Here is a 63,251-nt window from a genome sequence, read left to right as displayed (position 1 = left end):
TGATGTCATGTATGGTGATTAAGATAATAAAAAAAGGAACTTTAATATAATGTTATATTTGAATTTCAAACTAGAGTGGTGAACTGGTTATAAAAAATTGTTCTCGGGGTGCCTGGGTGGCTCAGTCGGTTAAGCGTCTGCCTTCGGCTTGGGTCGTGATCTCAGGGTCCTGGGATCGAGCCCCGAGTCAGGCTCTCTGCTCCGCGGGGAGTCTGCCTCTCCCTCTCTCTCTAATCCTCCTCCATTTGTGCTCCCTCTCTCTCTCTCTGTCTCAAATAAATAAAATCTTTAAAAAAAAAAATTGTTCTCCATACCCTTCGGTTTCCTCTAACACTTTCTTCCTGGATTTGTAGCTTGCTTACAAACAATTCATTACAAACAGCCAACAACAAACCAAAAAACCCCGTACAGATGGGGGAGAAATGGCAGTGCAGACGGAAAAGTCAACCGTTAAAAGGTACTGAGTATTTCTACTTACTCTCTAAAAGCTTTTCCCTACCGCTAGGGAGAGAAGGACTCTCTCCAGATTGCCATAGAACCTGTGATGGAACGCACGAAATTGTGGTTCTGATTCAACCCCTTTTGAAAGATTCTTGTTCTAGGAGAGATGCTGGCCTTTGAAAATGCAGGTTACAGTGCCATTTATAATGGCTGCAATATTACTGAGTGCTTCTCTTCCATTTAATCTTAAAATAGTTTTGTGGAATTATTTTTTTTTTGTCTTTAAATCAACATGCACATATGTGAAAAAAATGGCTCCTTTGATTTCTACTTTCTACTTGAAATTTCCTGCTGCTTTTTTCCCAAGAAAGCACGGTCAGTCCACACCTCAGGACTGTCAGAAAGAATCTCAATAGATGCGGAAGTAAAGGTCCTGGAAAATGCACCTGTAATTAAAATTTTAACAGAGCTATAGGTTTCCTTGATTCTTCAAAGCCTTCTTACATGACATTAAGTCTGATCAAAATTGTTTTTGAAGAGCATATTGCTGTTACTGGTCTGTTGCGAATGAATGGGAAAAGTGCCATTGATAGGAATCTATAACCAACTGAAATCAACAGTGTGTCGGATAGACCATACTAATGTGAATTAAAACCCAAGGCATACTTCACAGTGCTATAAACAAGTCTGGAGATAGCTGGAGTAGATAATAAAATATGACATGCACAGTGAGGGTAAAAGTTACTGTGTCAGCACAAGATTCAACAGGCAGGAGATGCTCGAGATGCTCAAGTGATTGTTGTTGATCATTTCATAACACTGTCTTAATTTGCGGTCTTTCCTTGTGGCGATTGCAATGATAACTTTGGGTTAATATTGCATCATAGGAGCTAGGACTGAACATCCTGTTACATGATGGGCTTGTCCAGAAAGTTTGCAGTTAGCTAAGGAAATCCTGCAGGCTAGTATCAAGAGAAAAATCTACATTGTTGGAGATTAATAAGGAGTTGCTAATGCAATACGATGTTGAGTGACATTTTGTGAAACAATTTTCAAACTACAACTATATTCCTCAGAGACGGCAAATGCCTGTCTCTTTTGCTCAAAAGCTGGGACTGTTGTGGAGATCTGAGACCTAGTGTTTGATACAGTTCCTTATACATAGTAGGATTTACATTTTATTTATCTCTTGCTTCAATGTAATTAATTATTCACCGCCTCTTTGTTTGTATCCTTATGATGAATCTTTATAGATTTCTAAGAAATATGTTATTTCCTATTTATACACACAAAAAGTCTGATTCCAATTAGTTTCTCAGCCACTCTTTCTGATGTTTCTATGCTTCCCTTTCAAATTAATGAGTGTAACACTGGTTTTCTGAAGACGTCTTTGATCTGTACATTTAAGATAAAATGCTACTTTATTAAGTCCTGAAAGCATACAGACATTATCTTCAAGTAAATTATATTTCTTATCGGAACAACAGACACAAAAATTGCCTGATAATTATTTGTAACATGAATGAGCAAGACCTAGCCTTACCTGATCCAAAGAAGGAGATAAAATGTGTTCTCCATATGCTAATGCTGAAGAAACAGAATTGTTTAGAATACCACCTCTTGGAACCCTGTCTGAGAAAATACAGGTGAACAGAATGGAGATGCTAGCAGGAAACCATGCAATAATCATTTGCTTTGTCCCTCCTGTGTGTGAGTCACTGGTAAAGTTACATTGTATGTACAGTAAACTCATGATTTCCTGTGATGACACGTGTGGTATTCTCCTTAAAGGTGAGAGAACCCAGGTGGTCGGCAGAACCCAGGTTGCCACCTGTCACACACAGGGATGGGCACATTCAGAGGGCAGTAGGTTGTTGGAGCTCTCTCCCAACAGTTTGCCCCTGAAAGGCAAGTCCACTTTATATTTAAATACAATTTACAATAGACGATTGGCTGGTGGCAGTTCAAGTGGAGCTTATGAGAGCAAAATTGTATTTATCTATTTGTCTCGGGGTGACTGGAGTTGGGATGATTCACCAACAGAACTCGGAAGAGAAAAATGTTTAAACCAGAAAGCAACTGAACCCACCTACTTCGGAATTTTCCAGAATCGAGCTCTTTGAATTTTAGTTATTTTAATAGAATTCATTTCCACAGTGATTTCTGTGGGCAAGATCCTTCCCCTCTATATTTTGTTAATGGTTTCACTTCCATTCTCTGTTAGGTTCTATTTAATCACTAGGAGGAATATGTGCCTTTAGTAGCTAGTTATAATAATCTGACGGTCTGTTCTCCATGCCTTTTATTTCACCTTGTTCTTCCTCTTTCCTTTGCATTGTTCTTTGTGCTGTTGTAAATGTGATTTTTTGCACTTGAAATTTATGCGGTTATTTTCCTGTCTTACCAATGCGAGAGACTGGAACCATTTCTAATGTGCACGTGACTTCTTTCCATGGGACGCAGTGATCGGGTGCATGCCCTGGGGCTGTGAGTGAGGAGGTGTCCTTCCCAGTGAGCCTCTGATTCACATGTTTATTTTCCAAATATGTCAGCAGTGACTTTTGGCAACTCGTTGTCGGAGGTGGGAATGCTAATACACATGTATTTCCATCCAAGTTTTTGGTTCTTAAACTTTTATCTGTGGGCGATGGAATAAGCACCTTGGGTCTTGGGAAGGAGAGCAATCAGGAATAAATGGTGCCTTTTTGCAAATTTCTGGTTTCAGGCTGAGGGGTACAAGTGCAGGGAAGAGGTTAGCTGTAAAACAGAGGAGCCAAGGAAGGCGTGAAGTTCCCTGCCGCGGGGTTTGTGCTAGCTGAAGGTGAGATGTTCGTTAATATTTGACGGTGCCCAAAAGAGCTGAAGGGTGTGTCTATTATGGAATCCAGAGTCCGAACAGGGAGAACCTATAAACTTGCTTTGAGGCATGGTACTTTGGAGGGCAAGCAACAACAACAACAACAACAACAACAACAACAACAACAAATAAAGCTGTTGGCTGACTTCCACTGTGTTATGTTCTGTCAATAAGTCAGCTTTCTCTGACTGAGCTCCTGTGGATTTCAAAACATGTGGACCATTGGTGACAAATGAGCTACGCTTGGCTTCACTTCTGGGGAGACTGTGCTAGAAAAAGCTACCCAGGCTTAAGGCAACTGCACTTCACATTAATTGACACCGTATCTAAAACTTTCTACAATTTCACATCTTTTTACATGTAACTTATGAGATAGAGTTCTTGGTGTTGACACTTTTTAAAAAGATTTTATTTATTTATTTGAGAGAGAGAGAGAGAGAGAGAGAGCACCAGCAGGGAGAGCCGCAAAAGGAGAGGCTCTGGGACCATGACCCGAGTCAAAGTCAGATGCTTAACCGACTGAACCACCCAGGCGCCCCGTTGGTGTTGACACTTTTTATAAAAAAACCCTCCAGCTACACTGCTATTATTGTTCATGAAATAGTACCTTATAATAAGGTATTATCATTGTATATTATATAATATTAATATATTATTATAAATTATCTTTCTAAATCTTCCCTTTACAAAATGAGGATCATTCAAGCCAATGTTTCTCACACTGGGGTAAGCGTATCCAGAAGGGAAGAAAATGGTACATCAATTTTTTATTATTACTGTTTTCTTTTGAAGATTTCTAAGGAAAAATGATCAAACTAATTACTGAAAATATGCTATAATAAATGGACATAGTATATAATGGGACACAAATTTGGATGGAGTTTTAAGCAGAAGGTGAAAATTTAACAACATTTTGATACAATGTTGCCTATGGGCCCCTCTGTGGGGTGGGGTTTTGGGACGCTTCTAGTCTCTTGAACTTTCACAGATTATTTACGTGATCCTGTCTTTCAAGATTGCCAAACATGAGGGTACTCCCTCCTGCCCCCTGCTCTGTAGCAGCGTGTGAGCTCCAACATTAAAATAAATAAAATTCTCCTGTCACTTCTTTGGAAATGGAGAAAAATTGACAGCTTATTGCTCATGTAATCACCCATTTAAAATTGAAGACAGTTTATTAAATCTTCCATTTACTGTTCTATTTTTCAAAAAGCCCGAATCACTTAATGCTTGCTCATAAAATTTATTTCCAATTCCTGTATCCTTCCCTTAAAGGAACGATCTTTCCCTATGACATGATGATCATTTGTATATTGTACTGAGAAGGGCAGATGAGCATGTGATTAATCATGTGGTTGAACCAGTGGGCTTATACAAAACCTTTCAATTAAAAATACATAGAGGAAACTGAAGGGAAGATATTCATCTTCACTTTCTTAATCTTTCTTCAAAGATAGGTCCCATCCATCTCTGTTTAAAGTTATTTTATTTTTACTGAATCTTTCACACTTGAATTACATCATTTGTGGAACCATTTAGATAGTTCAGATGCTAAGAAACCCATTCAAGTATCAGCTTTCAAAGAATGTGGAAGGACAATGTATCTCAAAGTTTATTTTCATGTAAGGGAAGCATAAGCTTTTTTGTGTGGATATGGTAACTCTAATTTTTAACAAGTGAGCTAACAAACTTTTAATGACAGAAATACAGTATCCATGAGGAGGAAAAAAAAAATTTATTACAAGTTTCACGGGGCATGTTATGACACATCAGGGTATCTATACACAAAGGTTGCTGATACATTTTCCTAAAATTCAGATTGTAGCGTAACAAATACCGGAACAGGACCATAAAACAACCTTGGGTACCACATGCCTCCACACACTCCCAACCCTTCCAGGGCAACCGCTATTGTGAATTTGAATACCAACAATTAGTTCTGCTTGTTTGGAAATTCATGTACATGGAATCATACTGGGAGCACACCTCTCGTGTTGGGCTTTTTTACGCCAGTTTGTGAGATCTATCCATGTTGAGGAGAGTAATTATATATTTTTCCTTCTTGTTGCTTTAAAATGTTACTTAACATAAATATGCCACAGGTTATTTATCATTCTTCGGTTAATATTGGTTTTCCCCCCATTTTTTGCTCTTTCCAGTTGTGCTGCCGTCTACACTCTTATAGGTTTCTTTTGGTGAGTTTATCTACACATAGGTGCCCAGGAGGGGAACAGAGAGGAGAGAAGAGGCTTACCCAAGTGTTTGCACTAAGTTCAGGTCCTGGGAGCACTGTACCCAGTATCCTTGCCCACAGTTATCTAGTGTGCTGTTTGTGGTTTTATTTTGCATTCCCTGAGGACTAATGAAGTTGAGAAACTTTACATTTTTTAGGAAATTTGGAGGGCGCCTGGGTGGCTCAGATGGTGAAGCGTCTGCCTTCGGCTCAGGTCATGATCCCAGGGTCCTGGGATCGAGTCCCGCATCGGGCTCCCTGCTCCTTGGGAGCCTGCTTCTCCCTCTGCTTCTCTCTCTCTCTCTCTCTCTCTCTCCCTCTCTCATGAATAAATAAATAAAATCTTAAAAAAAAGGAAAATTTGGTATCCACTTAGTGAAGTGCTGATACAAGGCTTTTTTTTTTTTTTAACTTTTATTTGAGAGAGAGAGAGAGGGCATGGGGGGTGGGTGGGGCTGAGGGGGGGGGAGAAGCAGACTCCCCGCTGAGCAGGGAGGCTGATGCTGCTGGGTTTAATCCCAGTGATGGGGTTTTGGAATACAGGTGAAGTTCAGTGAGGTGAGGTCTGGAGCCAATGGCCAAGAAAGAATTCTTGAGACGTCTCTGGCGCAAAAAGGTGGTTTTATTAAAGCACGAGGGACAGGACCTGGAGGCAGAAAGAGCTGCCGCCCTCTCCCGGGCTTGTGCGGGGTGGCTGACTCTATACTTGGGAGTTGGGGGAGGTAAGGCAAAAGGGAGATTTCAAAAGGATTTCTGTATGTTAAAGAAGACTCACAGGATACCAGAGGCCTAACCATTGTCAAGTTAGGGTTGCTTCACCCTCCAGCAAGGCATTAACATGAAGAGACTTGGGAGCTTCCTGGAGGAACGTTACCTTCTGCCCACTTCAAGTGTCAACGGGCTGCAGGTTATAAGGACATTTAATTGTATCTGCATTCCCTTTGGAAGCTAGGCCATTGATAGAAATGCTCTGTTCTTATAAATTGCTAACACTTTTATAAACTGATGGAGGCTCAAGTCTTGCCAGACTGTAATCTCCATAAATTAACTATTTGTTTTTCCTTTAGGGCAGCAGGGGTGCCTGAGCTGTGTCACATACGTCCCATGCGGGAGTTTGTGGGGTGTCAGCTTCTTCTGCTTTGTCCTCAGCTAGCCTTTTGTTCCTCATCACCAGGACCCTGACCTGAGGTGAAGGCAGTTGCTTAACCAACTGAGCCACTCAGGCACCCGAGCCTTTTTTTTTTTTTAATAGAGATAAATTATTTTTGCTCTTCGATTTGGAGAAGCTCTTTATATATGTTGATATGATTCTTTTGTAAGAAATAAATACACTGGATCCTTATTATTTGCAAATCCTGGGCATGTGCCTACTTGCTAAAATTTATTTGTAACCTAAAAATCAGTACAGATTCATGTGGGAAACAAAGGCAAAAGAAAAATAACTAAATTTCCATACTACCTGCAGCCCATTGACAAGTCCTTGAAACAGACAGTGGTCTTCCTTTAGGAACTTAGCTGCCTCCACGTTAATGCTTTGCTAAGAGCAAAAGGCAATCTTAGCCCACCACCAGGATCCTCAAAGTCTACTTTTTAAAGAAAAAAATGTTTTAATTTTTATTGTTATGTTAATCACCATGCATGACATCATTAGTCTTTGATGCAGTGTTCCATGATTCATTGTTTGCGTATAACACCCGGTGCTCCACGCAGAACGTGCCCTCTTTAATACCCATCACCAGGCTAACCCGTCCCCCCACCCCCCTCCCCTCTAGAACCCTCAGTTTGTTCTTCAGAGTCCATCGTCTCTCATGGTTTGTCTCCCCCTCCGATTTCCCCCCTTCATTCTTTAACATATAAACGTTCGTTTGGAAACTTCTTTTATCTCCACCCCACCAAGATACATGTTGGCAATCATCCCCCAAGCATATGAACCACTGATGCACAGCTGAAGAGTCTCATGACTGAGTGTTTAGTAAACAGTAATAAATGACCTTTCCTAATGATAGCTAGCCCCCCACAGGATTCTGGAAACCTTGTTTCCAAAGTACTTGGGAGGCTTACACTATCCCTAACCCCCTCCCAGCTTGAGAGTATCTCATGGGCCACTCCTCATGACCCCTGTGAGGCTCTTTCTGCCCACGGGTCTTGTCCCTGTGCTTTAATAAAACCACCTTTTTGCACAAACCATTAGGCTTTGGCCATTGGCTTCAAACCCTAACGTCTTTCCTACGTCACGAATGGCACTTTTGTGGTCCCTCATGTATATACGCAGACTGGCAAAAACTTTGAGCGGAATCACCAGACACACGGGCCCAGCTGGGGACAGACAAGGTGATACGCCGTGGTTTGAGCTCTCATACAGAAATGTCGGTGCTGGCAGGAGAGGGCCGTGCCCTGCCGGGGGCTCCAGCTCCAGGGCCAGCTCGGTGGGGTAGATCCACAATCTGGGGACTGACAGTGAGGTGCTCTCAACCAAGTCACTTAGCACTTTCAAACTTCATTTTCTCTTTTGGAAAAAAAAGAAAGAAAAAAACAGAATGTGCCAGGATGAGTTGTTTAGGATTTAAGGCTGGAGTCTATGTAAGATCCATATATAAGTACGTGTATCGCCCCAAATGAATTTTGAGGAGACACAAACATTCAGACCATAGCAGTGCTCTTTGTGAACTGTTTAAAAAAAATATTTGCCTACATGAAGGGCAGAAACACATTTTCTTATGTCTGATTATAAAAGTTTCCTCGTTTTTTCCTTTTACATGTAGATATGCTATCCCCTGAGGTTGAGTTCTATGTGCAGTGCGAGGTAGGAGTGAGGGGCTATTTTTTCTTTCTTTCCTTTTTCCTTTTTTGCTGTACGAACATCCTGTTAACCCAGCCCACCTTGTCGTGGTACTGCGGCTATATGGTTGGATCTGTTTTTGCATTCTGTTGTGTCTCTGGGTGAATTTGTGGATCCAGGCACCAATAACACACCCTCCTAGTAACTGCAGCTTCGTGAGATTTGGTGTCAGGTAGTATGAGCCCTCCTCCAGGTTTTCTTTTCCTGTCCCTCCTCCCCCCTTTTCCTTCTGCTTTTTCTGTTACAGAATTGCTTCAGATTTTATTTTTAACTTTGCATTTTCATACAAATTTTAGAGTGTTTGAAAACCCTAGATTAAAAAAGATACCTACTTGATATTTATTGGAATTACATTGTATTTGTAGGTTATTTGGGGGAAGAATTGATATTTTTACAATATGAAATCTACCAAATCTTGAATGTGGTATACCTGCCATTTACTTATTTATTTTTAATTTCCCAATACAATGTTTTGTGCTTTTCAGTGTCTAGGCTTTCTGTATATTTTCTTTAAGTTTATTCCTAGGTATTTGATATTTCTCTAAACTATGTTAAGTGCTATTTTATAAACTCCCTTTTCCTTTTTTTAAAAGGTTTTATTTATTTATGTTGAGAGAGAGAGAAAGTGGGAGGAAGGGCAGGGGGAGAGGGAGAAACTCAAGTAGACTCCCTACGGAACATGGAGCCTAACACGGGGGCTCCATCTCACGACCTTGAGATCGTGACCTGAGCTGAAATCAGGAGTAGGGCTCTCAACTGACTGAGCCACCCAGGCGCCCCTATAAATTCCACCTTCTGTTTGTTCCTGATATATAGACATACACTGATTTTGCCAAATTGAGAGCATGTTGAACTTATGTTGCAACGTTTGCATGTTTGTTAATTTGTGGGTTCTTTTGGATTTTTTTTGTGCATAATCATGGCAACTGTGAGTAGTTATTATTTTATTTTTTCTTATCTGATCTTCTTTCCTTTGCCTTCATGTGCTTGCCAGGCCCTCCAGGGTACTGCCGAGCACAGTTTGTAGCAGTGGGTGTCCCCCGTACTATACCTGATAGTCACAGAGACAGCTTTTACCAATTTGCCATCAACTATGATGTTTTGCAGTAAATTTAGTGTGGATTCCACACATCAGATTAAAGAAATTACCTTCCGATCTAGTTTGCTAAAAATTTTTAATACTGCGCTATTGTTGGATTCGATCGGATAGTTTTCTGCATCTAAAATAGTGATCATAAGATAAATTATTTTCTAATGTGGTCCCTGGTGGGTCATGAGCATTAATCTCTATCTCACAGTAGTTCTGCAATCTATACTCTGTTTTTCAGTAACTTCCAGCTGAGTTTTTTAATTCCCCTGTGACGTGCAGCCCCAGAAGTCAACAAATGTCCTGGAAGGGTCACTGCATGTGTTCAGCCCTCCACCCTAGATGTGCACCCAACTCTGGTCTGGACTTTGGGTCTCCCTGCATTCTGTGCTTTGCAGCAGCTTTCAGCGTCCTGCCTGTGGCTCAAATCAGCCAAAGCCCCTACGCTGTCTCCCCAGCAACGATTTCATCCCACGGAGATTCGCTCCTCTCTAGAGAATCAGCTGTTCGGTTCTGATTCTCTCTGCTGTTCTCCACTGGCCTCAGACTAATGATCCATCTTATCAGCCTTTTCCTACCATATCTGTGGAAGTTCTGTTCTACAGTTAACCACTCCATTTCCAAAGGGAGAAGAGGGAAATTATCTCTACTCATGTTAATTTATTTCAGACACTATATTGAGCTATCAAATATTTTAGGGAAAACATGCCCATAATTTTATAACAATTGCTGTGACAATCTTATCTTAAATATTTTAATTTCACTTGTGTATTTCTCCACTTTCTCCATCTATAATCTTCACTCCCCTTTCCCGGCCCCAGCCCTATAGAATCAATAAGAGTTGTAGGTACCTATGTTTTCCTTTTTCTATGCTTAAAAATTGTATAAAATGTCTGCGTCCAGCAATGACTAATGGGTTGCTTTGTATCAACCTTCTACTGACAACAAATATATATCTAGACCAGATATATTAAAAATAAATATTTTTGAAAGGATCACAGAACTACCACGGCCTCAAAGATTTGCAGGGCAACAATGTGAGAGAGAAGGGAAACTCAGAGGAGTCCAACTTGGCATTGCTTTCCCCTCAGAGTATTTGCTGACTTTAAACAATACTGGATTCATGAGTTACAGATCACAATCCCGGGATTTGTGGAATGGAGAATGGCAACACTGTTTGGATGTATCAAAATGTAGAGTTTGCAAAAATGTGGAAGGAACAACTTTAACATAGTTGTTGGAACGAAAATAAAACAATAATAGATATAATAGATATAAAATTAAAATGCACGTATATGCATTGCATGTGGACTTGCCTAAGAAAGGGGCCGTACCCCCCATCCGTGCAGTGTGAGCAACCGGCACACAGGTAGGCAGTGTGGTGAGTCTAGTGAGGGGGATGGAGGGTCGGAAATGTCATTCCGCACATTTGATCTTCCTTGAATCATTTGTAATAAGAATATTCTTGAATCCCTTGAGCATGAAAACATACATTTGTAAATAAAATATTGTTCTTGAGAATGCTTTCTTTCTTCCCTTTAATATTTTAGATTTGTCTGTGTTCCCATTGTTTCCAGAGAGGAAAAAGCACTGAGGCATGTGTGCAAGGTACGTGTTCAGCAGCTTTTAGTCATGCAGTCCTGTGGATCATCCAACTAGTGAATTTCCTGCTTTGAACAGTTAAATTTATCTTCACTGTGTGGTTTGCAGGTCTAAAGTGCTGGCAAGATTGATCTGAAAAAAATATATGTGTATATATATTATATATCTATAGTACAGAATATCTAAAAATTGTAGTGAGATTTGATAAACTATAATCAGGGATATTTCAAATATTTAAAGAATTTGAGGATGTTTTGGCAGGAATAAAATGAATCGATGGAGTGCAAGGAGGCCTATGTGCTATCTGCGAGAGATGCTGATGGCCACTTGCCCAGAGACACAGGTCTGGCTAAGACAAAGGCAATGCGTGCCCCTGGTGCTTCTGCATCCCAGGAGGAAAGGGAACATGTGGAAGGTGTCTACGTGGAGACCTTTGTCTGGCCCCGATTGGGTTTGTTGCTGCTTCCCTTCTCTGGTGGCCCAGACTGTGAGGGCTGCACAGGCAAATGGGGAGTGCAGCGTCATCCTATCTGAAATCTTCAGGGATAAAGACATTCTCTAGCAGGAGATGTGACCCAGACACCTGCAGGCGGCCCCACAAAATGGAGAAGCCTGCCAAAACGAATCAAACTTACTTTGGTCCTGTATTTCTTCTCATGCTGTACGATGTCAACATTCACTAGGATACCAGCTGACTGTGTATAATCCAGGCAAAAGGGGCGCAGGGAGACTGTATTGTAATGGGTCTGTAGTCGTTGTGAGGATGAGAAAAGCCAGCTCTAACCATGGGGAGAAGGAGACCAGCTTGAGTCATCCGAGCGAGGGCGCCCTGAGCTCCTGTGAGCAACAGGTTCCAGGTGTGGAACTCGGGGCTTCACGCCCAAAGGCATGTGATGGCTTCTGTGCAGTTGTCCTCCTTGGCGAATGCCATGGAAGGTTCATGATGTGGTGCAGGGGCCCCTCCATGGTCAGGACGGGACACTGGGACACCTTGCGGAGAAGCAGCCCAGATGAGGGAGCACAGCCCCTTGAGAGAACCCAGCTGGATCGAGAATTTTGTACTCCGGTGTCCTTTGAGCCACTAAGGGTTGGATGGTTTGCTCGGCAACCACAGGTAACTCCCACAGGCTCCTTGCCCCGTCCTGGAGAGCAGCTTGCACCGAGGGCTCAGTCCCACACCCCACTGCTGGCGTGGCCCCTCCTGGCCTGCCTCCCCAGAGAACAGTCTGAAATGCCCCGGTGATCCTTTGCAGAATGCAGAGACCCTGCTGTAGAGAGCTGACCAGGTTTCTCAGCCTCTCGGCCTTGGGACCATGACTTCACCCCTCCACTTCCTAGGCTGCCTGCCTCGGGAAATCCATATTCACCAGACCCTGTGAACTCCTTCCATAAGCCTTCAATACCATGAGCCTTCAACTCCCACCATGAGCCTTCAGTAGTAATAAACTGCCCCATTCCACACGAGGGGCTTTGGTGCTCCATCAAATTATAGCTGTCTTTGTGTGTTAACCCACTGCATGCCCCATCCCACCGAGCAGTGGCCTCTGAGAGAAGTGGCTGAGAGGGGGACCCAGAAGAGGCTTATGCCTGGGGTCTCAGGTCCAGCGGATGGGGAGCTCCCTGCCTGAGAACAGCACAGGCAGTTGGCAGGAAGTGAAGTTTCATCTCGGTTGGGCAGACGCCATCTTGGCATCAATGGCCACTAGAAGACACGTAGCCCAGTGGGGAATGCTGAGGGCTCTGATGTCCAGTGGCCTGGATTTGAATCCTGGCTCTACTGGGTAATAGCATTGTGAGCCTAATGCGGTTTTCTTTTTCTCTATATGCCTCAGTTCCTTCATTTCCGAATGGGGTTGACAACAATATGTACCTACTAGGGTTGCAGTGAGGATTTGGTAAGTCCATACGTGCACAACCTTGCCAATGTCCACAACAGTAGGCATCGAAAGCCCAGAGCTCATTACTGGGGTTTGGGGGCTGTGTCCTCTCTGTTGAGGTGTACTCTGCTGCAATCTGAAAGCCCAGGTGAGGCAGAAGACAGCTGGGCTTCTCCCCCACCCAAGAGGGAGCCACACTGGGCTCCTGCACTTCCTGTTTGTTCAGAAAGCATGGCCTTCAAGAGCACTGCGGGCATGTATTTGCACCCTGTTCTGCAGAGGGAACCCCGGTTATATCATTATGATTGTGAATCAGTGACTGTCCTGCCAGGGTCAATCATTCAAGGCAAACTTAAATGTAAACTTTTCACCTCATTGTTTTCTGGGAGGAATATTACAGAAATACTGAGTTTTTAAGTGTTTCCTCTGACCAGTTAATTTTGCTCATTGCACTACTTTCATTTCTATTTTTCTGTCTGAATTAGTGGTCTGGGTGGCCACTAATGGAGAATGAAAGTGACCGCGCATCCTGTCCCTCAGGCTGTCTCAAGCAGAGGGAGGCCACCTGTTGGGTCTGTGGCCAGTGCAGACACAGACATGGCGGCACTGGGGGTCCAGTCATGGCCATGCAGCCCATACAGTTCTGTGCCTTTGTACCCAACAGCAGCCTGTGGTCCCAACGTCATCAAACCCTCTTGTAAAAGGTACTCTCTGGTTAATAACAATATATCAGTGAAACTACTGCTAATTTCAACCTCCCCAAGACTGTAACCTGGAAACAGTGACCAGTTGACCTTCCATCTCTCTCCAAGTGAAAATAAGTGTTCATAATAAATATTTGAACAAACAGAGAGAGCTTCTGTCTAAGTGCATGTGTGTGTGCGTGTGTGTGCGTGTGTGTGTGTGTGTGTGTGTTTCTTCTCAAAGGAATTTGCCAACCAATATGAACAAGACAAACTGGAGGAGTGAAGTGTTATATAGACCATGCATCAAGTTCCAACTGCACTTTCCAGGATGGGCCACCAGACCACTTACTTTCAAGCACGTTCCTCATATTTTCCCACGTGTCCTCCTTTGAAGACCTATGAATTGAGAATGAAAGCCAAACCAGACAACAACGACCGTAGCAGACAGGTCTTATGTAAATACCCATGGGCTTTGTTCTGCAGGACAATGTCTATGCTCTGATATTAATAAATCCTAATTTTTGATATTTGTTCCTATCATGAATTCCTCCTATTGTTATTTCCCAGAATTAAAGGTGCTATTATTATTATTTATGCTTCAGACTCAATTAGAAAGAGAGCTCTTTGGGCGATAGCGTCCGGGGCATGTTGTCAGAAGATTCAGGCTTATAATGAGTGGACATGCGGTGGGAGTTAGCATACATATCCTGCCAAGGAGGATGGAAAGGTCATTCACTGGAGAGATGGTAATTCACACAAAAAGGAAATGAGACATGTCATAAACTTCACGCCAGAGGGCATCCAAATTAGTCCCCAGGTACTTAAGTTTATTAGGACTCCAGGAACAATGAGATCATGCTATTGTTCTTTCAGATGTAAGTGTTTGGTCGTTTGTAAGAAGACCTTGTAAAAATTCTGTCCATCTCTTTGGCCAGCGGCCGTCCTGTCACACTTTGCGCTGCGTCCCCAGGATTGACCCATCTCTTCCTTTTGCTCAACGTCAGGTTGAGGCACTGCCAAGTTGTAGATTTTCACATAAACCCTTACAGGGAAGACTGTCACTCTAGAGGTGGAATTCTCAGTACAAGAGAAAAAATAGAGACCAAGATCCAGGACGAGGAAGGGATTCCCCCTGATCAGCACGGTCTGATCTTCGCTGGCAGACAACTGGAAGATGGCCATTGTCTGGTGACAGCTTTCAAAGGAGTCCACTCTTCATCCTGTGTCAAGAGCTTGTGGTAGAGCTGAGAAAAGGAAGAAATCTTAAGCCACTCCCAAGAAGACAAGCACACGGCAAAGAGGGGCTGTCCTCAAATACTGTAGGATGCAGAGAATGGCAGAATGAGTCGCTTTTGTTGCGAATGCCCTTCAAATGATTGTGGTGGTGGAGATTTTATGACCAGCCACTTTGACAGACGTTATTGTGAGGAATATTGCCTGACCCATTGCATCCACAAAGCAGAAGACAAGTGATTATATATGGATTAATGAGAGACATGAACTAAAAAATTCCAAAAAAATAATCTGTCTGCGTTCATCATCTTCCTTATGAAGTAGGTAGAGAGGAGGGTACCAGTGGTGACTTCTAAAGACTACAGACTCTTCTTTTAGAACTTGTGTCCACAGGGGGACCTTGAGAACCCTCTCTTTGCCTCAAGGTAGGGCTTTCTGGCAATCATCCTGGCAGATCACCTTTGAGGCAGGGCAGGGGTGTGGAGGCAGGAGCAGCATCTCTAACCGGAGGCACAGCCCTTCCCCTGGTGCACAGCAAGCTTTAGTCACTGGTGGGAAATGTGTCTTCTCCTGAACTTGAACCTTCAGGCTACTATCTACCATCCCTTTTTCCTCATTTCTTCTGAGCCCAGCTGGCCAGGGCTGAAACACTGACTTGCCCTCCCAGGAACCCTCAGGCTGGAGCCCAACAGCCAAGATGGACCAGGAGTCAAGATCTCAGTCCCAGGGATGGTGCAGATGAGAAACAATGCCTCCCCACTGCAAACCATGGGGCCTTGGTGAGCCTCGCCCTATATTAAAGGACACCGACCCATTTTATAGAAGAAAAACAACTTTAACTTGCTTAAGCCAACGTTTCTAAATTTATTTTTGCCATAGACCCGTATTCCAGAAACGCCTCTCGTGCTCACAACTGAGTTTATTCTCATTCCCAAACAGGCTTTAACCTTTCTGCATCTACTTTCCTGTACCCTCCACCTTCCTATTTCTTCTTACAAATCTGTCCACTGTCTGAGGTCAACTGGCACAGATACGTTGCTTTTTCCGCAACTGCATCACATCTGTAGGGTGTTTAGGACTTCTTCACGGGTGTCTAGCTTCTGTGCCACCTCAACATGACACCCACTTGAGTGCAGATAAAACAATCACACTGACTTTGTCCAAGCCCCCTTCCCCCGCTGCTACCTCCTTCCCATTATCCACACTAGTTCTCTGAATCCTGAAGGCAGAGCTTCTGTTTTGCTGTGGTGTGTTCATCCTGATAGGAACTCCCCACCATGCTGAGTTCAGAGCTTCTCATTTTGGTAGGTAAATAGCCTAGACTCACAGATTCTTATGATGAAGGTTGGAGAATAAAGGAACGAATCTCATCTCCTTCAGGTCACATGTATACTTTTGTATTGGGGTCTACACAGGTCCTTTTTACCTTCCCAAACATGGCATGTCCTCATTTCTGACTTGGCGTCGAGCTCTTTCCCATGTTCTTGATTCCAATACGTGGTCCTCTTCAACCTTGAAGTGTATTTAATACAAAACTTACGGAACTTTTCCTTATTAACAGAGAAATCAGCTCATTTTTGGTCTTTCCAAATGCTTCTTTATTCCATCTGGTCACGTATTTCAAGACCCCTTCCTCACAGATACACACCACACGTATAATGCAATTTAACCAGAGACGGGAAGAAAGGTAAGCCAGCAAACAACGCAACGGAACTTTTCCAACGATTTCAAAAGAAGGAAAGGAAGTAAACAACAAGGACTTGATGATTTCTCATCCTGTTTATAGGGTATCCGGGCTGTTTTTAAGGAGAACATTGCACTGCATTTATGATTGTATAAATTATGGTTGAAGGCGGCTCTTTGTTCCCTGTGGTTACTGCAGCTGTGTGTGACTATGTTGGGAGAAATTTGATATACTATTGACACTATTTTATGAAAGCCCCGTCAGGTTTTATTTGCGCAAATGATAGCTGAGAGACCCAAGTGGCTGTCACTTTCTGCAGAGAACATCAAAGGAAATAAACAGATGGGGGTGAAAAAGACCAATCTTGGGCCAGAACCTAAAAAAGTGGAGGGAAGAGAAAAGCGATGCTAATTTCTGCCATGTACAAATACTGCCTAATGAGAGCTTCATTCACCCTCATCAAACGCGGCTAAAGACTAGTTGGTTACAACCACCACCATTTTCAGGCTAGCCGTTATGGAAACATCTGTAGAATCATCTTCAGTGCATCTGATTTCTTTTTAATTCCATGTTTGCAAAAGTGAGTTGTTTTTCCTTTGGTTCTGAACTGATCTGACTGCTCTGGGATTTACACAGGTGCTCTGGAAGGGGCAAAAGGGAATATTTTAGAAATAGGATAATTAGCAGTTCTGGGCACAGTTGGTGGAATCCAGAAGTAGAGATAACCGCATTACCCTCTCCGTGACAGGAGGTGTCTCATTGCTAGCCCCGGGAAGTCCCCTCTGTCCCAAGTATTCAACGCTCTCTGACACCTGGCCTCAACCCTGACCACTTACTGTTTCTTCCAACACATCACATTCATCCATTCTTCTTGAAACACCCCCCAGCTGCCACCCCCCTCTGATTAATGTCCATTCCTGCCTCCGTGTCTTTACGCAACCGGGGCTAAGAACAGTGTTCCTACGGTGCGAGGCACTTCCTGCAAATTTCACCCATCCTTCAGATGGGGTCCTGGAAACTTCCAGAATTCTCCCCATCTGGTGTATTTGTCCCCTCGCCATTGTCATCTTCATGATCATCTTCATCAACAAAACGACGACAACTGGGGGGATTCACTATCAATGTCCTCATATTGCTACCCCAAAGCATAGACAAGCCGAGGTGAAAAATCTCATTTTTTTTTGTGGGGACTGGAACTTATGAAGTTTAGATGACCCCCTTAAGAGGAAGAGACCAAGTTACCCACACAAAAATCTTAGGTAAAGAAATAAACACGAATTCAGATGAGGAAAGACATCACAATGAATCACAAATTTTAAGAAGCTTGCAAATAGTATAAGCATCCCCAAATCCCGGCAAACAACACATATCATACTGTTTTCATTAATAAACTACTTGACACTTTTGATACTTTTCTTCATTGTGCTCCCTACTCCTTGTCCAAAGGAAGGCAATGCCTTTGTTCATAGGTAATTATTTGGAACCTAGTTTTGTTGTTGTTGTTTTAGGTAGCATAAAAGATAATTCACTCTTCTTCTAGTATGGTCGATCAAAAAAATATTAATGACAGTTTGGAATTTCCTTGTTGGCAAGGTTGTGTAAATTTGCACGGTTGTGTTAAATTAGGAACAGCCTCCATCAGGCTTCTCTGGTGTATGACCTCTGAGACTTGGGAGAAATTCTTAAGCACTAGAATCCATACTTGTGTTTTGGAAACCTTGTTCCCCATCCTTTACCACACTTGCGTGCTGCCAGGTACCGGGAATGAATGAATGGCCCTGCCGGCCCCCACCATGCCCGCATGCCCGGTGAATCCACTGAGAGGTGGGGGGATGGTCCTGGAACACACCCCAATTCCAGGTCAGCCAGCAGAGACCTAAGTCCGCAGGAGTGTAACGCCAAACCCCAAAATCAACAAACCCAGACTCCTGCATCCCCAAGTAAGCGTTCCTTGGCAGAGCCCCAGATGCCCAAACCTACTGTAACAGCGTGCTACACCCACCTGCAGGGGTGTGAGGGACAGCGATCTTAAGGAGTAGCAGCTAAAATGCCTTACTTGTGCAAATATCCTTGTACACTCGTGAACAACATGCCCAGGACCTGCAAAAAGGCGGCAGCAAGGGAGAGGTGTCCAGAAGCCTAGGCATCGCGGTCAGGTCAGTAAATCCACCACGGGAGCGTGGGAGCTTCTCCCCCTCACCTGTGCAGAAGAGTGTTGGATGGATTGTCTTTGCAGCCCCAGGGCCCACCCTGCTGGCAGAGCCCCCCCTGGACCCTCATTTCCCCGGTGGCCGCAGGTAACATGACTCACGGTCTGCAGCCCTGAGACCGCGTCCTGGCAGGACAGGGGATTCTATCAAACCTGTACTTCCCAGCTGGTAACAATTTGAACACCTGGCAACACTTATTAGCGGATAACTGTACTCGAGGTCGTCAATTGAAATATGATGCCTTATTCTACAACGCCAATTCCTGCTTCACTAAAGCCCAAACATTGCTACATCTGTGGGATCTTCTTGGGTTTTTTTGAATATCCATGAACAATTATTAATTGGTTGTTTCGATTGTGACAACATTTCTGTTTTATTTTTGTAAGACATTGGTGTATGTTTTTCTAAAATCGTAACAGTCTCAGACAAAAGTGTCAGGTGGCAAAATTAACTTCCGTGCAGGGGAGAGTTCATTAGCTGGCAGAGGGAATCTGGTGTGTTTGTGTCTGCATCCCCTTGAAATGAGCAAGTGAAGCGGATTTCAGTCTTTCTCACAGTTCTTTGTAATGCTAAAGCAATCTAAAATGTGCTGTGTACAAGTCATCATGAAATATTTGATAAAATGAATAGCTCCACTGGTCATTAGGTGCTTCTAATTAATAATAGAACAGAGTTAATCCTTACACACTTGGAAACCCATTTTAATTCGATTCATTTAAATTCTACGCCATTATTTTTGTGGGTAGACAGGAAGAGCAAGCACATCACTTTGTCCAAGGATTTAAGACGTCTTTAAATTGCAATTACTGTCATTTCTTGATTTGGAGATACCAATTACAGGACAAGAAAGTAAGTTTATAAAGGCTGCTCTTTTCAAGGAGAAGCCTAGTTTCAACTGCAGGGAAGAAGTAGTTCCCCAGAAAAACAAGAAAATCCAGCCAAGGCGCTGTCATGTATCAATAGCTTGTTGAAACAAGTGTGTCAAATACAGATTTCTGGGGAGAAAAATAAGAAAAAAAGAGGGTGGTAGTTAGTATTTGAGCAATTTCACGCATGAGATTGAGATTTTCAACCTCTATTTTCAACTTTCCCTAATTCAATTTTGCACGTCTTATGCAAAGAAATAATTTTTTTAAGGATTTTATTTATTGATTCATGAGAGAGAGAGAGGCAGAGGGAGAAGCAGGCTCCCCACTGAACAGGGAGCTTGAGATGCGGGACTCGATCCCAGGACTCTGGGATCATGACCTGAGCCAAAGGCAGACGATTAACCGACTGAGCCACCCAGGCGCCCCTGAATTCTATTTCCTGTACGATTTATTATGACCACTATTACTTGACGCCCCCGCCAAGATATGCTCTTCTGTACCCTCTGAGTTTAGGCCAGTCTCCTTTAGAATAGACAACCTGCTTTTGTGTTCCCTTTCTTCATTAGTGAAGAGGGGTCTGGGGGGCGCAGACTCTGCTGTGCACAGGTGCGTGGACAGTCCATTCAGCATCTGTGAGACAGCTGCCTGCGAGACCTTCCTCCAAGCAGCGTGGGTGGCTCTGTCTGTTTGCTGGAGCATGAGACTCCCTCAAGAGGCTGGTGCCATTTTCCTACCGGCTGGCAAACACTGAATATCACCCTGTGGTTTGTCTGATATTTATGTATATTCTCAGATCTTCGTACAGAGTGTGAGATGGGGCACCTGCTTCACTTTCTGCTGTTTGGCGGGCTCTTGTTGTGTGGGATTCTGTGTGCCTGAGGAAAGAGCCCTGTTCACCCCTACTATCTGGCCACCTTAGCATGAGCAAGAGGGTCTCCTCCTGTGTCAGTTACCGTAGCATGCAAGTGATTTGATCTCTCACCCAAACCGGTGGGTCACACACACACACACACACACACACACACACACACACACACACAAGAGGGCGGAAGAAAGCACACACACTGTGGAAGAAAGTGGCTAGTTAGGGACCTTGTGCTGGTGGCATTGTGTAAGCAGCCCACCCTGAGTTTTACATTGGGGGGGGGGGTCCTTTTTTTTTTTTTTTTTTTTTTTTTTTTTTTTATTCTTTTTTTTATTGTTATGTTAATCACCATATATTACATCATTAGTTTTTGATGCAGTGTTCCATGATTCATTGTTTGTTCATAACACCCAGTGCACCATGCAAAACGTGCCCTCCTCAATACCCGTCACCAGGCTAACCCATCCCCCCACCCCCCTACCCTCTAGAACCCTCAGTTTTTCAGAGTCCATCATCTCTCATGGTTCGTCTCCCCCTCTGACATACTCCCCTTTTCTTCCTCTCCTGTTATCTTCTTCTTTTCCTTTTTTCTTAAAATATGTTGCGTTATTGGTTTCAGAAGTACAGATCTGTGATTCAACAGTCTTGCACAATTCACAGCGCTCACCGTAGCACATACCCTCCCCAATGTCTATCACCCAGCCATCCCATCCCTCGGGGGTGGTCCTTCTTAACCTCGAGGCAGGAGCACATGGGATTCGTCACGTATAAACCTGGCAATGACATCACCCTGCTCTACACTGGAGTCTGGTCATCCCAGGATTTGTTCACAAAGTATGTGAGTATTTCTCTTCAAAGCAAATTGATTTTCGAAAGCCAAACGCATTTTCTATTCCTTCAGCATGCCCTTTTATGGCTACCCTGTCCTCGGCACTCCCTGAGAGCACAGGAACCTAGTGACGGAGGGTCCAGGGGACAGACACAAGCCAAGCAGTGAGACTGACAGAGGTCATGTTTCCAGAATATTTGAGAAGTAGGAGAATGCTATTTCTTTTCAAATAGGGCGCACAGTGGATGGCACTTAGCTCACTTTTTCAACTCTCAGCAAAAAAGCATCTCTGCAGTGTTCTGGCTGCTAGAATTTATAGCGACTTATTTTTCTCCATTATTTTGTAAACTTGGATGCTATTAACTTAGCAATCTTAAAATAACACTCAAAAGTGACAGGCATCAACTATGAGAAGAAAGGGAAAGTTTCTATTTGGACAATGATTCCTCAAATGTTTTCAGTGTGGTGGCTATTTCTAGCAGGGATTAGACTTTCTGAGCCAGCCGGAGGGTGGAGGTCAAGCCACCTGTGAGGCACCTTCTGAGTTCCGTGGTGTCTGTGTGTCCGAGAGCCACAGACACTCACCTGCAGCAAAGGAGGCACTAGCTTCTCCCTCCCCCCCCCCCTTCCTCCCTTCCTTCCTTTTTTTTTTTTTTTCCTATTGTCGTCTCCAGTTAAATTCTGTCTTTAGATTCTAGAAAAAACACTGGGTGATTCAAGCGATCCCTTGGCCCTCTGAAGTCACAAGGGAGGGGAGAACCACTAATGAGCTCCGTATCTCCATGAGATAATGGAAAAGAAAGAAGCCCACAAAACTTTTATCACACACAGTGAAGAGAAGCTGTCCTCTGGAATTCTGGTTTAGTGGGTTCTGACAATGAGGATGGGAAATCCAATCGAAGACACGGAATCCCTGACGTTTGACCATCTGTGACGTTCAGGCCCACCCGTCCTGTGTCTGCTTCGTCCGCTTCAGCTGGAGATCCAGGCAAACTGAAGGGGAAGCCCCAGGCTCCCTGCGGTGGTGCTCAAGCTCTGTCCTTGTGTGGGATGCTCTGCGGTCCCATCCCAGCCATCAAGAAATACCAAAGCTGCTCTGCTCCTTGCAGCTTTCATAAACCAGCGTTGCACCTGCTGAGAAAGTCTCTGTGTGTGAGTGACCAATACCTGCAGTCCCCAGGGCTTATTCAGGCATGACTTGTTGCACGTGCCCCTGTGTGTGTGTGTGTGTGTGTGTGCGTGTGTATGTGTGGTTCTGTGAAGTTATAGCACACATGTGGGTCCCTGTAACCTACCCACATAAGGAGCCGCCCTACCACCACCACCACAGGGCTTGGGCTGTTCATTTATAACCACACGCATAGTCCCTGGTTACCTCGTCCCCAGGGGGGACAGCCTTGACAGCCACTGGCCACCTCTCCATCTCATCAACTTTATCATGTAAGAATGTTATATAAAAGGGATTGTGCAAGGGCGCCTGGGTGGCTCAGTCGCTTAAGCGTCTGCCTTCGACTCAGGTCATGATCCAGGGGTCCTGGGATCGAGCCCCACATCGGGCTCCCCACTCAGTGGATGTGTGTGGGGGGTCTGCTTCTCCTTCTCCCTATAACCCTCCCCCTGCTTGTGCTCTCTCTCTCTCTTGCTCTCGCTTTCTCTCAAATATATAAATAAAATCTTAAAAAAAATAAATGGGATTGTGCAGTATGTGTCCTTCTGACATGGACTCTTCTCTCAGAGTAAGTCTTTTGAGATCCATCCAGGTTGTTGAGTGGATCACTGGCTTGTCCTTTTGTATCGAGAGCAGAGTGGTGCTCCATACTGTGGAGGCACAGCCACTGGTTCACCCATTCGCCCATGGAAGGACATCTGCGTTACTTTCAGTTTTTTGCCTGTTATGATGAGAGCTTCTGTGGACACTTGTGTACAAGAATTTGTGTGAACACCAGTTTTCATTTTATTGGGATAAAGACCCAATAGGACAATTGCTGAGTCAAATGGCAAGTGTGGGTATGTTTTGTTCTGTAAGAAATGGCCATATTGATTTCCAAGGTGAAAAAGAAAAACAAACAGACAAACAAACAACAACAAACAAAACATGTTCATACCCCATGATGTGTGTGTGTGTGTGTGTGTGTGTGTGTGTGTGTGTGTGTGTCTGTGGTGAGATCAGTCTTTACATCCAAACAAAATTGTGTGTCCAGGGGGCCATCCAGCTTCTTCAGGGCGATCACATAAAAGGTGTTGCACTGATCATATGTACTGAAGATCAGAATTTCTTCTTCTGTTTTGGGAGAATCTTATGTATCTGCAAGAAAGGGAAGGAGCCATAATTAAGGACTAAAGCCATTACCCAATTGGACTCGAGAAAGACTTAAGTCATTAATTCTTTAAAAAGTAACAAATGTTCCAGACCCAAACCTCATATGCTAAACTTCATGCCAGTATATACAGAGATGTCCGTGGGATGACCCAGCATTGCTGCATCCAGGAAGGACTTGTCCCTGTGTCTTCATCCATAAAGCTTCAAGGAAAGACATGATCTGATTTCCAAAGTATAACCCCAAAAGGTTATATTTTTAAAAGGGAGTGTAATATAATTATAGTATAATATAATATAAAAGGGAATATAATATAATTAAGATTATAATTGTGCTTATAAGAAATCGGAAGCTTAACATAAAAGTCGGGACCTGTTAATGGAAGAATCACTTGGGCAAATCAAAAGACTCAAATGAACTTTCGAAGACAAAGCATGATGACAATTCTAGCTACTTCCATTGTTTGATCCATAAAGAGCATCATCTTATGTACACGAGGAACCGGATTTTGATATTTAAAATAAAAGGTGCTGAGGAAAAGATCATATAGACATTGCATGTCTCCTGACTCTGAGAGTTATTATGCATTTGTGAGTATTTCAAATTTGTAAATATTTCAAAGCCTGAGCCTTCCCCTCCTGGTCTAATGATAAATATAATGAATAATACTTCTGGTTTTCTAAAGGTCTTTATTTTTTTTAAAGATTTTATTTATTTATTTGAGAGAGAGAATGAGAGAGAGAGAGAGCACATGAGAGGAGGGAGGGTCAGAGGGAGAAGCGGACTCCTCGCTGAGCAGGGAGCCCGATGTGGGACTCGATCCCGGGACTCCAGGACCATGACCTGAGCCGAAGGCAGTCGCTTAACCAACTGAGCCTCCCAGGCGCCCTTTCTAAAGGTCTTTAAAACATAAAAAGAGAGCTTGTGGTTTGGACACGTTTAGTAACATTCAGTATGCAAAAATGGAATTTAATGTGTTAAATGTAATTTTACATATACGAGTAAGGTTTTCTTTGGGGCCAAGACTTGCTTTTTCTCCCACTGTTCAATTTAATCTTAGAGCTCTGATTGCTTTAATGCTCATTTTTGGGGACAAGAAGATAGTATCATCAATGAAAATAATTTTATCAGAAGCTAGCATGACACAGGGTGTATCAAAAGAAGCTGATAGGCTAGCATATTAAAATCATTCTAAGCATGTCAGATGATTCTTAATTAATGAGTGTCATCCTTTCCCCACGAGAATGCACGGGATTAAAATCATTATTATGCTAACATTGGCCGTTACTGATAGAAACAAACTGCTCTATTTATGTTATAGATCGCATAGATTTCATTTATGTTCCTGGTGATTTTTTTTCTATAGTTGAAGAACTGGGAGAGCTAAAGTTTAGAAGGAAATCTTATTATTGTGGCACCATAAAGCATCCTTACAACTTACCTGAGATACAGTTGGAGATTTATCTGACAGAAAGCATATAATTTAACCGCATTCCCTTGACTAGACTACAATTATTTCTTGAGTCAAACTAATAAGATCTATCGACTGATTGTATATTGAATAAATTGCTGCACTCTGAATCTCGGATATGCAGTGGGGAGAGCAGACTCTTACCTGAACAATCCCCCCTCTTGAAGAATCAGAGCTGATTTTGATAAATATGGGGATAATTTCACATTTGCCAAACAAACAAACCACCACCAGTGACAGAAGCCAAAGATCCTTCCCACATGAAATGCACTGAAACGTAAGCTCTTTGAAATATTTCTGAAGTCTGATATGTTATGAAAGACAAGATACAGATATTTAATACCCTTTAGCTAGGGTGTGTCTTGAGAAATGCAATTATATAAACCTCTGTAAACCAAAATCCTCTTAACTTTGGAAAACATGATGAGTTTCTTAGCTGATTTATATGGAATCCATCAATAGGTAAATGGAAGAGAGGAATGTGTGGGGATTTCTAGTTATTTTGGAGCCAGGGAGGGCATAGATAATTCAGAATTTCCTAGCTATCTCTTTCCCAACCCACCATATTAATACTTCTTTCTTTCTCCTCTTTACATTTTATATTTAAAAAAGTTTTCTGCTTAAACTGGGTAACAATTTCAGAAGAGTGAAATGATAATGGTGTTATTGATTCAGGAGAACTCAGTATAATCAGGATTGTAGTATTCTGTCGTATATTTGCTTTTTGTTTCTGTCTGCTATTTTTTCACCTTCTTAGAGATTTTTCTTTTTGCTGTTTTCTGTAAAGAAAGTTTAAAATATATATTTAGCTCAATCTGTCAACTTTGTTCAAAGTTTAACTTTTGATAACCTGCTTCGAGCTCACCAGAACTAGCTACTAAATTGTTTTATTTTTCCTTCTGTTGGTCAAAGCTCACAACTCATTTCTATTCATATTTCTGTGACTTGTGCCAACCAGCACAGATCTGTACGGACTCCCCACTAATATCAAGAGTTGAAAATACAAAAGTGTATCTATAATCTCTAAGAAATAATTAGAAGGAAATCAGAAATAATAAGAAAGTTAATATTTTGGCCCATTTTAATAAAGTATGGTACTTTTTTGTATTAAATAACTAGCTCAAAAACGTAATGAGAAAAAGATTCTATGCTTCTGTATCATATGACCTCACTGATATGAGGAATTCTTCATCTCAGGAAACAAACTGAGGGTTGCTGCAGTGGTGGGGGGTGGGAGGGATGGGGTGGCTGGGTGATAGACATTGGGGAGGGTATGTGCTATGGTGAGCGCTGTGAATTGTGCAAGACCGTTGAATCACAGATCTGTACTTCTGAAACAAATAACGCAACATATTTTAAGAAAAAAGAAAAAGAAGAAGATAGCAGGAGAGGAAGAATGAAGGGGAGTAAGTCAGATGGGGAGAGAAACCAGGAGAGATGATGGACTCTGAAAAATAAACTGAGGTTTCTAGAGGGGAGGAGGGTAGGGGGATGGGTTAGCCTGGTGATGGGTATTAAAGAGGGCACATTCTGCTTGGAGCACTGGGTGTTATGAACAAACAATGAATCATGGAACAGTACACCAAAACAAATTATGTAATATATGGTGATTAACATAACAATAAAAAAATTAAAAAAAAGATTCTATGCTTCATCGAAATAAAAAATGGAAGGTAATTAAAATTATGTTTTAAAATGCACAGTGCTTATAATATGTAATCAGATACGTGAATTAAGACCATTGTATTGAGAGATGTCATTTTCTTATATTAGAGGACTCAAAATCATTAATTTAATGCACAGTGCTGTAATTTTGTGATTGAATCCATCCAACATTAATTGAAGACTTTATTAAAATTTCTATAAACATTAATTCACTTATCACAGCCTCTGTAAGATATGATTCTTATTCTGATCATCCCATTACAGTTTAAAGATAGTAAACGACAGAGGAGCAAGACATTCAGGGTCTTAATCCAAAACCACGTGGTCAATATCCCCAAAATAACATTTAATAAAACCTAACAGAACAACTCTACAGTTTAACTGGATGAATAAACGTGAGAGACACCGTGGAAGCCTCTAAAGTCAATTTTTTGTGAAGAAGAACTTAGTTTTCATCGAAAGTAGATGGGATTCAAGTATGATCATTGACATATCTTGTATTGCTTTCAGAAGTCAAACAAATGCATGAAGTCAAACATTTACTCTAGGGGAAGACATGAAGTCCGTGGACGTGCCAACTACCCATGTAATCGTTATTACATTCCAAATAGAGGGGTGAGTAATGAGTTATCCTAAAATAGTAGACGGACCATTGGAAAAAGAAAGGTCTACCCTGTTTACTCATCACACAGTTCACCACAAATGAATTCAGAATCAATCTCAGGACTAACTGATTTACGTACGATTGAAAATGCAGGGCGGTTGGACCCAAGTAAGCTTTTGAGGCATGTTATCAGAAGCTGAGCTTCAAACAAAGTTGATAGACTGGACTAAATATATATTTTAATCTCTCTACAAGAGATGGCAGAAAACAGCAACAAAACCACCTTTAAAAAGGTTGAAAAATACAAACAGGCACAAAAAGCCTGGGTGACTCAGTCGGTTAAGCATCCAACTCTTGATTTCAGCTTAGGTCATGGTCTCAAGGTCGTGAGATCAAGGTCCACATCAAGCTTTGTGCTGGGTGTGAAGCCTGCTTATGATTCTCTCTCTCTCTTTCTGCCCCTCCCCATGCTGACATACACTCCTTCTCTCTCTCAAAAACAAACAAACAAACAAACAAAAAAAGCAAATATATGACAGAATGCCATAATCCTGATTATACTGAGTTCTCATGAATCTGGAAAACAGTAGAACAATAGACATCAGGAGAGGACATTACAACCGATTAACCAGAGAAAACTTATATTTGAAATGGGGTGCCTGGGTGGCTCAGTTGGTGAAGCGTCTGCATTTGGCTCAGGTCATGATCTCTGGGTCCTGGGATCGAGTCCCACATCGGGCTCCCTGCTCAGCTGGGGACCCTGCTTCTCCCTCTGCCTGTCACTCCCCCTGCTTGTGTGCTCTATCTCTTTCTCCCTATAACAAATAAATAAAATCTTAAAAAATATATAAATATTATATAACAATGTATTTTAAAATTAACATATATAATTTGTATAAATATATAAGTATTTTTCAATTACAGTCCTTGATATTACTATATTAATACTCTCAATATGATAATATTAATATATTATAGATTAAAACAATTTGATACTTTAGATCACCCAGCAGAATGGCTAATATTAAATGGTATATTTATATATAATTTTTAGGCAAGAAAATTTAGCACAAATATTAGCATTTCTTTTCTTTTAAAGATTTTATTTATTTATTTGAGAGAGAGAGAATGAGAGACAGAGAGCACGAGAGGGAAGAGGGTCAGAGGGAGAAGCAGACTCCCCGCTGAGCAGGGAGCCCGATGCGGGACTCGATCCCAGGACTCCGGGATCATAACCTGAGCGGAAGGCAGTCGCTTAACCAACTGAGCCACCCAGGCGCCCAAATATCAGCATTTCTAAGGAATTCTTCTAAGAAACAATTTTAAGGAATTGTAAGCATTCAACCTAAAAACAGAATTTTCAGAAATTTATTCTTTTTTTATCTTTAAAATTTTTATTTATTTAATTATTTTTAGTAGTCTCAATGCCCGACGTGGGACTCAAACTCATGACCCTCAGATTAAGAGTCACACGCTCCACCCAAAGAGCCAGCCAGACACCCATCCAGCAATTTTTTCTAATGGAATTATTGAATGTATTCCTAGGTTACTTATCACACTGTTTTTATAATCCTGAAAATATATTTTTTCCATAAGAGTTTAAATAAAAATATTATCCAGCCATTCACAAATTTTTCTATATGTGTGTATCTCAAAACGGAAGAATGTTCCGTTAAGTGAAAAGAACATTATAAAGTTTGCTCCAGTTGAGATCCCATTTTGGTTAAATAGTTGCAAAAACATACACACATGAGCACACCTGTATTTATGTGTTCATAATGAAATTTCTGCAATTATATACATAATGTGTTTGTTCCTAGGTTATTGGATAAGGTTCCATTTTCCTATTGTATTTTCTTTTGTGTATAATGTAATGTTTGTGTATTGATTATGTATTCTGAGATAATTAAAGATTAAACCATATGTAAACGACTAATTTCAAATAAACTAGCTTTAATACCAGCGACAAATACACATAAGGATATGTCAAAGGAAACTTTGCCAAGCAAGTATATTCCTGTCAGTTATAATAACCATCAGTTCAGGTAAGGCTTTTCATTAGAGTTTTGTGGTTTTGCTCTAAATATATTCAGTATGTTAATATGAATGAATGTGCAGTGTGTATATCTCCCTTAAGCTTAAAATTGATTAGTTTAGATGTTTTGTGTGGTTTTTCAAAGCACTCAAAACAACACAGCAGAGGAACTTTAGTGGGACTATTCCATGGTCCTTGGGAAAAGGCTCCAGCGCCTAGCGTCATCCTGTTTCTGGGTCCCATTCTGGGCATCGAGTCTGTAAGGTGGCACCCTGGGGGCGACTTCTGCAAGCAGGGTCCCTCTGAGCCAACAGTAACTTGCCTGAAGTCCTCTGCTCCAATTTAAAAATGATCTCTTTCCTGGTGTGCTTGATGTCACCACTAACAGAATGAGTTTCCCTGCTGGGAGCACAGCCACTGTTTCTTTTTTCTGGGGGACTGAGTCTTCTGAGCGTAGAAAATCAATGCGCTCTTCACAGGGGCAGAGGAGGGAGGCTGGCAGCCACCACCAGGAGACTGCTTTGGAAAATGGTTATTCATACCCCTTCAACTGCCGAAAAGACACTTTCACTTCAGAAAACAACCAGTATTGTCCCTGTCAGCATCCAGCAAGTAAACAGGCAAGTTATCTCTCTAATATGAAAATAAAGTAAAACTTCAAGCCTCTGAGTGAAGTGTTCATTCCTCGTCCACATCTGACAGGAGGCATCTTCCGTGCCCCGGCATGACACCATCTATAGAACCACCTGTCTCACCTGAACTTCAACCAGTTGCTGGAAATACTCATTTGTGAGGCTTCTTTCATTAGAGTAATATTACTTCTTTTGTTGGTTGTCTCTGAGAAAGATTTTTCTTTGCAATAAATCGTTATGCATTGCATATTAGCTCCCTGCCATAATACAAGGACAAAAATGAAATACCTTTCTTCACTGTCAGCAAGCTGTTTAACATGAATCTCAAAATATTCTGAGTAGCTTGAGAAAAGGTAAAGACAGTTTATTAACTCTGAGGGTTACCAATCGTCAATGCATATTAATTGATTGCTGTTTTAAATAAAGGATCTTCACATATTTGCTTAGAATAATAAGAATGCTTGCACCTCACAGATCACTGGAAGATATTCAAGAACACATACTGAAACCTACTGAAGAAAAGGAAATGGAAAATCAGGTCCAACTCTCCACTGAAAACTAACTTCATCCGGCTACAGAACCCTTTAATGAAAAGTGACTGAATACAACCTAAATGTCAAATGGCATAATCTCATATCTGAAATATTGTAATCAGATTAAATAGGTAGTGAGGTTGCTTTCTTGAATTCCTAAGCAGCTGGGGGGAAAAAAAAAGTAACTTTGTTTTCTCATCAAGGAGTTTGTTTAATATGTACTTATTTAAACTGCAAACGGTTTGAGGTTTTCTTTCCACAAACAGGTCACGTGCTTGTCCCACGTGAACCCCAGCCCTTTGGAACAGGCTTGCTCGGGTGATCAGCAGCTGGCTAAGGAGGAGCCCAGTGCTGCTTTGACCACTTGGATGCAGTCACTGAAGCCAGCAGTCAGCCCCCACCAAAGGAAGACCAAAACTTCCTTTGACCTTCCCTCCCACATTTAACTAAAATGTACAGAATGCAACTAAACCAGTGCCACAAGGGAGTTTTATAGCAGTAAATGCACATGCTAGAAAAGAAAAGAAGTCTCAAACCAATAAGATAAGCTTCCACTTAAGAAATGAGAAAAAGAAGAGCAAAACGAAGCCAAAGGGAGTAGAAAGAAGGGAATAATAAAGAGCTGAACAGAAATCATTAAAATTGAAAATAGGAAAACAAGAAAAAAATCAATGAAACAAAAAATTGTTCCTAAAGCAATAAAATCATCAAATTTCTAGCAAAACTGGCATAAAAAAAAAAAAGGAAGGCACAATTTACTACCGTCAGGAATGAGGCAAGGGATATCACTATAGACGCTGCAGATACCAAGTGATGGCAAGGAAATGCTACAAACAACTCCACACAACAAATTGTACAACCAATGGACCAATTCCTCTAAAAGCACAAATTAATACAAATCACTGACTATAAAGAAGATAATTTGCATCGCTTTATAAGTATTAAGAAAACTGAACTCATAATTTTAAAAATTACAAAAAAAATATTCCCAGGCCCGCTGGTATTCACTAGCAAATTTCTCCAAAGGACTAATGCAGATTTTACACAAAATCTACAAGAAGATACAAGAAGAGGTAATGCTCCTTGATTCATTTTGAGACCAGTATGGCTCTGATATCAAAACCTGATAAGAAAGAGACAGCAAATACCCACAAAAAACCTGCAGTCTGGTGTTTCTCATGAACTTAGATGGAAAAATCCACACAATTTTAGAAAACCAAACCCAACGATGTGGGAAAAGATTAATAGCACACGACTAAGTGGGATTTATTCCAGGTATGCAAGGTTGTTTCAACATTTGAAGATCAGTCACTGTAATACAATGTATGAATAGGCTAAAGAAGCAAAATCACATTATTCTGTAAATTGAAGCAGGCAAAGCACTTAGCAAAATCCATCCATTTGTGTTAAAAATTTTGTTACTATTTTATTTTTATTTATTTATGTATGTATTTATTTGATTGATTGAGAGAGAGAGCGAGAGCACATGAACAAGGGCAGGGAGGTGGGAGGAAGGACAAAGGCAGAGGAAGACAGAGAAATCCCAAGCAGGCTCCATGCTCAGCCCAGAGCCTGACAGGGGGCTTGATCTCATGACCTTGAGATCGTGACCTGAGCCAAAATCAAAAGTTGGATGCCCAACCGACTGAGCCACCCAGGGACCCCTCTTTTACTATTTGAAAAGATAAACTGAGGCACTTTAAATATTTCAGGAGTTTATTTGAGAAAACATAGGAGCACTCCATGGGCAGGCTCTAGGGGAGAGGCTTTTAGAGAGCTATGCACAAGAGAGGCAAGCGAAATATTTGATCGGCTAGAGCTTAAATGGTTGCCTTATTTGGGAAAGCCTAGTTAGTTGGTTGTGATTGGTTGTTCTTAGGTTCCGATGTCTGAACCTGGAGGCATTTTTAGGAGTTGACTCTGGCTTAGATTTTGTTATTTTAGTTTTTGTTTTTTTGTTTTTTTTTTTTGCCAATGCATTAGCGCTACTTCAGTCTACAGCTCCTTATTTACTTTAACAATTAGGAATAGAAGGAAACTTGCTCAATCATAAAGAAATCTATTAGAAAGACCTTACAGCTGCATCATATTTAACAGCAAAGGACTAAGCACTTCCCCTCAAAGATCAGAAACAAGGCAGTTATATTTATTCTCTCTGCCCCTATTCAATAGAGTACTGCGAGTTCTAGCCATTGCAAGAAGTCAAGAAAAATAAAAGCCACATAGTCTTGAAAAGAGGAAACAAGACTGTCACTAGTTGCAGATGATGGCCTGATTGTCTAACGGAATAGCCCACATAATTCACAAAACACAACTCCCAGAACTACTGAGGGAGTTTGGTAAGGCGAGGTAACACACAAAAATCTATTGTATATTTATATGCTAACAACAAACAAGTGCATGCAAGAATTTTAAAAAACACAATACCATCTACATTAACAAAAATGAAACTCATAGGTATAAATTTAAGAAAACATGTCCAGGATCATGTAAATTGTAAAATTGTATGCTAAAGCTGTAATGTAAAAATTGCAAAATTTAAAAGAAATGAAAGGAGACTGAAGTAGACCAGAGACACACTGTGTTCACAAATTGGAAGACACACATTGGCAAGACACTGCTTCTCCTTTAACTGATCTGTAAGTTTAATGCAGTTCCTACCAATATCTCAACAAGGACCTTTTTTTTAAAGATTTTATTTTATTATTTATTTGAGAGAGAGACTGTGAGCACAAGGGAGGGACGGAGGGAGAGAGAAGCAAACTCCCTGTTGAGCAGGGAGCCAGAGGTAGGGCTCGATGCCAGGACTCTGGGATCATGACCTGAGCTGAAGGCAGACGCTTTGCCAGCTGAGCCACCCAGGTGCCCCTCTATCATCTCATTTATATTAACTAGTTGGTAATCTCCCGTTAGAGCTCATGTCTCTCCCCCATGTATTGACGTATATCAGTAGAGACTCATAGATTCGTATTTACCTCAATGTGTCACAATGCACTACTATTTATTGGAAGCTCAGTGTGTCCCAGACTTGGCCAGTGGGAATCTTTTCAGCTAGCTCATTTGTCCTCCTGACACATCTCATCATGCTTTGAGTGCTTCCTCACATCCTGCCCGGCACAAGACATTCCAGGGTCATCTCGTACTTTCTCTGCCCTAGCCCTGATATGAAGGATCACTCATTCTTTGCTGTTGGGATGGCATGACTTCTGGTCCCTCCTACACAGAGCCAGAAAAGAAATTCATGTGCACACACACACACACATATATCCAATCTGTTTCCATATTTATCTGTAACAACCATGAAATCACGCCTTGACCTTGGGATACTAGTCCGATGCCACACGGTTACTCCTAGCCTTATTCATGTCTTTGTTTTTAACTCCCTTCTGCAACCTGGCTCCCATTATACCTGATACACTTACTCATATGCTTACTCATGTAATCTCTTGGCCAACAGAGCATTCACACAATCTCACGTACTTCTGACAGCCACCACCCCAGGGGTGTCACCCTAATATACTGTCCTGGGCATGCCTCCTCCACCCAATTGCTTAGACCCTACGGGAAGGTGTGAGAAAATTTTGTTAACAAAAAAGTACTTTGAATCAAAAAGCACCCAGCAACTTGCAGAGAACACCAAAACTGCTCAGTAAATTTTATCTAAACTAAATTATTTTTCCTCATAAAATATTTAATAGACTGTCCCCAAATAGATATTTCACTGGCCTCATTTTTCTTAAGGAATTAATTGCACGTTCATTGTCTGTAGTCTTTAGCCTCTATTTTTCCCCCCATAAAATGTTCTAGTTTTCTTTTAGATTCTAATTGTTTGCTTTATTTTCTGTACCTGTTTGGTAGGTAGAGAGTGATGGTCTCACTCTTCTGGTTGGCTTTTATCTATGTTCACGCATCCAGCTTACTTTTATAGATTTTTCTCTTCAGTTGAAAAATACTAAAACTGAAAACAAAACCATGCTTTCATCTCATCCTCAAGGCTTGCTTTTTGGTCACTTTGCTTCAACAGAGCAATTATATTTACAATGGTTATTTAAACTCCCGTGTCTGTGGTTAATTACGGCACTGTTAGTCTCGGACATAATTTTCTGATTTTGATCCATTAGTCTATTACATGAGCAATTTATGGAAAAAATGATGTCTGTCTGGGGCCCTTACGTTATTTATAATAAAACTCTCCTTCAAAGAATCTTTGGACGATGTCTCCAGAATTATAGAATGAGCACAAATTAGTTTTCTAAAACCAGAAACTGGTGATTAAGTTTTGTCATGTTTTCTGTCGATTACTGCCTCATGCGTCTGATGCTATTAATGCATTTCTGCAAGGTAAAGGTGGTTAGAGATTTCACTGCTTGGCATTTCCTTCATCAAACTATCCCTGAAAATGCAGTGGAAGGAAATTCGTTCTGAAGATAAAAGCCAGCTCTGGTGTTTAGCTATTAAGGATGATTTAGTGTTTAGCAACTTAATATTCCCCACACAGCCCGCCACAGAGTAATGGCATAGATCTTGTGATTAAAATGTTTACAAATAGGTATTTTTGAAGGTTGTTTGCATGAATATCTCAAATAGTAAAAGTCAATAAATCTTTGCACCGCTCTAAGGGTGTTATTTAACTAATTGGATAAATCACCAAGTTCTACAAAGCAATTTTAGACCGCTAGATTTACAATACATCAGAGCTGATCTCTATTTAAATTTTCCATTACAAGATAAATGTTTATAAACAAGTAGTAAGACCTGAAATAATGCTGATCATACATCTGCAGCACAAGAGGAAATACTTAAAGAAAAGAAACTAAATTTCATGTGAAATCATTCCCAAGGTGGCAGGTTTGGGTCATGCTTCATGATGCAACTAAATAATTTTTGCCCTGGGCTAATTATGTGTTTGCCTTTCTTCCTCCTCCTCCAGGTTTTAAGTGACTTGAAAGTTTTTGAAAATAATAATGCTGCATAAGATTTAGAAAGAATGTCAGCAATATTAAAGCATATTGTACACAAGCAATTAAAGAATGTGTGACCACACTGGTAAATTCACCCACCAGCCAGCACTGATTTTACATATATGCACAACCATTATGCAATAAGACATACAAGATATGCTTTTTGTGTTTGCCGTGAAGAAAATCACTATATTTGAGAAAACTGGCTCGGGTGCGGGATTTCTTCGGTTGGAATCCCAGTGCTATCATTTTCTGGCTGTGTGAACTTTCTAACATTGCTGTAACTCAGGTCCTCGGTGAGTAAACCTGGGGAAAATCAAGAGGCCAACTTTAATAAATGAACACATAGAAGGCATTTAGAATATCATGAGCAATCAATATTGCCAGTGTCTTTGAAAGATCCTTATTTGAGTGCCATTATTTGAACCATATTATTCAGAGATATTAGCCAACATTAGAGACATTTTTATGGGCCCCTCACTTAAGTGACAGAGCTTTGTAGATAAAAGTACTTTAGCAGATGGTCATTCCCCCATTTTCCCCAATGTTAAGCACTGTTTCAGCTCCCTGTAATCCTGAATTTTTACCTACTGGTAATGAAAACTCTATTCTACATTAGAATATTTCTAGTGTAATTTTCCCGTAGCTTTCACTCATGGAATAATGACTCAAAAGTTGACATTTATGCTGAGATTTTGCATATTTCCTTACGGAATTTTTTAGAGTTTATAACTGAGTGCTACAAGCCAAGGAACGTTTAACTTGTGTGTTTGTCCATTCACTCATTAATTTATTGAATAAACAGGTATTCATTGGGGCACATGGGTGACTCAGTCAGTTAAGCTTCCAACTCTTGATTTCAGCTCAGGTCATGATCTCAAGAGTTATGAGATCAAGCCCCAAGTCAGGTTCTGTGCTCAGCGGGGAGTCTGCTTGAGGATTCTCCCTCTGCCTCTCTCCTTGCTCACTCTCTCTCTCTAAAATAAAAATAAATATATCTTAAAAAAAAACTTGTATTCATTAACTTCTATGTAGTAAACAGTGCACTGCTAACTGCTGGGGATAAAACAATAAATAATGTAGATGAAATTATATATGTAGATTTGTGTCTATATAAAATATAATAATATAGAAAAATTTATATGTTTATTACACAAATAATATAAATACTAATATTTGCACTCATGAAGCTTACATGTGTTGGGTATAAGATGGGTACAGAAAATTGGGTATTTACCCAAAGCAAATGAAAACCATAATTTAAAAATATATATGCATCCCTATATTTCTTGCAGCTTTATTTACAATAGCCAAGACATGGAAGCAACCTAAGCGTCCATTGATGGGCAAGTGGATAAAGAAGAGGCGGTATGTATTATGCAATGGAATATTACACAACCATAAAAAGGGATAAGATTTTTGCCATTTGAGACAACACGATGGACCTAGAAGGTATTATGTTAAATGAGATAAGCCAGACTGAGAAAGACAGATACTGTTTGATTTCATTGATATGGGGAATCTAAAAAAACAGAGAAAGCAAATGAGTAAACAAACAGAATGCAGAATCAGACCCAAAAGACCCAGAATCAGACAGAGAAGAAAAGGATGGTTGCCAGAAGGGAGGGGGAAGGGGGATGAACGAAACGGGAGAAGGGGAGGGGGCAGCACAGGCTTCCAGCGACGGAGTGAACAAGTCGCGGGATGAAAGGCACAGAACAGGGAACACAGTCAGTATATTGGGATGGTGCTGGAGGGTGACAGAAGCTAGTTACACTGGTGGTAAGCATAGCATAAGGTACAGAGAAACGGAATCACTCTGTTATACACCTGAAACTAATGTAACATCTTGTGTCAATTGTACTCAAAAAATAAATAAATCAATAAAAATAAAAAACAGGCAGGGATGGAGAAGGCTTCATCACATCACCGACAGGCTGGTGACAGAGACGTCTCAAGTTTGCTCTCCAAGGACTGGGTGGTTTGGATGGCTCAGCATGTGGGATTCTGGGGTACAAGGTGATGGATACGCATCTCTGACAAAATGTTCTCCTTTGAACTTTGCTTAAAGGTGTGAATAGCAGAAAACATTTCAGTTTTGACCAGTTTCCTCCTTCTCTGTGTTAATAAGAAGCCCATGGGGGCCTTCCTATTAAAACTGATATTCTTGAAATCCTAACGAGGTAATATGATGACATGTAATCAATTGAATTGCACCTTGTGAATACCTATATTATACCATTATGGGATTGTAGTGCACTTGATCCCTTCACCACTAGCATAAAAGCAAGGAGAGTGTATGATGCATCTTAAAACTCACCATTACATCAAGCAGAGTGACAGCCAAACAGTGGGTGCTCACAATAAGCTGAAAAATGGATGAATCCATTCATTTGTGATTTAACAGCAAAAACTAATAATAACTAGAATAAAAAAAGAGTTTCTGCTGAAGAGAGAAATCTTAGCAGGGCACTTAAAGCTGACTAATGCAATCATAGCAAATTGAAATCCTAGGGAGTGCGGGTCACATCCATAGTGGTAAGTTTGCTGCAAGGTTTTCCCCCAAAGACAGCAAATATATATATATATATATATTTTTTTTTTTAACCTTCCATGTCAAAGTACATAGACTATACTCCTAGGCTAAGTGTCTACATATCACAGAGGAGAAAAAGAAGAAATGACAAAGGCTTTGAAGTTATTCTTGTGGACTGAATTGTGTCCCCTAAAATTCACAGGTGGAAGCCTTAGCCCCAGGGGGATGGAATTTGGACACAGGGAGGTAAGTGGTAAGTAAGCTAAAATGAGGTCGAATGCCTTGTGCTCACGGGAAATGGGAATTACAAATCATGTTGGTACTAAGACACATAAGATTGCCCCAGAAGAATGCATTTCACATGACATTTCATGCCACATTAAAGCCCAGGAAAGAGATTTCCAAACTGTAGTCTCCCCCCCACCAACAGACCATCTAGTTACTTCCCAAGCATGGCAGGAGATGAGGATGTAGTGGATTTAAAAAAATAATTATCAGCTAGAGTTGGAGGATCAACAACAGAGATGGGTTTTCTGTTTTGTTTCTGTGGAGAAAGAAGAGAAGCGAAGAGAGTGGGCTCCTTTGAGCAACCACCAGTAGCTATCCCTGGGTGTCCTTCTCTGGGTTAGGAGTCCTTAAGACCACCTTCAGATTCCGTGATTTTCTAGAAGGACTCACAGACTCAGTGGAAGCTGTTATGCCCACAGTTCTAGTTTAGGGCGCTGGAAGGTTGGGGATCAAACCCAGCAGCACAAGGAGAAATGCAGGAGAAACCAGGTGTGAGCTTTCAGGTGTCCCTGTCCAGCGTGGCTGCCTGGAGCCGGGGCGGTGATTAACCCTCCGATCGACAACCTGTGATAGCTGTTACCCACCAGGGATACTCAGCAGAGCCTCGGCGTTAATCCCATTATCAGGATAAACATTTTTCTGGTCACCTTGTTATCTCCAGGCCTTCCTTGTGAATGCGTGGGGTTTGAGCAACAGGGGCCTCCCGATTTAACATCAGAAACTAATGCATAATGTGAGATGGTGGAAGATGGTCTCTTGGGCTGACGTGGTCATGCAATTGACAATATCATGAAATATGTGACCGCCATATTGGTACAAGGGACATTTTGTAAAGCTGTCTGCAGGTGATGCTAGCAGAGGAGGTGCCATGGACAGAGACTTACACCCAGTGCATGCTTTGAACAAGACGCTGTCAGAGTGGTGTGGGTGGACACCTGCCCAGAGCCATTCCCTCTTGCCCCGGCCGAAAGCAAGGAGGGACCAAGAGGCTCTGGGTCAGAGGACGGATGTGTTTGATCCAGAGAACGAGGGAGGATGGAGGAACAGCTACACCTTACCCACCAGACTTCTTCCAGGGTCTGACACCAGCTTGGGCTGCCCTCAAGCAGTGGTCAAGGCGAGGCCCAGGACACAGCCTGGCCTCCTCTCCTATTTTCCTCCTGGAGGTCCGGGCCCCAGCCACAGCGAAGGCAAGGTAATTTCCTGCAACCATGTTGGGGGTTGCTCAGGGGGAAGGGAATCAGAAGTGTGCCGTTTGGCACACTGATCAGAACTGGGGTTGAGCATGCCAGCCATCAGTCTAGTATGGCGGTACAACCATTACGAGGTTGTCAGGTGCTCTGTCATTTGAGTTTGGATGGATTGTTTTTCAAAGATACTTTTCAGAGGCAGAAATGGAACATCCCTGTTCAAAAGAACCGAGCCCCAAGAGAATTAAAAAGGCAGGGGGCAGTTGCAACCAACTGTCAAAGAGTAATGTGAGGGGTGCCTGGGTGTCTCAGTTGGTTAAGCGTCTGCCTTCAGCTCAGTTCATGATCTCAGGGTCCCGGGATTGAGTCCCAGATTGGGCTCCCTGCTCAAGTGGGGATTCGGCTTCTCACTCTGCCCCTCACCCTGCTCTTGTGTTCTTGGTCTCTCTCAAATAAATAAATAAAACCTTTAAAAAGAAAAAGAAAAGAGTAATGTGAGCTACTGCAGATGCCAAAAGCAGACCAAGGACACCGAAGCACAGGTGTCAGCAATGGCCGACTGGCCTTTGGGATGAAACCAGCAGCAGCAAACGTGCCTGCTCACCTTTCCAATCCCCACGCAAGACGGGTTTTATTCCAGAGACCTAAAATGTTGCAGCTGGTAAATCTTTGTCCAGTGACCTCCTGGGAAAGCCAAGGTATCGTGGCCATAAAATACTCAATTAAACTTCCCAGGTACTGCTGAGAAAAAGGGTTCCCAAATTGTCAAATGTTGATATCGGCCCCACATTTTATTTGCATTTTTTATTGTGCCATGAGGAGAAGCTCTCGGGAGGTTTCCTTCACCAGATTGTTATTCAGAAGTGATTTTCACTCCAACACACACACACACACACACACACACACACACACACACACACACATACCCCGCATCCTGGTAAGAGCTCATTTAATAAGTTGACACAGTAGTTGGACCAGCAAAGTATCTGTAGATATTTCCTTCCACTGTGTGCTAAACTGCTGACTTCCTTTTTGTAAATTATAATATCTAAAGCAAACTCCTCTTGTTCTCTGTTCAAATTACTCTTATTTGCGTCGAAGTGATGCACACTCCTAAATATGAACCTAATTATTGTTATTCCCCTGCCCTAATTTATCTTGCACCTGATTGTGGCAATAGGTTTCAATAGTTGACTCTGGTTTCTACAGTCATGATTTTACAGGGCTTTATCTCATCCCTGGGCTTAGAACACCCTTACCTGGCTTCCAATCACATACAGAGTAGATCTTGAACTTATCACAACCCTATCTTTATCCAGAATATTTTCTGAACTACCTAGCCATAGCACTCACCACCCACTCCCAGAACAAGAATGTATCTGTACAGCACAGAATGTCTTCCCATCTTCATGGTGAACTCCAAGCTCTCTTTTTTTTTAAAGATTTTATTTATTTATTTGAGAGAGAGAGAAAGAGAGAGAGCACAAGCAGGGGAAACAGTAGAGGGAAAGGGAGAAGCAGACTCCCCCAGTGAGCAGGGAGCCCGATGCGGGATGGATCCCAGGACCCTGAGATCATGACATGAGCTAAAGGCAGACGCTTCACTGATTGAGCCACCCGGGGCCCCCAAGCTCTATTTTTTTTAAAAACATAACTCAAATACCAGGTGATCAATGTCTCGTTCCCTTATGCCTCAGACAAGTTTATGAGCCCCTCACGCACTGCTCCCTTTGCTCATGTTGATATTCTAATGCAACAATGCATGGTTTTGCAATTATTTACCTGTGGTCTCCCCATGGGTTTCTGGGCTCTGGAAGTGAAAGGGCCAGGTCTTGTCCTCAGTTAGGACCCTCACGACTTCCTTGGATGTCTGACGCCATCCGTTTGTGGAAATCACACGTCATTGGCTTTGGTTCATATCGTGATTAAGGGGATAACAGAGAGAAAGGTCTATAATCCTTGTGCCTCAGGCCTCCCCTGAGCTATTCTGTGGGATGATCAGAAAGGAAGATGGAAGTGACGCCGTAAATAATATGCACATGTGGAGCACATCCTCTCGGAATAATTTCAAAAGCAGCACCTCTTCTCAAGCTCGCTGAGTGTTCACCCCGTATGGGTTTTTATCACAGGTTTCAAGATGAAGAGACCGAGACACCAAGAGGGAAATGATAAATAATATGACCTTCAAGACACTAGCTTTGCTCAACTCAGCATCTGGATCCTTAATGTAGTCCCAGGAAGATGGGGGGGAAATTATAATAAGCTGATATTTCACATTATGTCAGCAATTTTCTAGACCATTGTATTATCTCATTAACTCATATTGTATTCATTCTTGCTGCTCCATAAACATATGGTTATTAGTTTAGAATATTATTAGCATAAATGCAATCTCAAGTAACATGAAAAGTAACACGGAGAACTCAGAATCAGCCAAGAAACAGCGGCGGCACGGGTTCATTGGAACCTCACTTATTAGCATAAAGGAACAAGTAACCGATTAGGGATTTACAAATAATAAGACAGCCCCACTGTTTACAGGGCAGTAACAGTATGCAGTGATAAGAAGCAAGTCGTACTTTGATGACCATTCAAAAGGTTCTTTACCTCTGCCTCTCCAGGGTTCTTTTTTTTTTTTTTTTTTTAGCGAAACTTGTGGTATTTGGGGACAGCCCGTGTTATGATGTTCTTTACTATTCTGACCCTCTCATAGGCCTTTGCAAAGACAGATTGTCCCAAGGTAAGAATTTAGAAAGGATATTTTGTCTTCTATACCATAACTCAAAATCATTCTGGCACCCATTGACCTTGCCTACATTTTTGCAGACTTTTCAGAAATAAAATTTCATTATATTGCTCTGCGCTCTAAACCTGGCTCTCTTTCCACCATGGAAATAATGGGGAGGGGCCCTAAGTAGGTAAATTGTGTGACTAGAAGCCAGCAGACAAACCGTCCCGATGAAGGAACCAGATTGTTTTTGAGGAGATAAATATTATGCCTATTCCGATACCAATTTTATTCAACATGAGGGAATATAAACAGAAACATGTGAAAGTGAGTGAGGGTGTATTGAAATTACTGAAAAGTCATGCTTGGTTGCGTTAGTCTCCAAGGGACTCACAGAAAGAAGTTAGATGTCAAGAAGTAGCAGGAAGAGTAGGGAAAATGAACAATTTTCAGAACTTTCAGAAAAATGGCATTTAAGTTTGGAAAAGCTTGACATTTTGGAAGCATGGGCATTAATTATTAATCAGATAAAAATTAGGTCTTTTTCAATTTGAGGAATTTGAAACCAGCTTTTCAAAAGAAGTAATTTGGGTTTTTTTGAGATATATGTCACTGAGTCATTATTCTCACAAAGCCTTGTGGCCAGTGAAAAAAGCATCCACCTCCTGTAAACTCTGAACTTCCAAATATGTAAATGGAGCCTCGTTCCCTTAAAACATCAAACAACCATAAAAGGTATAAGAACACATAGCAAAACTTCTCTAACTTAAATTTCTCTTTCGTCCTTGACTTTCTTTTATAACTTTTTTTCCTGAAATTGCTTCTTATTTTTAGTTTGTTAAAAAATGTCTTAAACTGCAATATTAAAAATGTGAAATCTGATAGCTATTTCTTACATAATGCTTCCTCTGCACGAGTCAGACGTGTGACTGATCCTCCTCGTACCTCCACACAACGCCCTTCGGATGGAGGCTTTCACCAGGGAGCCATGGGGTCACGTCACTGGGGGTCCTAGCGGCCCCCACTCATGCACACTAATCTGAACCCATTGGCCTGGCTCTGGAGCTTCAAGGATGACCTTTCCCTCTGTCTTTTAAATGTGAATCAGAGATTGAATTAACCAAATATTTCCATTACAAAAACACTTCAAATGATAGTAGTCAGCTTTAAAAATTTTCTCAAAAGCTATCTTTTTACAAAGAGCATGAAAGTTCTTGTGAGATATTTAGCTTCTGTCTCTGAACTTCTGTTCTAATTTATATTTACTCTCCTCCTCATTTTCTTTTAATTTTTTATTGTTATGTTAATCACCATACATGACATCATTAGTTTTGGATGTAGTGTTCCATGATTCATTGTTTGTGCATAACACCCAGTGCTCCACGCAGAATGTGCCCTCTTTAATACCCATCACCAGGCTCACCCATCCCCCTACCCCCCTCCCCTCTAGAACCTTCAGTTTGTTTTTCAGAGTCCATGGTCTCTCATGGTTCGTCTCCCCCTCCGACTTACTCCCCTTCATTCTTCCCCTCCTGCTATCTTCTTCTTCTTTTTTTTTTCTTAACATATGTTGCATTATTTGTTTCAGAAGTACAGATCTGTGATTCAACAGTCTTGCACAGTTCACAGCGCTCACCATAGCACATACCCTCCCCAATGTCGATCACCCAGCCACCCCGTCCCTCCCACCCCCCACCACTCCAGCAACCCTCAGTTTGTTTCCTGAGATGAAGAATTCCTCATATCAGTGAGGTCCTAGGATACATGTCTTTCTCTGACTGACTTATTTCACTCAGCATAACACCCTCCAGTTCCATCCACGTCGTAGCAAATGGCAAGATCTCATTCCTTTGGATGGCTGCATAATATTCCATTGTGTATATATACCACCTCTTCTTTATCCATTCATCTGTCGACGGACATCTTGGCTCTTTCCCCAGGTTGGCTACTGTGGACACTGCTGCTATAAACATTGGGGTGCACGTACCCCTTCGGATCCCTACATTTGTATCTTTGTTCTCCTCCTCATTTTGTATTATTTATTTTATTCAACCCTATCATTGTATTGTGTTTACAGGGCACGTAAATCATTTGTGGAAGGAAATAACATACATATAACCATGTGTATATACAGATAAACACCAAACTGTAAACTTTACAGCAAGTAAAGCAAAAACTGTTGCTATTTCACTTATTTTTCTGTTGGTGGTAGTTTTATATGAGTGAGCCAAAGATGGACTCTGCCCATTGGTCCTATCCTATGTTGTTCACTTTTCCACAGCAGGCTGGTACCTATTAGCGCAAAAGCATGCTGACACCAAACTCAAACTCTTACACATCCAATTGTTTTATTTATTTTTTTTAAGATTTTATTTACTTATTAGAGAAAGAGAGAGAGAGCACAAGCTGAGGGAGCGGGACAAACAGACTCCCCACTGGGCAGGGAGCCTGACTCGGGGCTCGATCCCAGGACTCCGGGATTATGACCTGAGCCAAAGACAGTCGCCTAACCGACTGAGCCACCCAGGTGTCCCTACACACCCAGTTGTTTTAGATGTGGTCCCAATAAAAAGATTTTCAGCCATTTAGAGCCCAGTTACTTTGCATACCCCATAGCACTTCACCTAACTCCTACCAGCCACACATAAGGTAAACCCAAGGGCCATGAAGACCCCAAGCCACAGCTGCCCTTCGGGAGTTTCTGACCCAGAGTCTCCTGTCAGGCTGCTAAGGGACATCACCTAGATATGTGAGCCCAAAATAAACCTTATAGTGTGCTCTGCCACCTGGTGAAAAAGAGTATCACTCTTCCCTTGGTCAGCTCCTGCATCCCTAAACTCACAACAATGGTGACACAAAACTAAGCAATGGAACCAAATTTACATATTTTGCATCCTTTATGCACTTTGCATTCCTCATTTACTTTATCAGGTTAGCTTATGAAACTTATACTCATTGGGTGAAGGTGCAATTATCCCCTTACAAATAAGATCATTGAAATTAGAGGATCAAGAGCTTCCCCCATCCAATAAGATATGGACCTTGACCATTGATGAGGAGCAAATTCAACTGCAGATCTCATTTTTCCTGATACAGATCACCCGCTCATCAACTACTTATTTCCAAGGTTCATTCAATGGGTCTCCTTCTGCGGCTCTGCAAAGCCACATCCTGGCATGCATTGGGGCATAGCTTTTCGCAAGCTTTAGTCTCTTTCCTAGCAACACAGATTCCCAAGACACTTGTGCTAGGCTCACAGGGCCCAGTGCCTGGCAGGTGCATAATTGCTGTACCATCGATAGAGAGTCTACATATATAGAAGCGCTATGGCTTCCTTTGATTTTGACATGAAGCCAGGCAGTGGGGCTGTACAATGTGGACGTCATGATGAAGAGATAGAAGAATTTAAACGACAATGTGAGCGATTAGTTTACAACTCACTTGTGCCAATGGGATATTTGGGGCATAAAGGGCAAGAATTCATTATTTTGAATCCACTGCTAAGATGGTGAATTGAATAGGTCTCTGAAGAGAGGGTTGAACTGGCAAGGGGAGGGTAGAAACAAAGGATTCTCCAGCAGTCTAAAAAGAGGTTGTTTTCCAAAAACAAATTGAAGTCAGGATGATTTTTTGCGTGTGTATGCAAAAGAAAAAATTGGTAATATACAAGAACCCAAATGCTTCATGGTTTAGAAACTATTTTTATTTTCATGGTAGCATATGACTAGCAACACAGGTTAAGAAAGGTGATAAAAAAAATAAAGGGTGCCTGGGTGGCAGAGTTGGTTAAGCATCTGACTCTTGGTTTCAGCTCAGGTTGTGATCTCAGGGTCATGAGATCGAGCCCTATGTTGGGCTCCGTGCTCAGTGGGGAGTCTGCTTGAGACTCTCTCTCCCTTTCCCTCTGCCCCTCTGCCCCTCTCTCTCAAATAAATAATCTTTAATAAATAAAGTTTCAAAAAGATTAAAAATCTAAAAATTTAAAATAAAAAAGATGATAAAATTTAAAAAATAAGAAATAAGGAAAAAATAAATAAAAATACATGTAAAATGGAAGTGTTCCTAGCACAGATACCCTCAATTAGTCTATGTGCCCTCTGACAGCTACCCATCATAGGTAGAGAAGGAATGTGATAAAAACAAAATTTTCAGCTATTGCTGCGGTTAGGAGTTCTTATTCTGTCAGATGTGTGAGTAGGTAATTTATGGATTAGGGACAGAGGAAGTCATAGTTTATTTAAACAGTAAATTGTAGGAGAATCCCTGTGAGATATTGAAGAAATCAAAGGAAATTTTCAACATCATTTTCTATTGGGAGGTAACAAGAGGTACATTACATCAAAACTTTAGAATATATGTATGTATGTATGTGTATGTTTATATGTATATATATGTATGTGTGTCTCTGTGGGTGTGTATGTGTGCACGTGTGTGCAAGTGTGTGTATGTGTGTGCACCTCTGTGCGTATATGTGTGTATTTGTGTGTATATGTGTATGTATGTGTGTATACGTGTGTGTGTGCACATGTGTGTATATGCATGTGTGTGTGTGTGCACCTCCGTGTGCATGTGTGTCTGTGTGTATATGTGTGTATTTAGACCTATACTTCAGGACAAGTCTTCAAAGGGATATGAAGTTACGAATGTGGCTGCTAAGGGAGACTCTTTAGCATACCACAACTTGCACAGAACAAGTTATCACTACTGAACTAAATGGCCTGTCTTCACTCAGATTTGAAAGTCAGAACAAAAGCATTCTCTTACAAAGCCACTGGCTTAAAGAACCATCCCGTGTGTTGTATGACAGCATATCCGAAGGGAACTTTGTGAATGTAGAGATCATCCCTCAGATTTTGATTTACAACCCTACGAGACTTTTGTTCCCAATAAAACGTCTCATAAAATAGCTTTATAAACATAATCAATGACAGCTCATAAGAGTGACATGAGACCCTTCAGGATCCCCACTTCCCTGAAGAAATGACAGCGTGGGGAGTTTTAGGGTGAGTGTGGAACTCTTGACAGGTGACACTGCTGTCTGCCTCTCGTTTTTGGTACCTCACAGACTGTGGCCTCCATGGCATCACACAGGGCTGAGTTCCTCCTGCCTCTACTTACCTCTTTTCAGTCTCCTCTGTGGACAGCTTTTCTACAGGATGCCTCTTTTTTTTAAGATGTATTTATTTTTCGAGAGAGAGAGAGCACATGCACGGGGGAGGGGCAGAAAGAGATGCAGAGAGTCTTAAGCAGAATCTGCACTGAGCGTAGAGCCCAGCACGGGGATCAGTCTCACAACCCTGAGATCACGAGCTGAGCTGAAACCAAGAGTCGGAGGCTCAACCAACTGTGCCATCCAAGTGCCACTACAGGGTGCCCCTTAGATGTCAGAGCTTTCCCCGTGTTCAGCCTCACTGTTCTACCCAATGTACACATCCCCTTGGACAACGTCATACACTTCTATGTCACAACAGCCCTCAATATGCTAATGATTTCCAAATTTCATCCTATCTACGATTGTCTCCTTAACTACAGTCACCATGTGTCTGCTGTTTCCACACATGCTGCTGTTGGTGTATGGCCCACCAGAGAGGGGATAGGAGACAGAAAGGCATTTTATCCCTGTGCAGATTTCAAAGATGATCTCTCTCTACATTCTTCCCAACCTTGGGCTCCATTTATATTGACCTGTTTGTAATCACTTTAATAGTTTATGTACTCTTTTGATATTGTCCATGGTGTTGACTCCACCTAGAATACATTTTTCCACTTATTTACCTCATCGGTTTATATTCATTCTTCAAATTGAAGCTCAAACACAATCTTCTCTTGCAACACTGTTTAAAAACCCATCTACTGTAGGGCACCAGGGTGGCTCAGTTGGTTAAGCATCCAACTCTTGATTTCAGCTCAGGTCATGATTTCAGGATTGTGAGATCCAGCCACACGTTGGGCTCCAGGCTCAACATGAAGTCTGCTTGAGAGCCTCTCCCTCTGCCCCTCCCACAGCTCATGTGCATGCTCTCTCTCTCTCTCTCTTTCAAATAAATAAATCAAATAAATCTTTAAAAAGTCCATCGTACTTTAAACACAGTGGGTGTATCTTTTTTATAACCCTTACACACTAAAGGCAGTTGTCTGGGTAATTTTATATTTCTGCTACCGGTTGTTTGGCTATTTGATTTGAGTGAGTGCATTGTATTCTCATTAGCATCCCAATGACTATACTAGTTTTTTGCATGAGATAAGAGTTACTAAATATTTCTTGAACAAAGAAATTAATAGACCATGGAATGAATAAATCGGTAAATGAGGATGTCTGCCAAAGATTCATTCCTTCTTAGGAAAATAATAATTTCTACTACTATGAATATGGAGGTGTGCCCTTAGAAAATGATAATTATCTACAAAAATATTGCCTATATCTTAAGATATAGGTAATAATTTTTTAACTTTACCTTAAAATAACATGAGGCTTGTCTATTAGAACCATGCCTCTGGTTAGTTATTAGGTGAAACTGGAGTCATCACTAGCCAACATGATGAGGGTCCTCTCTCCATTAAGGATCTTATCCATATGGCAATGACCCACAAGTTTCAATATGGTGGTAGAGGTGATTAATGCCTTGATGGCAAGCAGTTGTTCAGGGTCCCCTATAAGATTCCAGCTCACATGTAGAGCAAATAGATCTTCCTAATATGTCAAGGAAGGTTCCAGAGAGTAGATGACATTGAGACAGTTCTTGGAAAATGCTGGAATAAATAGATAATAGTAAGAGTTTGGAGAACAGCCTTCCAAGGACAGAAAGTGGAACTGGTGGTGTGAGAAGACCTGAGGAGCAAAACATAGTGTGTTATAGCTGAGACTTTCTACTTACTACTTCATTTGATTTCCTCATAAGTCACACAAGACACATCTTATGTTTATGCTGCTTTTACAGATAGGGAAACTGAGGTTTGGTCAAAATAAGTAACTTCCTGTAAGTCACCTGCTAGTACATGGTAGAGCCAGAATTTGAAGCCATTGTTCTTAATCACTATACTCTACAGCCACATTTCCAAGTCTGACTTTTACTCCTTCTACCCACAGAGAAATTTACAGATCTTAAAGATTTGCCAACATTGGCTGAAGTTACACCTTACCTCCAGCTCAACTGAGTACACATTGGTTGTTGCCAAGCAGATACTGACTGCTATTCAACTGGCCCCTGAGCTTATGTTCATGCCCACGTAGTCCCATAGGACACACACCAAAGCTCACACAGCCACACTAACACTGTGCTCCCTGACCTGGAAGGATTTGCTCTCTCCTCTCTGAATGCTCAAGTCTTATCTGATCCCTGAACACTTCTTCAGGCCCCACTCCCTCAAGACCCCTTCTCTGACCACTTCATTTATTCTTGTGTATCATTGAGTATATGGCAGGAACTGTGGTAACTAGGTTTAAAGAATATGGAGTTTTTAAACCCAAATTATTTGCCAAGGATATGCCATATAGATTTAAGTTCAGATGGGAAAGTAATATGCTATGTGGAGGTGCCGGTCTTAGGTTCCAGTCTCCATATGAGTTTAGTGTCCATAGGAAGGTCCTCTAGAGTGTCCAGTGTCTACAGGAAGAACTTCCCACACGTTGGACCCACAAGTCTCTCCTCGTTGTTTCCTTCCATTGGCACCATTTGTCCCATATTTTCCATTATGATAGATTTTCTTTCCATTATCTTGCTTTCCTTTTCATTCTTAAAACAATAAAACATACCTTCTGTGTTTAGGGAAAGAGTGAAAGTTGATGTTCAGCTTATCAGCTGAAAGGTGGATGTTGATAAATACATTTTACTTTTTAAGCAGGAATTTGTTAAATAATATTGCTGTTGTCTTATCTTAGGAAACATATAAGTCTTCTTGAAGATGGGATTAGATGCAAAATTATGTTCATCAATTGATGAAATCTGTAAGATTATGGTTACTAAACTTCTTTTTTTTTTCCTAAGAGGTAAAGTATTTAATCAATAAGAATTAAATCGCTTCACTTCTAATAGATTTGTTTTTGGAAGAAACAAGACAATTATAAGAGAGTGCTCTTTTTGGTGCAGCTTCTATGGGAAGGTTGCCTGATAGAGCAACATTTATGAAAACAAAGACAGAGGAGTAGGAGGGAACAGAATAAGGAGAATGAACCCTGGAGATTGTTTAGACATGACACATGTGGCAGAGACTTGACTCTACTCTTAGCTTTCCCTTACAAGCTGGTGGGGACCTCATGACAATCAAGTCACCATTCTTGCAGCTACTGTATCCTAGGCCAGTGGCAGACCAGAACCAAAGACTGGAGGCATGCACTCCCATAGCACCAAGGAAAATGAGAGACAGAGAGTAGGACCTTCTTTGTCTCCCACACTTATTGCATCTTGATAAAAAGGATGATTTTAAAGAGGATGGATATTGTGGGTACTTGATTCAGCCTGTCCATACCACTGGTTTAGTTAGAGGCAGATAGGAAATATCTGTTTCTTTGGTAAACCAAGCAAAATAAACTTCATGTAGAAACAAGGTCTAGTTTTCTGCCTGAAAAAATATGTCCCGGGGAGACCAAGACTATATTGTTTTAAGCTAAATGAGCATTGGTAACTCTAGAGAAATCCTGCTTTTAGATTAAGAGCCAACATGAAAAGATCTTTGCTGCTTGAGAGTGGATCTTATCATGGGGACCCAGGGAAAGACCCCATGGGAGACTGGTGGCTTATCTATCATATCTTAGGAGGCTTGTATTCTCAACTCTTGACTGTACCTTGCATCCTCTGAGTTACAGAGAAACCTTTCTTGGTCTTCTCATCAATTTGGGGCCATCTGGAACAAGCTGTGAACAGTGCTCCATGGTACAATTTCACTAGGGCTTTCTAAAATCACAGGGCTGTTGGCTGCCAAACTGTGGAAGCCATATACCATGGTTTAACAAGGGAAATGCAGGAAGAAGAGATTGTTACATGGAATCATGGTGCCAAACATGACAAGATTAAAGAAAAGCTTGCCTTGGTAATCTCCCTCCAAATCCTACTGCTGATAAGGAATACCTGCTAGTTATGATGGAATGGAATGATTTGTCAAGATGATGAGAAGAATCACTGATCCTGAAAGACTTTGAGAGGGATGATCCACTGTGCACATGGGTGAGATTGAAGATACTCCTAAAACTCTCCTTCTTTATGGTGAACCTGCACCATCAAATACACATTGTTTTCACCACAATCACTTCTATGGGATCAAAAAAAAAAAAAAAACCACTTCTCATTGTTGTGATGCTAATCATTACTTATCCCATCAAAAAGCAGGGCAGGATGCTGGAGGGTTCTTACTTTACAGCCCAATCCAGCAACCATTTACTGAATACCTGTTATATTCTTGATACTGTATTTAGTATTTTACAAATATGATCTCATATTTCATTTGCTCAGTGACTCACAGATAAATCAATTGAGATTGTACTTATAGAATGACTTTGGTAAAACTTATGTTTCCTGGTACTGGGCTTACTTCCAGGACTTACCTGACACCAAGGAGCAAATGGGATGACTCAGAGCATTTCCTGGGGTGAGGGATCATCTCCTCAATCACATGCTCTGAGAACACGGTGCTGCACACGTGCCCCCCTACACACACGGTTATGTAGTATGGGGGTGGTCAGCTGAGGGAAGTCCCACTGTCACACTGCACTTAGTCTGAGCTAGAACCATCTTCAGTTAGGAAATGTAGGAATGGACATTCCACTTTCAGGGTAGACTTGTCTAGTTTCCAAAAAGGGTATCCATTGATCATAGATCCATGGGCTGATTAAGCTTACTCTGGGAGGTACCCCAATCATGGAATCAACCCAAACCTGGACATGCAGGTGAAGCCCAGAGACAACCAAAATGGATCGCAATTACAGCTGAAATGAATGCTAGCAGGGTAACGCATCAGTATAGCCAGTCCTCCTGCATGAACTGCCCGAGGTGCCTCCCCTCCCCCAAGGAGGAAAAAGAGTCTACGAGATCATCTGCTCACACATTGGGAGACCTGTGTTTTCTGAAAGGCCTGTTTTGCATGGCTCTCTTAAAATGCAGTGTAGTCCTCAGCCTGAAGATGGCCCTTGCTGGAGAGTAACATAAGAGGTGAAGAGGCCCAGGGAATTTTCTAGTGTGCCCTCTGTTCTAGAACATTCCATCGTCATTATCCTAAGTTTTCAAGTCATTTGTTGTATCTATATTTGCCCAAATGTTCTGAAGTGGTATCATTTTAAGCCTTGTTTTAATTCAGGAGACACAAGAGCCCCAAGCACTCCCATCCTAGCTGAGATTTCAGATTGCTAACACATGGTCTCTGTCCTGGCACTCTGTGCTCTGTGGCTCTTACTTCTCTCAGCTCTCCACTGTGGCTCTTGTAGAGTGGAGACTCCTAACCATACCTCCTTGTCTACCTAACACGGGCAACAGTTACTTTCACTTTGTCACGAAAAGCTTGAAACCCCCACTCGTCTTGTCCCTTCAAATACACTCTCTCTTCTCCTTGGAGTGACCTTTCTCACATCCCATTTTGTGACCCATTTCTTACCTTCCTTTCAAAATCCAGCTCAGGTACCAATGGCTCCAGGTAGATGTTCCTGGTGTTCCCAGGTTAAGTAGCCCTCAACTTGGTTTTCTTAGGATGAACCTCTAGATTCTGAACCTGACTCACTATCGATGTTTGCACAAGCGCCTGGACTTTCTTTATTTTCCAGTAGAATTTTACTTCTTTGAGGGCCTGCCTATGTTCCACCACACTTTTTATTCTCTGTATGTGTTCCAGTACCACTCAATCACTCAACTGATTCTATTTCTTGTAATTAAATCTCTTCATGAATATTGTCTTAGTCATAGGAATAATAAAAACCATAAAAACCTCATTTAGGTCTTTAGTCCATTTTGAATTTATTTTTGTGTTTGATGTAAGAAACTGGTCCAGTTTCATTCTTTTGCATGTTGCTGTCCAGTTTTTCCAACACCTGTTGTTGAAGGATGGATAAAGAAGAGGTGGTACACACACACACACACACACACACACACACACACCCACACATATCATAAACAATGAAATCTTGCCATTTGCAAGGACATGGATGGAGCTAGAGTGTATTATGCTAAGTGAAATAAGTTAGAGAAAGACAAATATCATATGATTTCAGCCATATGTGTAATTTCAAAAACAAAAACAAGCAAAAGGGAAAAAAGAAACAAACCAAGAAACAGACTCTGAACTACAGAGAACACAAGAGTGATCACCAGAGGGAAAGGGGGTGGGGGATGGGGAAAGAGGTGATGGGGAGGAAGGAGCGCACCTGTCGTGATGAGCACCGGGTGATGTAAGGAAGTGTTGAATCACAATATTGTACAGCTGAAACTACTATTACACTGTATGTTAACTAAGTGGTATTAAAAAATATCAGTTAGTTAAAAAAACGAAGACAATGAGAAAAAAAGAAAACATAAAAGCAGTAATTGATATCTTAATTTCAAGTGTTTTCAGCTTAGTCCCCTAAATTCCTTACATGCTTTGTCTCACCAAACCCTCCTAACAACCTCTGAGAAAGGAACGATTATTAGCCTCATTTCACAGATAATGAAATCAGGGTATTTAAATAACTTGACTGATGTTTCATATCAATTAAGCAGCTGAACTGGGATTTTAATCTCAACACCCAGTAAACTATTAATTGGTTCAAACCAGCAGAGCTCATTTAGAATATCAATTTTGACATCTTCCCCCTGTAAATCTATGATGAATTATTGAGATATTATGAGCTCTGATGAATCAGTTGATAATTTTCTTCTTATGTAACTGTTTTGCCCTGAGAAAAAGTATACCACATGCAACCTATATTCAGATGCCAAGTTATAGTTGCGCTTTTCATCGGATGAATCAATTTCATATTTGTTTCCTGAATTAGCTGTGAATTCTTTTGTCAGTAATTAAATCTCATTTAATCAATTTAGGAGAGAAAAGCCATCTGTCAGGTGTGTGAACCTAATTAGCTACGGTGTTTTGAATGGACCAGTATATAATAGTAGTGATTTTATTATCAAGAGTTACAATTGAAACATACAGAATTTTATCATTACAATTTATGTGAATCTCAACAGCTCATCAAAAGTCTATTTCTGGGGGAATCTTTTACATTTTGCCTTGTAAAAGAACATTTTATGGGAGATTGAATCCAAATGAAGACATCTATAGTCAGAATTTATAGAATGCCTCTTATGGATGATAATAACACCCACTTCATCCAAACACATTTACCTTCGATGCATATCTTGGATATGACACACACATTCATTGAACACCCCTGTGGTAGGCACTGCGCTAGACACCGCAGGATTCAACGGTGAACATTCAATATTTTATAGTATAGCTGAGGGAAATAGTGTCATAGATGAAGGGAAGAAATCTAAAACTTCCAGAATTTAATGGATCAAGCCTGCCCTAATTAATTCTCAGTTAATCCTCACGGCCTGCTCACAAGTGGGCATTTCTGTGTGTATATGAGGACAGTACAGCTGGGGAAGGCAGAGATGTAACAAGAGATACAATCAGCAAAGTTGGCTTCCAAAAAGCAATCTGAACTTTGAAATGATGGTGAGTTTTCACATGTGGCACCAAATTAGAAGGTTTTATTTTAGTGCCTACAGTTGTAACAGAACCCTGAAGAGAAGGTGTTCTCTGGCAGGACATTATTTTTACCACTTGGAAAGAGAATAAGTACAGTTTCAGGAATTTCACAGATTTTTTTTTTTTTAAGAGAAAGAAGAGCAGTATCTAGACAACGGGTGTATTGATGATTAAACCTGAAATGTACAGGTTGTAATTGTATCATTTCGGACAACTAGACTAAGACATTATGGAGATAGAGCTCTGCTCTTCAACAAACAAACAAACACATGGCTGGTTTGACATACAGGAATATGTACAAGGGTAGGAGGAAATTGAAGCTGTAGGCTACAACCCGATCATACATCAGGAGGACACGGATCTTGGGCATTCATTAACCCCACGTGCTGAGTACTGCTTGGCTTCAGGATAATTAGACTCCTTCACATGACCTGTAGGCCTCCTCATTTGTAATCCTGTCTCCCTCCCTCCCCAAAATCTTGCTGCATCTCAGACATACTGGATGTCCTAAGGCTAAACAGCAATTTATTTTTATTGGGTGGACAATCCATTTTTTTCATTCATAAGAATTGTTAACAAATATAGTAGAGTTCATTTAAATGTCTTGAGCAACTCACCCAGAGAGCTGCAAGTATCCCCAGATTTCCTACAAGTCTAGGTTACTTTTAGGCACATTTATCACAAAGAAATTTCCATCACGTCAAGAGTTACTGCCAGCCTTTCTAGCGTGTGAGATTCAACCTCATGCATCAGCAAAATTACAAATCATGGGATGTATTGGTTCATGAATAGACAAAACTTGGGATGCTAAATCTGCAAATGTCAAGGGCCTACTCTATTACAAATGCCAACAATGGAACAGAGTTCCAACTAATCATTTTCCTTGAAATTTAAAGTTGATACATCTTCCATATTGTGAAGAAGAAACAGTCAGTCAGCATAAGTCAATCAGAGAAAGACATGTATCACATGACCTCACTGATATGAGGAATTCTTCATCTCAGGAAACAAACTGAGGGTTGCTGGAGTGGTGGGGGGTGGGAGGGATGGGGTGGCTGGGTGATAGACATTGGGGAGGGTATGTGCTACGGTGAGCGCTGTGAATTGTGCAAGACTGTTGAATCACAGATCTGTACTTCTGAAACAAATAACGCAACATATTTTAAGAAAAAAGGAAAAGAAGAAGATAACAGGAGAGGAAGAAAAGGGGAGTATGTCAGAGGGGGAGACGAACCATGAGAGATGATGGACTCTGAAAAACAAACTGAGGGTTCTAGAGGGGAGGGGGGTGGGGGGATGGGTGAGCCTGGTGATGGGTATTGAGGAGGGCACATTCTGCATGGAGCACTGGGTATTATGAACAAATAATGAATCATGGAACACTGCACCAAAAACTAATGATGTAATATATGGTGATTAACATAACAATAAAAAAATTAAAAAAAAAAGAAGAAACAGTCAGCAAGAGCTGTTGCTTGCCTATGTGGATGGCACCTGGAGGGTTCACACTGGCACTGTAACTTATGGACTCACTTTGGGAAGGTATGGCTTTTCTTTCCAAGACAAGACAGCTATTTATTAATGAGGAATGCAGCAATTCTAAAACCTTGATCAAAGGGAAGCGGTTTAGTCAACTTGCACAAAGTGCGATCATGAGAATAATTCCGAGACAAATGTGTACAAATGGAGTCAGGGAATGGAGCAAGAAGGATCATAGGTACTTGCAGAAATGAGGTTGCAGTGACCCTGGCTTATTTTTTATTGGTGAATGACTACTTCGGCCTGAGCTAGTGCAAACATATCCAAGGAGACTGCTCCTCACTTCCCCAGGGAATTCTACTTTTTCTTTTTCATTGAAGAAACCATTCACATGACATGAGAGGCCCAGAGCAGGGAAAATGTATTCAACACCTCCATATCTACCTTCATCATCTCACTCCTGGGGTTCCCTACAGGTAACCTGCACACCATAATCTCAGGGATCATTAAAGGACTTCAACTGGGCTGTTAGCCACTCATTTCTTCCTTGAGCCTCTAATTAACCTGATACATAGACCAAGTGCTGGAACTCCATCACCCCTTGCAATACCCTAGTGGACCTGACTCTTACTCCACAAATAATGCAGTAGATACTATATAACATCTTTGTATGGAAAACATTTCCATAAAGTATATACATATATAAATTGAGTTTATATAACAAATTAGATATAGCATCCATGGAGACATTGTTGCATATTATCTGTGCTTCATAATTCTTAATTCTCACGATCTCCCTGTAACAAAGATTGCTCAGGATTCATCAGTATCACATAGCAACAGCTGAGAACAAGACAACTGTCCAGCTGCTTTCAGACTCAATTAATGTAATTACTTGATGTTCCTCTGTCCTGTGAAATGGGGTGGGAGTGATTATTCCCAAAAGGCTAGTTCATGCTTTACGTCTGGGGGAAGAAAAAATGAAGTTTTGGTGCTGGAAGAGCTGAGAATCACGACTTTATTCCTAGTTATGACCTAAACTGGAATGCAGAAACTTCTCCTTCTATTGATATTTTGCTCTATTTTACAAATTTTGCTTAAAATCTACTCTTTACTGGAAACTGCATTCATTCATTCAACAATTGCATTTCAATTTTTTTTTTTTTTTTTTTTTTTTTTTTTTAGAGAGAGACACAGAGTTCAAGGGTGGGGGTCGGAGGGAAGAAGGGCAGAGAGAGAGAGGGAGAGAGAGAATCTTAAGTAGGCTCCATGCTCAGTCTTGATCCCGATGTGAAGCTCAGTCTCATGACCCTGAGATCATGATCTGAGCTGAAATGAGGAGCCACATGCTTAACTGACTGAGCCACGCAGATGCCCGTTAAATTCTTTTCTGGTAAAGGAAATTTATTAGGCACTGGTCATGCTCCAGTGTATAAGATGGACGCTATCTTGCCAAAATAAATATTTTAGTCTAGAAAGGTTAAAAATGGGGATGAGGAAATGATTTTAAAAATTAAATATATAAAGGACTGCCTGGGTGGCTCAGTCAGTTAGGCATCTGCCTTCAGCTGAGGTCATGATCCCAGGGTCCTGGGATTGAGTCTCATATCGGGCTCCCTGCTCCTCAGGGAGTCGGCTTCTCCCTCTGCCCCTCCTCCCACTCATTCTCTCACTGTCTCTCTCTCTCAAATAAATAAATAAAATATTTACTAAAAATTACGTATATAAATTAAGAGTATATACCTACATACATATATGCACATTTTATTTAGTCAAGTTACATTATATTTACTTATAATTTTATGATATTTTATAAACCTGATATTTGCTCCACCAAAGTTCTTCAAGACTCCATCCTATACAATTATCAATCAATGAAATAGGAGCACCTTACAATGCCCTGTTTTGTGCACATAATCCCTGCTCTGTGCATACTAACAAATCTTATTATATGGGAAAAATTTAAAATCACAAGAGCAATACAGCATATTTTATATTAAAAAATTAAAATACATGTGTGAATAAAATATATACATAACAACATATATTTGTTTATTATACAAAATGAAATTGCTAAAATAATAAAAATAACACATAAAATTCTTATTTATAGGCAGCAGAAGGAAGAGGTTGAGACTTTTTTTTAAAGGTTTTATTTATTTGTCAGAGAGACAGAGAGAGAGAGAGAGAGAGCACAAGCAGGGGGAGTGGCAGGCAGAGGGAGAAGCAGGTTCCCCGCTGAGCAAGGAGCCTGACACAGGACTCCATCTCAGATTTCTTGGAGATTTTTCTACATGTTCTTTATCTTTTTTAAAAAAGATTTTATTTATTTATTTGAGGGAGAGTGAGCACGAGCAGAGGGGAGGGGCAGAGAAGGAGAAGCAAGCTCCCTGCTGAGCAGGGAGCTCAGTGTGGGACTCCATCACAGGACCCTGGGATCATGACCTGAACAGAAGACAGACACTTAACCAACTGAGCCACCCTGGCATCCGGAGACTTTTTGATTGTACATTTTTTAACATAGTTTTGATATTGAATGACAAAAATGTAGCTGTTTAACAGATTAAATTATGTAGAAGGCAATTTGAACACAAATTGAAAATGAAACATATTTCTACATCAACTTATTTTGATAACTACAGGGAGGAAAGAATTGTTTCTGGTGATCTAAAACATGTCTATAAACCATATCTGTGATAATTTAGTGGGAAGACCACTAAAAGACAAAGGAACAGCAACATGAAATCACACAATATATTCGGTAGCCTTATTATTCATGGAATTATTGGTACTATTAGATTGAAATTATTGCTATAGTATAAGGTAAAGCAAATAAATGATTACGTAAATGCTATCAGCGTAAGAGAGAAAAGCCACAAATGTAACACTAAAGAACTTATGCCAAGTTTCCCCAATTTAATTGGAACTTTTATTATGAATTCAAGATTTTTCTGATTATCTATTGTGTAGGAAAAGGACTAGGAAACATCACACTCCAATAACAATGAGTAGGAAAACAGTAATAATCTTGAAGCCCACCTTTGTTTTCTACATCTATTTCTCCACTGAAAGGAACCAGGGCTTATCTAAGAAATTGAATTCTAGCTGGACAGGAATGTATAAGACATTGCTGGGGTGTTTTACCATGTCAATACAGAGAAATTCTGCCGTGCCCAGCAAAAGGTCTTCTTAGGTTCAAGTAGATATTCAGACTTACCGCGTTATGATAGATCTTATATGAGACCAATCTGTCGGTAGAATATAAAGACAGGAATCAGAGCTTGGCCAGCAGGGTACCCTGGGCCTTTCTTTTCAGTCCAAGTCTTGCAGCCACACATCAGATGGCTCAGGTGCAAGGGGATGAGATCCATATGGCCGGGTATGAGAGCTGCCCTGTCTGAAGAGCCTCATTCCATATAGGAGCTGAGCTCTTGGAACAGCTTCATAGACTATGTTATTGAAGATATTTTTAAAAGAGAGTGTCTTTTTTTTTTTTTGCCTACATATCATGGGCTCCAGAAAGATTCAGTCCCAAGAGTGATTGCACTCAGGGAAGCCAATAGATATGGCTTTCTATCTCATTATTCTTCCAGGCTAGATCCAATTTGCCAATGAGTGTTTTTTTTTTTTTTTTTAACCATAAGCCATGTTACTTAGTAACTTACTCTTTTTATCTGTTTCCAGGGAAACAGAGCTAGGAAGTTAACTGAAGGTCAAATTCTCATGCAGAAGGGGAAAAAGGTTGGCTTTTTTCTTGCCTACATTTAAATACTTGCCTACAGAAGTATTCAAATGTTAATGCTGTTTAAAAAATAGAAAGAAAACAGTAATGATTTGTTACTATTTGAGATGACTATTGTTCTAACACTCTAAAGGTTGGTAATTAAAGGGGAAAAAAGGTCTTTATCCATGGATAAGCTGCACCAGCTGATAAGAATGATGGCTAATGAATGTACAAGCATCGGATGCTAGCACTGGAATCATACAGTTTTGCCACCCTTAAGTAAATAGTTGTCTAGGGCAAGACTGGTCAATAGAGGGGGACTGGATATTAGCACACTATACGATCTCATGCATGGACTCCTTGATGTTCACAAGGACGATCCATTCCTTTACAATGCAAGTTTTATATATCCCCATTATAGCCCAATGACCAAGTCACTCTGTTCCCTTGCCTCCTCTCCTTAGGGGGAAAAAGTATGGTGTGTTTGGTGCGCCTGGGAGAAGACATTAAGCTTCCTGGATCACCCCCTTCCTTCTCCACTTCCTTGGGGTGTGATTACTTGTAGGAAGCACACATCTCATAGTCCTCCAATCAGAGTCTTCAGAGCAGTAAGCCCTCATGAGTTTAGGGGAGGCTGGCCTGCATTTTTCAGCCATGTACATGACTAGTTGGACCAATCAAATTTGGAATGCAATCTGAACATGAAATTGGGGCCATGTACCTGTGCCAAATGTTTCAAAGAAGTATTAGTAATTTTGATGAAATGCTTCAATTTGTTCTTACAAATCAACTCTCCACTCTACTTCACCTTGTATTGTATTAATTGTATGAAGTGTATTAATTGTTCCTTAGTGCTCTGCTTTTCAGGTGGGTTAGGTTAGTGGTGAGTTTTTTGCAGGAGATCAGAGAAAGGGGTGGGGTATTTATTTTCTTGGAGCCCTCTGACACACTTGTCTTGAGCTGACGTCCTACTTCTATCAAAGGTCAGAAAGGTGCATAAACCAAGGTGCAAAACTCAAATGTGATAGCTGCTGGGTTTTGTATTGCTAAAGCTTATGCCCTGGAATTCTGATCAGTTCAATTACATATTATTCTCATTCAAAAAAGAAAAATGTCAGAGGTAGAAACTTCCAGCTGTAAAACAAATAAGTCATGGGGATGTAATGCATAGCATGGTGACTGTAGTTAATAGTGCTATCCTGCAGGGACACCTGGGTGGCTCAGTCAGTTGAGCATCCGACTCTTGATCTCGGCTCAGGTCTTGATGTCGGGGTCATGAGTCCAAGTCCCACACTGGGCTCCACGCTGGGTATGGGGCTACTTAAAAAAAATATAGTACTGTACTGCATATTTGAAAGTTGCTAAGAGAGTAGATCTTAAAAGTCCTCATCACAAGAAAAAAATATAACTAGATTTATTATGGTGATGATTTCACAATATGTACAAATATCGAATCATTATATTGTTCACCTGAAATGAGTATGTTATATGTCACTTATATTTCAATAAAAATATATAATAAAATACATATAAAATCTTTGCCTAGAAAGGTAAGAGTATAAGTCAATAAACAAATTTACTGATGGGCTCAGGACATTCCTGCCATTCAATTTATAAATTTTATAAGTTGAAAAACAAGTTCACAGCTGGAACAGGTATTTGGATACAAAGCCAAAAAAAGAAAAAGAAAAGAAAAGAAAAAGAAATTCCCCTTGCAAATGTTGTTTGTAACAGAAGATTCTCTCAAGATTCCTGAACTCCATATATCATGACCATGTTCTGTAGAATCCTATAAAATTTTGAGTCTCAAAAGTGACTTCCTTATTAAATGATTTTCTTGCTTGACAATAATTTTTCTGATAATAACATTTGGGTAAGCATGTGTTCTAAAGATATAAATGCTTGAAAGATTTAGAAATACTTATTTGTACTTTCCCAAATTAGCAGACTATATTGTTTAATTTTTTTAAAAAACTTGTATTTTTTAAACAATTTTATTTATTTATTTGAGAGAGAGAGAGTGAGAGAGCACAAGCAGGAGGAGGGGCAGAGGCAGAGGCAGAGGGAGAAGCAGACCCCTGCTGAGCAGGGAGCCCAACATAGGACTCGATCCCAGGACCCTGAGATCATGACCTGAGCTGAAGGCAGACACTTAACAGACTGAGCCACCCAGGCCCCTCTAATATTTTTAAAAAACTTTTAAAACAATTTTTTTCACAGGTAAAAATGAAGGAGAATAATAAAAGTCATGCTCCTTGTCTACTCTCAAGCAATCCTTTTTGATTTATTTTTGAAAACTTTTCTAATTAAATGTTATTTTGTTTTTCAAATTTTCAAAGCAAAACTTTGGTGTAAAACATTGAGGAAATAAAATTAAAATGTAAAATATTGGCAAAATTTCCATTATTATTAGTAAGTCATGGATAAAATGTCCATGTCCTTCTGTTTTTGGTATGCATGTTTTATAGAGGTGCTAAACGTCTGTGGATCTCATTTCATCTTTTATTTCCTGGAATCATAATAGAACACATTTTGCAAATCATTTGCAAACGTCCTAATGACTATTACTGAGGCTATATGCAAAAATTTACTTAGGTGTTATCTCATATTTACACATTTTGATTATTTCTGATAAATTGTTAGCATACCTGGCTCCTCCATAAACATTTTTCTGTATCAAATTTGTTTTGTCTTTATGATTATGACTGCCGATAATGGTACAAGTAATCGTTATTTGCCTTGATAAATTAGTAAATAGAGATCAGACTTCTAGCAATACTGTATAAAACAGAACTCCCCACATTAATCATTACAAAGCCCAGCCCAAATGAGAGAATGAGAGGGGGTTCAGAATCAGGGTGCAGAGGTCCAGGTGAAGTCCAGTGGCGGGGCGGGGGGTCACAACTGAAGGTGTGGTTTTGAAGGCCGACCTGAGGTCATGGATTTTCATCTTTCCTCATGACCCTGTGTGCCTCTGTAAAGTTTGTAAACTGAAGATTAAAAAAAAATGCTTCTTTCTTTTCTTTCTTTCTTTCTTTCTTTCTTTCTTTCTTTCTTTCTTTCTTTCTTTCTTTCTTTCTTTCTTTCTCTTTCTTTCTTTCTT

General features: G+C 40.9%; 1 long non-coding RNA gene across 1 annotated transcript; it reads right to left on the bottom strand.

Moving 5' to 3' along the window:
- Nucleotides 1–21,986: 21,986 nt before the first annotated feature.
- Nucleotides 21,987–23,806, bottom strand: LOC141371201 (uncharacterized). Its single transcript, XR_012375965.1, has 3 exons — nt 23,731–23,806; nt 23,037–23,617; nt 21,987–22,915 (listed from the first exon to the last, which is right to left on the bottom strand). It is a non-coding gene; the product is annotated as an uncharacterized lncRNA (long non-coding RNA).
- Nucleotides 23,807–63,251: the final 39,445 nt, after the last annotated feature.

The sequence above is a fragment of the Callorhinus ursinus genome, unplaced genomic scaffold (genome assembly GCF_003265705.2).
Source record: "Callorhinus ursinus isolate GAN/ISIS: 27379988/994484 unplaced genomic scaffold, GSC_fseal_2.0 scaffold60, whole genome shotgun sequence".
Classification (NCBI taxonomy): Eukaryota; Metazoa; Chordata; class Mammalia; order Carnivora; family Otariidae; genus Callorhinus; species Callorhinus ursinus.
The sequence above is the reverse complement of the archived record's forward strand: the minus strand, read 5'-3'. Positions and strand labels throughout refer to the sequence as shown.